Source organism: Pongo abelii, chromosome 19 (genome assembly GCF_028885655.2).
Source record: "Pongo abelii isolate AG06213 chromosome 19, NHGRI_mPonAbe1-v2.0_pri, whole genome shotgun sequence".
In the NCBI taxonomy this organism is placed as follows: Eukaryota; Metazoa; Chordata; class Mammalia; order Primates; family Hominidae; genus Pongo; species Pongo abelii.
The window spans coordinates 95255211-95325007 of record NC_072004.2 but is presented as its reverse complement, the minus strand read 5'-3'; the positions used below and the strand labels follow the sequence as shown (position 1 = coordinate 95325007).

The following is a 69797-nucleotide window of genomic DNA, read 5'->3' as shown; positions in this document are numbered from 1 at the left end:
ACTTTGGGAGGCTGAAGTATGAGGATCCTTTGAGCCCAGGTGTTAAAGACCAGCCTAGGCAACATAATGAGACCCCATCTCTACAATAAATAAATAAATAAATAGGCCAGGTGTGGTGACATGTGCCTGTAGTCCTGGTTACTCAGGCAGCTGAGGCAGGAAGATCACTTAAGCACAGGAGGTTGAGGCTGCGGTGAGCCGTGATTATGCCACTGCACTCCAGCCTGGGCAATGAAGTGAGACCCTGTCTCAAAAATAACATAAAATGAAAATAAAAGGGGGACAGGTTAAAGAACCTACATGAAAGTAAGGCTTCCACATTCACTGCAGGTCGTAAAATGTTACCTGTGTACCTTGTAATATCCAGAGCAACCACTAGGGAAGTGATACAAAGAAACACCCTCTAGATGACTATAAATCAGCCAAGATGGAACCTCAATCCTAATGTTCGAGGAATCCATAGAAAAGCAAGAAAACATACACAGAGAAAACAAATCCTTAAATGGCAGACCTAAGTCCTAACATATTGATAATTTACTTTAAAGGTAAATGAAATACACCAAGTAAAAAGCAAGAGATTGGCAGTCTATTTTTTGAAAAATAACCTAACCATACACTGTTTACAAGAAACTCGCTTCAAATTCAGTGGTGACATTTCACCAAAGAGAATATACAGATGGCAACTGAGCACATGAAAAGCTGTCCAACACCACAAGCCATGGGGGGAATGCAAATTACAACCACAGTGAGATACCACGAACACCTATCAGAAATTAAAAATAGTGGCAACGCCAAATGCTGGTGGGGATGCAGAGAAACAGCATCACTCAGAAAATGCTACTGGGGGCCGGGCGTGGTGGCTCACGCCTGTAATCCCAGCACTCTGGGAGGCGAAGGCGGGTGGATCACCTGAGGTCAGGAGCTTGAAACCAGCCTGGCCAACATGGTGAAACCGCATCTCTACTAAAAATACAAAAATTAGCTGGGCATGATGGCGGGTGCCTATAATCCCAGCTACTTGGGAGGCTGAGGCAGGAGAGTTGCTTGAACTGAGGAGGTACAAGTTGCAGTGAGCTGAGATCGTGCCATTGCACTCCAGCCTCGGTGACAGAGCAAAACTCTGTCTCAAAAAAAAAAAAAAAAAAGAAAAGAACAAGAAAAAGAAGCTGCTACTGGTCCTGTCACATGGTGCAGCCCCTCTGGAAAACAATTTAGCAGTTTCTTATAAAACTAAACACACAATTGCCATAAGACCCAGTAACTGTGCTCTTGGCCATTTATCCCAGAGAAATGGAAGCTTTTGTTCACATCAAAACCTATACACAAGGCTGGGTGTGGTGGATTACGCCTATAGTCCCAACACCCTGAAGGGCTGAGGCGGGAGGATTACTTAGTCAGGAGTTTGTGATCACCCCAGGCAACATAGCAAGACCCTGTCTCTATAAAAAACTTTAAAAATTAGCAGGGCATGGTGGTGCACACTTGTAGTCCCAGCTACTCAGGAGGCTGAGTGGGGAGGATCGCTTGAGCCTGGGTGTTTGAGGCTATGATTGTGCCACTGCACTCCAGCCTGGGCGACAGAGCAAGACTCTGTCTCAAAAAAATAAAAATAAAAAATAAAAGAACCTGTATACAAGTGTTCATAGCACCTTACGCATAATAGCCAAAACCCAGAAACACCTAGATGACCTTCAATAGGCGAATGCTAAACAGGCTGTTGTGCCTCCACATCGTGGACTGGGAAAAAGAACCCCAGAATGGGCCACACAAGACCTTGCAGGAATCTCCAGGGAATGATTTTGAGGGAAAAAGCCACTCCTAGAAGGTTACAAGGTGTATGATTCCATTCACATAAGATTCTTGAAATAACAGACTTGGAGACATAGAGGCAGATTGGGAAGAGGAAGGAGGTTGGTCCGGTTGCAAAAGAGTGATCCAGGGCATCCTTATGGTGCCGCAGCATTCAGCGTCATGACTGTGGTGGTGGATACAGGAAGCTACACGGGTCACAGAAAGGAAATACACACAAATGGGTACAAGCGGAAGGGAAACGTCAGTAAGATTGGTTCACCGGATCACTATCCATGTCTTGGTTGTAACATTGTACTCTAGTCTTACAAGACACCACCATGGGTGGGACTCTGGGTAGGGGACATAGATCCTTCTGTATTATTTCTTACAACAACAACATGTAAATAAACAATTATCTCAACATTAAAATGTTAATTTAAAAAATAAAATCTACTCAGCACTTTGGGAGGCCAAGGTGAGCAGATTGCTTGAGCTCAAGAGTTTGACACCAATCTGGGCAACAAAGAGAGACCCAGTCTTGAAAAGAGAGAAGAGAGGAGAGGGAAGGGGATGGGAGGGAAGGGGAAAGCAGAGGAGGAGAGGGAGACGAAGAGAGGGGAGGGGAGGGGACGAGAGGGGAGGGGAAGGGAGGAGAGGGGAGGGGAGGGATTAGCTGGGCATGGTGGCATGTGCCTGTGGTCCCAGCTACTCAGGAGGCTGAGGTGGGAGGATCGCTTGAGCCTGGGAGGTCAAGCCAGCAGTGAGCCGTGATCACGCCACTGCATTCCAGCCTGAGTGACACAGCAAGACTCTGTCTCAAATAAATAAATAAACAAAATCGAGTTCAAGCTTTCAAGCTGGTGTTTAAAAAAAGAAAAAAAAAAAGAAACCAAACCAAACCAAAACTGCCTCCTGACTGCCCTCACCTCCAGTTCTGCCGCCTGTGTGTGTCCGTCCATCTGTCTGTCCCACCAGCCACTGCTGCAGAAAGCTCCTGCCCTGTGTTTTCGAAGGCAGCTGTGCTGTGGTGGGGCTGGAACCAAAAGCCAGAGGCAGATGGGCACGTTTTCATCCTCCCTGCATCTTCCAGCATGTGGCCTTGGGCAAAGACTTCACATAGAAGTCCCCAAATGCGAGGAGTTTTTAGAAATATGGATCTGAGATTCCACCCAGGCCTATTGAAGAAGGGCTCCCTGGAAGTAGCAACCTGGTGTTTCTATTCCAACCAGACACCAGATGTTAAGCCAGCCAGCCACATACCCATTTTGGGGGGTTCCCAACCGTAACCCTCCGAGCGTCTGTTTCTCCCCCTGTGAAATGGGAGAAAATGCAGTAAAGGAAGGCCCGGGTGTGAAAGGGGCTCACAAGGTGAAAAGCGGGGATCACCAAGGCCAGTGGGGTTCCGCCTTGAACCGCACCCCTCCTCCGGGCTCCTGGTCCCCCGGGCTCTCTCTGCCTGCTCCCCAGTGGCTTCAGGCTCGGCTGGTGTGGGGACTGTCCATGCCCCAACCCCTCTTTCCTTCCAGTGGGCGGCCTTCCCTGGGTACACGTCAGGCCCCGCTCCAGCTGGTGGTGGGACTGGTGAGCTTGGACGAAGGAGCCCCCTGACTCAGCCCCTCCCTCTGTGAGATGCGGCACCTGCACAGCACACACGGCCTCTGCAAGTATGTGAAACAGGTGCCTCCCCCGGGCCGGCCCAGCAGGCAGAATCTGCAGGGCATAGTGCAAAAGGAGAGTGTGGGGCCTCTTGTTCAAAACGTGTGGAGGGCGTCAGGACAGCAACAGCAGAGAATGGAACCAGGGCAAGGCCTGCACCAGGCCCGAGGGGCGGAGGCCGCGGGGGCCCAGCTCACCAGCTTGCGGGAAGCCTGACTCCTTCAGGAGTGAGCTACCCACCAGCCCCTTCCTGAAGACCCCTCACATCCTCTAAGCAGGCATGTCTCCAGGCCCAGGCTGCCATCGTAAGCTGCACTTGTCTGATCCTGCATGTCCCTCCTTCTTCAGCCTGAGTGGGACAAAGGGGAGCTGCTTCTGAACACACCTTCGACCCCATCAGTCTGCAAGGAAACTTCTAGAAACATACAGTCCAGGAAGCAAGGCCTTCTCCCGATCCTACCCAGATTCCTCTTGCCGCAGTGGGGCCTCTACTCTGTCCAATGTGGCAGATGGGCACATTCTCTTCCCTCCTGTAGCGCCTTGTGTCTGAGCCCTTCCCAGCCTCCTCAGCTCAGCCCGAATCCACCTCCCACCCACTGCTCACGCCTGAAGCAATGGTGCTGCCCCCAGAGCCCTCCCATCCTGGCCTCTCACGCCCGGCTGTGGGCCGCTGCAGTGCTGTCTTGTCTGGTCTCCCGCTCCTCACTTACCCCGAGAACCCCTTTCCCAGCAGAGCAGCCAACGGGGTCTGGCTCCGAGCACTTAGCAAACCCGTCACGGCCGGACACAGCTCAATTCAGGGCCCTGGATTAAAAACCCCGGGCTGCTGCAGCCGGTCCAAGATGTGTGGCCCCAGATGACAGGGCCCAGTCCCCTGTGTCCCAGGCTGGCCCCTGGCTGGAGCTGAACTATGTAGCTACTCTGTCTCCCAGGCTAATGAAGACCCTTCCTGCCCTGGGGCCCCAAGGCTGAGACCCAAGGAGGAGGAGGCTTGGCCTCCGGCTGTCACCAGGCCCTTGGGAGGGGCCCACCCAGTCAGTGCTTCTCCTGAGACCTCCAACCCCAGGAAAGGGACGGGCACCTCCCTGAAGGAGGGGGCAAGGGAGGGAAAAAGGAGGGGAAGTGGGAGGAGGAATGGCAGGTGGAGGAGGTCTAGGGGTCACCTCTCTGTCGCCTTTCCCAGGGTGAGCCACGTGATGGGGTCTCAGAAACCAGCGCTTCAGGGGAAGTGTCAGGAGCAGGCTTTCTGCCTTGGAATCTCCAAGTGCTTATTTGAATGCAAAGTCCCGGGCCTTTCTGACCCACTCAGTATCTACCTCTCTGCCAGGGATCAGTGGGCACATCTATGTCTAAGAACCTTGCTGAGGCCAGGCATGGTGGCTCATGCCTGTAATCTCAGCACTTTGGGAGGCCAAGGCAGGAAGATCACTTGAGGTCAGGAGTTCCAGACCAGCCTGGCCAACATGGTGAAACCCCATCTCTACTAAAAATACAAAAAAAATTTACAGGTGTCCTGGTGCACACCTGTAAACCCAGCTACTCCAGAGGCTGAGGCAGGAGAATCGCTTGAACCCAGGAAGCAGAGGTTGTAGTGAGCTGAGATCATGCCACTGCACTCCAGCCTGTGTGACAGAGTGAGCCTCTATCTCAAAAACAAAAAAAACAAAAAAAAAAACCTTACTGAGGACCAGAGGGAAAAGGATGGTGGGGGGTGGGGTGGTCTGCGGGAGGCAGGAGGGCTGGGAGACTAAGCAACCAATTCCAGAGCCTTCCAAAGGCCCCGCCCCATTCCCAAGCCGGCACTTAATCCTCCACTCCTGCTACTTAACCTCTCCCACCAGGGACTGGGGCACTTTAACTCCTTTTAAATAAGCCCTGAGGGCTCAGAAGACACCATTGCCAGCAATTCAAAAGCTCAGAACCCCAAGGGCAGTCAGGGGCTTTTCATCAGCTGCGGTGGGGTCCAGAGGCCCAGGCCTGTTATCCTGGGGAGGGGCCTCTAGGGAGGGGGCGTCCCAGGGAGGGGGCTTTCTGGGGAGGGTGCGTGGTCACGGCCTCTTGGGCCCCACTTGCTGTCCTGGCTTAGCATCCTTCTGATTCTCTTCCATCCAAGCAAAGGGGACCCCAGTGAGTCAGATCTGGACCCCAAACCTCTTCCTGGCTCAGAAATCCTGGACAGTGGTTCAGCCTGAAGCTCCTCTTCCTTTTCTGCAAAATGGGGTCGCATCTCTCGTGAGAGTGAAACGGACAATGACCACAAAACACCAGGCCTGGTGCCTGACAGGTAGGAGGGACACAGGGCTCAAGCCAGGAGTCACTGGATACCGATCCCCGGCTGAGGAAGGAAAGGCGTGAACCGGGATTCAGCCCTCCAGGTGTGAGCCGGCCGCCTGGATCCAGCAGCCTCCCAGGATCTGAAGCCACTCAGCACCAGAGGGGAGCATCATTAGGCAAAACACAGGCCGGTTACATTTGAATGTCAGACACACAACAAATCGTCTTTTAGTATAAGTCTGTCCCAGATTTACATGGGAGGGTGTTATCTGAAATTCAAATTTAAATGGATGTTTTATATTTTTATTTGCAAAATCTAGAAATCTTCACTGAAAGATGCCAAGCAAATGGAGTTTGAGTTGGGGTTTTGGTTTTTCTCTTTTTTCTTTTCTTTTCTTTTTTTTTTTTTTTGAGACAGAGTCTCACTCTGTTGCCCAGGTTGCAGTCCAATGGCATGAACACAGCTCACTGCAGCCTCAATCTCCTGGGCTCAAGTGATCCTCCTGCCTCAGCCTCCCATGGAGCTGGGACCACAGGTGCACGCCACCACATCCAGCTAATATTTTTTATTTTTTATAGAGATGGGGGTTTCACTTTGTTGCCCAGGCTGGTCTTAAACTCCCAGGCTCAAGTCTTCCTTCCACCTCATCCTCCCAAAGTGCTCACATTACAGGTGCGAGCCACTGCACCACGGGTTTTGTTTTTTCAAATCTCCTGATGAGAGGAGTCAAAAAATAAAAATATAAAGTTAAGTGAAAAGGAGGATATCATTATTTGTTTTTTGTTTTGTTCTTGAGAAGAAGTCTCACTCTGTCACCCACGCTGGAGTGCAGTGGCACCATCTTGGCTCACTGCAACCTCCGCCTCCCTGGCTCAAGTGATTCTCCCACCTCAGCCTTCCTAGTAGCTGGGACCACAGACACATGCCACCATGCATGGCTAATTTTTTTGTATTTTTTGGTAGAGACAGGGTTTCACCATGTTGCCCAGGCTGGTCTCGAACTCCTGAGCTCAAGTGATCCATCTGCCTTGGCCCCCCAAAGTGCTAGGATTACAGGTATGAGCCACTGCAAGTGGCCTAATGATAATGTTTTTAAAATTTAATGTATTTAATGTATTCACATAGAGAGAACGACCCAGATATAGACACCAACCAAGCCTGAGATAGAGACAGAAGAAAGACTGGAAGGAAATCCCCAAAGGTTAACAGTGTCTATCTCGGTGTCATAAGATTATAGACAATTGGCCTTTCTCTCTCTTCCTTCTTTTTTCTTTTCTTTTCTTTTCTTTTCTTTCTTTCTTTCTTTCTTTCTTTCTTTCTTTCTTTCTTTCTTTCTTTCTTTCTTTCTTTCTTTCTTTCTTTCCTTCTTTCTTTCTCTTTCTTTCTTTTTCTTTCTTTCTCTTTCTTTCTTTCCCTTCCTTCCTTCCTTCCTTCCTTCTTCCCCTCTCTCTCCCTTCCTTTTTGAATTTTCCAACATTTTCCAGTAAATATGTATTTCTTTATGATAAAAAATATATTTAAAACCAATCACTAGGGGCCTGGTGCAGTGGCTTACACCTATAATCCCAGCACTTTGGGAGGCCAAGGCGGGTGAATCACTTGAGCTCAGGACTTTGAGCAGCCTGGGCAACATGGTGAAACCCTGTCTCTACGGAAAAAAATACAAAAATTAGCCAAGCATAATGACGTGTATCTGTAGTCATAGCTGCTCAGTGGGAGGATCACTTGAGCCTGGGAGCTGGAGGCTGCAGTGAGCCGAGATCATGCCACAGCACTCCAACCTGGGTGACAGAGCAAGACCGTGTCTAAAAATAAAAAATTTTTTTTAAAAATCAAAACAAACACTAACGTGGAGAGTCTTGTTAAAATGTGGTTGCACTGTTCAGGAGTGGCTGAGTGAAACGAGGAAAGCCTCAGGCCTCGCCTCCTGTCCTTGCAAGACCCCAGGAGGGCAGCTTCCCCAGCTGCACCCATGGGTTATCCTTTCTCTGGTGCATCTGAGGCACTGGATTCAATAGCGCCTCAGGACTGAGCCCAGGTGGTGGTGACTTCAGGATCTTGGGAACAGGGAGGGGGCCCCCACTGTGCTTCCGGACCCAACCCCACCCAGGTTATGCTTTTGAGTTCCTGCACTTGGTTTTGTTTTTATAGTTTTCAGTTTCCTCCTCACTGTCAACTGTCGCTACTCCCTGCTATCTGCATGCCTATCCCTAACAGCCATGCTCACTTCTACATCTCCCTTCTCATCCTCCGTGAACCAACAAAAAGGCTGTGTGGTTCTTAAGACTGTGTGTGGGGCCAGGAGAAGGGGCTCACTCCTGTAATCCCAGCACTTTGGGAGGCTGGAGTGGACGAGTCACCTGAGGTCAGGAGTTCGAGACCAGCCTGACCAACATGGAGAAACCCCGTCTGTACTAAAAATACACAAATTAAGCCAGGCACGGTGACTCACACATGTAATCTCAGCACTTTGGGAGGCGGAGGAGGGCGGATCATGAGGTCAGGAGATCAAGACCATCCTGGCCAACATGGTGAAACCCTGTCTCTACTAAAATACAAAAAAAAAAAAAAAAAAAAAAAAATTTGCCGGGCATGGTGGTGAGCACCTGTAGTCTCAGCTACTCAGGAGGCTGAGCCAGGGGAATCACTTGAACCCGGGAGGCAGAAATTGCAGTGAGCCAAGATCACGCCACTACACTCCAGCCTGGCGACAGAGTGAGACTCCATCTCAAAAAAGAAAAAAAGAAAAAACATACAAATTAGTTGGGTGTGGTGGTGCATGTCTGTAATCCCAGCTACTCGGGAGGCTGAGGCATGAGAATCACTTGAACCCGGGAGGCGGAGTTTGCAGTGAGCTGAGATCGTGCTACTGCACTCCAGCCTGGACGACAGAGCAAGACTCTGTCAAAAAAAAAAAAAAAAAAAAAGATGGTGTGTGAAGTTGGAGGAAGTGGCTCCGAGTGACAGCGCCATCGGTCAACCCCGGGGCGTACTTCACAATGCTTCTTGGCTGCCTCAGATACTCTGTACGCCGGCATCTCCTCTCCTGCTGCGTTCTCTGTGCTGCTGGGTTATTGCCATTTTCCACCACGAGTGTTTGCCAGGTGAGTGGACCTATTGAGAATATTTCTAGATCCTGGCTCGGACTCTACATATCTTAATACATTAGACCAAATTCCATGATGATGAAAAGAACACAGCTCTCCCTTTCTCCACCATTGCAGTGTGTGGTTGACCCCGTTTCTCGCCATAACTTCCAGGATTAAGTGATTCCTGGCCGAGAAACAAAAGCAAAATTGCTCCATTCCCCAGTGGATTCAAATGAAAACTGGTAATAAAATCAGGTACAACTCCAAAGGCAGACACTGGAGAAGAACCAAGCTGGGCCTATGAGGAATTGCACAGGAGACAGCACACCTATTTGTGCTAGGTCAAGGTCACGATCGTCCCACCATATCAAGATGAAAATGTCACCACTATAGGCTGGATTCAGTAATAAATATGTGAGACCTTTTGTTTAAAAAAAAAAAATACCGTCCGGGCACAGTGACTCATGCCTGTAATCCCAGCACTTTGGGAGGCTGAGGCGGGCAGATCTCAAGGTCAGGAGATGGAGACCATCCTGGCTAACACAGTGAAGCCCCATCTCCACTAAAAATACAAAAAAATTAGCCGGGCGTGGTGGCGGGCGCCTGTAGTCCCAGCTAGTCCGGAGGCTGAGGCAGGAGAATGGCGTGAACCCGGGAGGCGGAGCTTGCAGTGAGCTGAGATCGCCCCACTGCACTCCAGCCTGGGTGACAGTGAGACTCCGTCTCAAAACAAAACAAAACAAACAAACAAACAAAAAACCCCAATACACCCCATCATGGAACTGAAGGCCTGGGACTTGAATGAAGGTCACGGGACAAAAGGACTGGAGGTGACCAAGGTTAAAAGATGTATCCGTGAGGGCTCAGGTGCAGAAAACAGAAGGCACTCTGGCTCCTTGTGGCAGAAATGAAATGAGAAGCTCACAGAAATCACTGGAAAAGCTGGAGAAGCAGGCTGCACCTCGAGCCTCCAAAACGGTTCCCAGGATGCCACCAAACTGGCCCGCCAAGATGCCACGCCTCTGCCACATCAGGACGGTGGGGCATCTGGGGACCATTAGCTCCAGAGCACCCAGTAGACCCATGGGTCAGCAAGCGGCCAGGACCTACCACACCTGCTGGATTCATCCTGGCCAAAAAATAGACAGCCTTCCGCCTTCCTCTCAGCACCCACGGAGCCAGCAACTGGCCCCTGGAACATGGCCCAGCACATCTACCAACACCGAGAAGAAGTTGGGACCCACTTCCCAGGCAAGGAAGTCTGAGAAATGCACCTTCCAGTCTTCTCCGCAGGGGGTAAGGGGGAAGCAGAGCTGTCAAGTGCCAGCCCATCCATCCCACAGGACAGAGACAGAATCGGACCACTCACCTGTTAGAAAACCTCCTTCAAGAGGCACTCACACAGGGGACTCACGGTGGGGATGGTCTGAGGCTGGCTCTAGAACCTGCTTGCTGTGTGGTCTTGGCCACGTCACTTTAGACTTGAGTCTTACATGAGATAATTGCAGTGCTTTGCAAAACTGTAAAGCGGGGAAGCCCCTGCTCCTCCAGCAGTCACTCAATGCAAGCATCCTTTCCTTCCCTCTGCAGTGGCCATGGAAGCTGATTTTCATCCATGGCCTAAACAGGTTCCAGAGGGACAGGTGAGCCAGCTCAGAGAGTAGACCCAGGCCCCAGGGAGATGCCACCCACAGATGGAATTGTCCTGGGTTGTAAAATTTGCAGGAATTTTGACAGCCAGTACTCTTCCTGTTGGCAGCTTGAAATTGGCCATGGCGGAAATATTCACATCATAGGAACTGCATAATGATACAAATCAGGGCTATTTGTCCCCATGCCCCAGAGCTGACTATTAAACATTTACCAGCTTGCCATTGGTTAAGGCAATAGGATGGGTGAAATTTCTGGAAGGCTGTGACTTGGTGGCTGTGCCCACTGGCTGCACATGAGGATCGCCTGGGGAGCGCTAATCACATCCCAAAAGCGCAGACTCCCCCCAGCCCAGGAGAATTGATGAGAAGCTGGAGGAAGCAGAGGGATCAGGGCAGTAGCTATAGAGGGTGGAGGGATGGCAGGAAGAGACCTGCCAGCACATGTTTGCTTGTGAGAGGAAAGTCCTTTGCCTGGGAGATGCAGAGAGAAGAGGCAAGGGTGACGTCCCTGGGTGAACCAGGAGAGCGGAGCTCCAGAGGCCATAGCAGGAGGAGGGAGGAGGAAGGGCAGAGCAAGGCAGGCTAGCAGAGAAGGTGCAGGAGTCCTCACCAGGACACCTATCGTTTTCTCTCTCTCTCTCTCTTTTTTTTTTTTTCTTGAGACGAGTTTTGCTCTGTCGCCCAGGCTAGAGTCCAAAGGTGCAATCTCGGCTCACTGCAACCTCCACCTCCCGGGTTCAAGCGATTCTCCTGGCACAGCCTCCTGAGTAGCTGGGATTACAGGCACCCACCACCATGCCCGGCTAATTTTTGTATTTTTAGTGGAGACGGGGTTTCACCATGTTGGTCAGGATGGTCTCGAACTCCTGACCTCAGGTGATCCACCCGCCTCAGCCTACCAAAGTGCTGGGATTACAGGCTTGAGCCACCATGCCCGGCCGACACTTGTGGTTTTCAAAGAGGGGACAGTTTCAGCTGGAAGGGCTTGGGGGGCTGTTGCATTCAGGTTGGTGTCCGCTGTACCATCCTCTGAGCTCCCTTGCATCAGGATCCTCAAAGAAGAAATTCCTCTAATAGAACTTGTGACAGTCAGCACAAGGCAGAGAAGCTCCACCCCCAGCTCAAGTCAAACAATGGGGGCGTTGTGCAGGAGGTCTTCCTGACTTTATTATTTTTGGAAAAAAAAAACTGTACATGGTAATTGTAAACTAAATTTATTTTTTATTTTATTTTATTTTTTGAGATGAAGTTTTCGCTCTTGTTGCCTAGGCTGGAGTGCAGTGGCATAATCTTGCCTCACTGCAACCTCCACCTCCTGGATTTAAGGGATTCTCCTGCCTCAGCCTCCTGAGTAGCTGGGATTACAGGCACACGCCACCATGCCCAGCTAATTTTTTTTTTTTTTTTTTTTTTTTTTGCATTTTTAGTAGAGACAGGGTTTCACCATATTGGTCAGGCTGGTCTCGAAGTCCTGACCTTGACTGATCCGCCCACCTCGGCCTCCCAAAGTGCTGGAATTACAGGTGTGAGCCACCGCACCCTGCTTATAAACTAAATTTAAAATCACAAAAGAGGCCAGGCACAGTGACTCATGCCTGTAGTTCCAGCACTTTGGGAGGCCCAGGCGGGCAGATCACCTGAGGTCAGGAGTTCGAGACCAGACCGGCCAACATGGTAAAACCTCATCTCTACTAAAATGCAAAAATTAGCCAGGCATAGTGGCACGTGCCTGTAATCCAGCTAGTTGGGAGGCTGAGGCACGAGAATCGCTTGAACCTGGGAGGCGGAGGTTGCAGTGAGCCAAGATCACACCGTTGCAATCCAGCCTGGATGATAGAGCAAGACCCTGTCTCAAATCAATAAATAAAATAAAATAAACCACAAAAGAGCAAAGGAAGAAAATAAAACTCATCAGACGCCACTGCCCAGAGGTGATGACAATGGAATGAGCATGCCTCCACGCACCTCTGTGCAAACTCACACCTTACAGAGTGTGATGGACCACCCTCCCCAGCATGCTCAGCTCAGACCTCTCTGTTGGCATCCTGGGACTCCAAACAGGCAGGGAGAGGAGAAGGGGAGTTGGGCCACTTCCAGCCCAACTGAACGAACAGCAGGCTCTCAGCCCCTGGACATCGGCCAGGCCAAGCCCTTGTCCTGAGCCACTGCTTTGTGCCCCCGGTGGCCACCTGCAGGTCTTCACCAGGAACAGGGTTAGGATGGGGCAGCCTCAGTCTCTGCAGGGTCTGTCCTGGCTGGCCGAGCTTCCCTGCTGAGCAGCTGTTCCTCCCTAATCTCCAGCTGACCCTGCGTGCAGCCCCAGCCTCCCCTAGAAACACTGCACAATGACCTTGTCTTTGGCTTTTCTGAAAAGACCACAGCCAGGGTGAGCACCCCCCCAGACACCCTGCCCCTCCTAGCACTCCAGAGCAAGGCACCTGATCTGCCCTCCTTCCTGCCAGGCTCTGCACCTTTCCAAGGCAGACGCCCCCGCATCCAAACTCTTCGCACCCCCGGTTCCCCGTCATCTTCAATTCTTTTTATTCCAACTCTTGTCTCTTCTGTCCTGAAATACACACACTTCTGCTTGACCCCTGCCGCCCTCCCGCCCAGCCCCTCACTCATCTCTCCTCTCTGACAGCCTGCGTGACATGGCCAAGAGTCAGTCTTGCTGCCTGTGCATATGTGTGTGCATGTGTGTATTCATGTGTGTGCCCATGTGCATGCATGTGTGTGTGCTGGTGTGTGTGTATTTACATGGGCATGTGTGTGTGCGTGTGCATGAATCCAACCCCAACCCTCCATAACTTCTTGTCTGCTCTTTTCTGTCTATGAAACTTCTCTGTCCAATTTCCCCTCCTCAGTCCTTGGGGCCCATCTCCGACCCACCCTTGGGTCTCCCTGACCCTCCCCCACTCTTTAAGCCTGTGATTGCTGTGGCCTGTGGGACTGTCCCCCTGGCCTCCATCCATCTCTTCCACGGCTGCCCTTCCTCAGATATTCCCCCGGGAACTGCCCCTGACCTTCTGCACCTCCTTCCTCTGCTTTTTGCAGAGAGTGACCCAATCTATAGCTCCAGCACATTCCAGACTCCTAACAACAGCACCAAGCAACAACAGGAAGTCCAAGGGCTTACTGTCCTCCCCAAACTCAGCCTCCTCGGGCTCTGGAGGTGGGCCACGTAAGGCCCCCTCTACAGAGAGGAGCCTGAGATCCAGGACCACCCCCCAATGTGTCCAGGACTCCAGTGCAGATGGCTTCTAACCACCCTGTTCACAGCCTTCCCCTCTGGCCACGGCTGGCTGCCCACAGAGCATCCTTCTGGCTGTCCAGGCCACTGCAACCCCACCTGGTGACCTTTCTGCTCAGCCAGCATCATGTTCTTCTGCCGGGCATGCTCTGCTCCCCGGCTGGCTCCCAGGGTCTGTGGCCGCTCGCCACACCATCACGTCGACTCAGGTGTTGATGCTGCTGCAATCGCCTGCTCCTGTCTGCCTGCTCCTGTCCACCCCAGCCCCTGCTGCTGCCTAATCTCCCGAAAACGCTGGCAAGAGTTGAGCACTGATTGCATCACTTGTCAAGTGTGGGTTTCAGCTCGGCTGTGATCCACGTCGGGCGAGCTCAAATAAATCCTTTGGAATTCTGAAGACCATTATCCCCGAAAATGTGTGTGTGCTCACGGATTCTGGCTGCACAGCTGGATTTCAGGAACAGCCTGCTGAGGCTTGAAGGTGCCCCAAGAGCAGGGTCAGCTGGGGGGAGCGGGGGTTCTCCTATTGCTCACGGGGCCGAGCCCAGGGGAGGGGGCTCTATGAGTTCCTGGGGCTGCCGTCACAAATAGCCAACATGAGGTGGTTTCTTTTTTTTTTTTTTGAGGTGGAGTCTTGCTCTGTCGCCCAGGCTGGAGTGCAGTGGTGCGATCTCGGCTCACTGTAAGCTCCGCCTCCCGGGTTCACGCCATTCTACTGCCTCAGCCTCTCGAGTAGCTGGGACTACAGGCGCCCACCACCACGCCCGGCTTATTTTTTGTATTTTTAGTAGAGACAGGATTTCACCGTGTTAGCCAAGATGGTCTCGATCTCCTGACCTTGTGATCCACCCGCCTTAGCCTCCCAAAGTGCTGGGATTACAGGCGTGAGCCACTGCGCCCGGCCTGAGGTGGTTTCAACAATGGAAATTTATTGTCTTGGGCGCTGGAGGCCAGAGTCCAAAATCCAGGTGGCAGTAGGGCCAGGCTTGCCTTGAGGATCTGGGGTCAAATCCCTCCTGCCTCTTCCGCTTCCAGTGGCTGCCGGCAACCCGTGGTGCACCTTAGCTGTGGCCGCATCCCTCCCATCTCAGCCATCATCTTCATTTGGCCTTCCTCCCTCTCTGTCCAAGTTTTTCTCTTTTTGTAAGGACGCTAGTTTTGGCCGGGTGTGGTGGCTCACATGTGTAATCACAGCACTTTGGGAGGCAGAGGTGGGTGGATCACCTGAGGTCAGGAGTTTGAGACCAGCCTGGCCAACATGGTGAAACCCTGTCTCTCCTAAAACCACAAAAATTAGCTGGGTGTGGTGGCACATGCCTGTAGTCCCAGCTACTCGGGAGGCTGAGGCACAAGAATTGCTTGAACCTGGGAGGTGGAGGTTGCAGTAAGCTGGGATCGCACCACTGCACTCCAGCCTGGGTGACAGAGTAAGACTTGGTCTCAAAAAAAAAAAAAAAGACATCAGTGTTATTGAATTAAGGGCCCACCCTAATCCCGTATGACCTAATCTCAATTAGATTTTACAACTGCAAAGACCCTATTTCTAAACAAGGTCACATTCTGAGGTCCTGGGTGGACATGAATGTGGGGGCAGGGGGCACTCTATTCAACCTCCCGGGGCCATCCCAGCAACAAAATGACAAGGCGTGCAGGAGCAACCTGGAAAAGTCCAGCAAAGCAAAGGGATGGGAGGATCGGGACGCTGAGGCCAGGGAGTGGGACTTGCTAAACACGACCGAAGGGAGGAGGAAGAGAGGGACAGAGGGATGCAGACAAGAGGAGGAACGACTGGGGTGGGTGGACACCCTGGAGCAGAGTCTGTGGCTGGTGGCAGGAGGTCAGAACCACCAGGATGGCCCTGCAGGTGGCATGACCCCCACCAGCCCCTGTCTCCACCTCAGAGGGATTTCGCATTCCAATCCCAGGCCTCTGCTGCAGCATGGAAGGCCCCACTCGGAGTACCGGCCCTTCACATCTCACCGAGCAGCTGACGGCGCCGAGGCCGCCCCGGCTGGGCCACCAGCCCCGCAAGAAGCACATGCGCAGACCCGTCCTCAAGGACGCAGCCCTGTAATTACCCTCAGCCGCCAGAGCATAGTATCCACTTAAACGATAAACAGGCTCAGGTGGGAGGCCGCCCCGCCCGCTGCTCTGGTGGCAGGCCACAGACACCTCGGAGGGGCAGCCGCGGTCCCGCTGACATCAGCGGCTTCACTGCCTGTAACCAAAGCGTGGACAGGCACGAGGGAAGAAGCAGCCTCCCCCTGAGGAAACCCAAGCCCCAGCTGCGCCTGCCAGCCAGCCAGCCTCCAGACCAGTGCTAAACTGCCGTCTCCTGGGATGGGAGGCTTTGCAGTGGCCCCTGATGAGCAGATGACACATTATTGATGTGACCTTCCAGATCCAGGGACCCAACACCACAGCCCCTCCAGGTGCCTGCAAAGGCCACCTCCCATCCCGCCTCTGACTTCCTTTTCTAAGTCCACCTGGGGAGGCCTCCCCAGGAGGCAGGCTGGAGACCACGCTGTCTGCACTTTTTTGGGCCCAGATGAAGCCCCCTTGCCAGGTCTGGTGCCAGGCTTGCCACACTGGCACATAAATGACCACATGACCACTGATACCAGGTCCAGCCACCGATGCTGCCTCAGGCCCCTACGACTGTGAGGGACATACCATAAAGCTCTAACTGGCCAAAGTCCAGAGGAATTTGCTCCACCTGGGATTTGAAAGTCACCCCATCCTGTCCTAGACGCTTACTGTCCACTGTGAGGGCCACGAACCACGCGTGCCTATGGGGCCCTTGGAATTCAGTGAGTCCCAGCGGAGAGGGGCTGTTAAGTACAAGATCCACACTGGATTTCCAAGACTTAGAACAACAACAATGACAATGTAAATATTTCATGAATAATTTTTATACTCTTTTTTTTTTTTGAGACCAAGTCTCCCTCTGTCACCCAGGCTGGAGTGCAGTGGCGTGACCTCGGCTCACTGCAGCCTCTGCCTCCTAGGTTCAAGCGATTCTCCTGCCTCAGCCTCCTGAGTATCTGGCATTACAGACACCTGCCCCCATGCCCAGCTAATGCTGAGGTGGGAGGATGACTTGAGCCTAGGGGGTCAAGGCTGCAGTGAGCTATCACACTATTGCACTCCAGCCTGGGAGAAAAGAGCAAGACTCTGTCTCAGAAAAGAAACGTGAGGGCTCCTGGGAAGAGCCAGGGTGCAGGTAAAGGGCCTCAAGCCCTACCTGGGATGCAGCTGAGCTCTGTACACGTCCTCCCCTCACTCCCTCCCCTGAAAGGGCAGGGGCACCACCTGAGCAGGCCAGGGCCCGTAAGGAGGGTTGCAGGGAGGCTGCTCAGCTGCAATGGAGCTTCTCCGAGGGGAGCAGGGAAACAAGGAACAGACATGAGGCTGAAGAGGAAGTCCCAGGCAGGAGGCGGGTGCCAGGAGAAGGTGTCTGGTGCCCAGACAAGGGAACCGGACAGCTTGAGAGGGAATGAGTGATAAGATGGGGCAGGTTAGTGGAGGAAAAGTAGAGCTGTGGCACCCATCCCAATCTAGACACTCAGAGATAATGGCTGGACCCAGGGCAGGACTAGGAACAGCTGCGGAGCTTTGTCCTTCCAGAAATTTCATGTGTGTTTAGCGGGGACTATGAGAGTTTGTATTTATTTATTTATTTATTTATTTTGAGGCAGAGTCTTGCTCTGTCACCCAGGCTGGAGTGGAGTGACCCCATCTAGGCTCACTGCAACCTCCATCTCCCGGGTTCAAGCGATTCTCCTGCCTCAGCCTCCCGAGTAGCTGGGATTACAGGCGCCCACCACCACACCCCGCTAATTTTTGTATTTTTAGTAGAGGTAGGGTTTCACCAGGCTGGTCTCAAACTCCTGACCTCAAGTGATCCGCCCGACTTGGCCTCCTAAAGTGCTGGGATTACAGGTGTGAGCCACCGTGCCCGGCAAAGAGTTTTTATGTTATGTTTTATTTTGTTTTAGAAACAGTCTCCTTATGTTGCTCAGGCTGGTCTCAAACTCCTAGGCTCAAGCGATCCTCCCACCTCAGCCTCCCAAAGTGCTGGGATTACAGGTGTGAGCCACTGTGCCCAGTGAACTGCAGGGATTTTAATGGCACCATGCTGGGTCCATTGAGTGATCTGCTTGTTTCCCCATTGTATCTTGTACATTCAGGGGCATTTTGGTGATGAGATGGTTAATTTCATGTGTCAGCTTGACAGGGCTAAGGGGTGCCCGGATCACGGGGAAGCATTCTTTCTGGTGAGTCTGTGAGGGTGTTTCTGAAAGAGGTTCCCACTTGGATTTGTAGACCGCACCTCAACAATGTAGGCAACATTAGCCAAGCCCTGAGGGCCTGGGTAGAACAGGACGGTTGGGAGCAGACTACTGCGCTGGGTCTGCTTGACCTGGACCATCCACCTCCAGCTGCCTTCAGACACGAGAGCTCCTGCTTCTAGGGCCTTCAGACTCAGACTGAACATCATGGCTGGCTTCCCTGGCTCCCCGGCTTGCAGATGGCCGGCCCTGCAACCTGTCAGCCTCCACAGTGTGTGAGCGAATTCCCACGGGGGTCCCCTCTTACGAGCCTCCATGTATCCTATCAGGTCTGTTTTTCCGGAGAGCCCTGGGCGAGCCCCAGCAGAGGCCAACAGCAGCGCCTGGGAGAGGAGCCCCCCTTCTGTGTGTCCTCCCCACATTCTCAGGGCCAGGTCAGGGCCATGTGTGGTGTTCCTTCTTCTATAACATGGATAATAGTGACGATTTCACATTGAACGGAAATTAAATGAGGAAACATCACAGCACCTGGCCCATAGTAGGTGCTCAGGAAATAATAAGAAAAGAATGTGAAGGCGGGCACGGTGGCTCATGCATGTAATCCCAGCACTTTGGGAGGCCGAGGCAGACAGATTACCTGAGGTCAGGAGTTCAAGACCAGTCTGGCCAACATGGCAAAACCCTGTCTCTACTAAAAATACAAAAATTAGCCAGGCGTGGTGGTGGGCATCTATAATCCCAGCTACTCAGGAGGCTGAGGCAGGAGAATTGCTTGAACCTGGGAGGTGGAGGTTGCAGGGAGCCAAGATCGAGCCACTGCACTCCAGCTTGGGCAACAAACAGAGTGAGACTCTGTCTCAAAAAAAAAAAAGAAGGATGTGGGACTTTTACACCAGGATCCAGGCTGGGCAGGCAGCCGAGCCACACAGGGACATGAAGAAACGAGGCCTCAGGGGCAAGCCCTGGCTCCACCCCAACCTGGAGAGCTTCAAACAACAGAGATGGATTCTCTCCTGGTTCTGAAGGCCAGAAGTCCTAAATCAAGGTGTCATCAGGGCTGTGCTCCCTGCAGAGTCCCCAGGAGGGAATCCTGCCTGGCATTTCTGGGCCTGTGACTGCATCACTCCATCCTCCGCCTCCGTCTTCCCCAGCTTCTGCTTCAGATGCCAGGAGAATGTCCCTGCGCGTCCTCCCCTCTTCAGTCTCTTCTACCATTGGATTCAGGACCCACTCCGATCCAGGACGATCTCCTCTCAAGATCTGCACCTTGATTACATCTACAAAGACCCTTATTCCAAATAAGTCACATTCTGACATTCCAGGTAGACAAATATTTGGGGAAGGCAAGTATTCAATGCATGACGATTCACCCTGTGGCTCCCCAAAATCCACACTGTCCCCCTCTTTACAAACATCCACCCCCATGCCCTCTTGCTCATTGCTCAACTATCTGGGCCTCAGTTTCCTCTGCAAAGCTGAGGATAATTAGAACAACCTCACGCAGTGTTTGTGCGGATAAGATAGGAATGTGTTCACCAGGCGCTCAGCTCAGCCCAGTGTTTGGTGAACGAACCGCCTTCAGGCAGTCCTCAGCCCACACTCCCTCCACCAGGTTCCACCTTCTAAAACTGCAAACCCTGAGACTGGGCACAGTGGCTCACATCTGTAATTCCAGACCTTTGAGAGGCAGAGGCAGGAGGATCGCTTGAGGCCAGGAGTTTGAGACCAGCCTGGGCAACATGGTGAGACCCATCTCTAGAAAAAATACAAACACACACACACACACACACACACAGTAAATTCTGAGACAATGGGGACTTGTGTCTGTTTAATTCACTCCAAATCGCACCGCACATCCCCCACCAGCCCTGAGGACTCATCAGCGTCAGGGAATGGAAGAGAAGCCGGGGAAGCTGCTGTCCAGCTCGAAGTGAGAGGGCCCAGAGCACGTGCCCAGGGCTGGCAACCCTGGGTTTGAGTCCGAGCTCTGCCGCCACTTTGCACAAAAGTCGGAGCTTCAGTTTCCCCCTCTGAAGTGGGGGCATAAGACGCTCCTCTCAAAATGAGGTACAGGCTGTGTGATCACAACACGCTGTCATCCTGACCACATGGCCCAGGTGGGTTTCCAGTCCTTGATACAATCCAGCCGGTGGCTCCCCAGGAGCTGGATGGCACCCTGGTTCCTCTCTTGTGGTCCCTTGACCCCTCACCTTGCTGCCCAGAACTGCCCAGCCGAGCCTCCCAAGCTGTGTGTCCAAGGCTGTCACGGGGCTGGGCGTTAAAATCTCCTCTTCACATGCAGTGAGCCAAAGGCCCCAAATACACAGCACACACCCCCACATCCCGACTCTGCTTCCCAGAGAGGACCCTGCCCCCAGCAGTATTTGTGCTTAGCTCCAATCCCGGTGCCTCCACCAAGCCCAGCCTTTCTATCTGCACTGAGGACTTCCTGGGAATAAACAGACCCAGCAGAGGGTCAACCCTGAACTAAGGACCAAAGCCTTCCAATGCCTGTACCCCAGGGTCACCATCAAGACTGGCGGGGAGTGAGGGGCACCAATGGGTTAGCAGTGGCAGCTCTGGGGCCCCAAGTCCTGAGGGCCCCAGGGCTCTGTGGCCCCAGATGTCCAGCTCCTCCAGCTATGGTACCTTTGGCTGGACTACACATAACACCTACTGCCCCAGAGACGCGGCAGTGTGTGCAGCTCAGTCCAGCTGGCAGGGAGCAGGGCCAGGCCTTGGAGAGGATTTACCCCGACAGGCTCCAACCCTTGAGCCTTGGTCCAGGATCCCCACCCGCTCTGCCAACAAGGCGGTGTGCTCAGGCATCCTGGCCTGGGCTTGGCTGCCCCGGGTGTTTCTCTGTCCTAACAGCGATAATAACAACAATAAAAATAACAGTAATAGCTTCCATGTGCCACACTCACTCTTGCAGGAGGCGGTGCTAAGTGCTTTGCTTATTAATCCAGTTAACCTCCACGACCACCAACCACTTCATCATGAGCCTCGATTTCAGGATGGAGAAACTGAGGCACAGGGGGGTGAAATCAGTTGCTCAAGGTCAAAGAGTGAATAAATGGCCCAGCCGGAACACAGAGCTATGCAACCTGGCTGCCCGCATCTCCATCTTCAGCCGTCGAGTCTTTAAATTCACACTCCTTTGAGGGAGACATGTTGCTTCTGCATTGCCTCGAAGAAGCTGACCTGTTGCAGGAGAACGCACGCTGGGGAGGGTAGTGGCATGGTGGCTCTCTACACCCAGCCCCTGCTGATCCCACAGCTCCTCCTCCAGCCCCAGGAATTGCCCTGTGGCCCCAGGGTCTGGGTCTGACCCCGTTATCTGGTCCCCCCACTTCCTTGCTTAAAACCTCCAAAGCTTTGCCATAGCAATGAGACTCAAGTCCAAACTCCGAGTCACAGACACTCAGGCAAACTGCCTTCCTCCTTCTTCAGTCTGCTGTCTGACCCCGCTCCCCCAGCTCATGCTGCCCACTGCTCCTGCCTTCCTTCTGGTCCTCAAACACACTCAGGAGGTGCCTACCTCAGGGCCTTGGCACCTGCTGTCTCAGCTCCTCCCCAACCTAGAGATGACAAGCCACACACTCCTTCCACAGTGAGCCTTCCCTGACCACTAAACCTAAAGCATACTTTCTGCAAACACACTGAAAAAACAAACCAAAAAAAGATAATTCTTTCCCAACAGCAAGAGGAGAGTCAGGGCCAGAGTTAGATCAGCCCCTCCTTGGGTTGAGCAGATATAGATGGTGGCAGAGTAGACATGGTCAGTCCCTAAACAGCTGGGAGGATGGAGAGCAGGCAGCAGCATCAGGCAGCCCCAAGGATAATGGGGCATGCGGCCCTCAGCCTTTGGACAATGCCTAGGGGTTTGGAGCTCTGGGCATGTGTGCAGCCCACAGGAAGGAACACCTTGTCCCAGGAGTATGAGCTAAAGATACTGTCCCAAAAGGCCGAGGTCATCATCCTCAGGACTGGGCTGCAGCTTTCATCATGACCCTGTCAAACATGCTGTGGCCCCTGCCCTACTGACACCTGGTTCTTACCACCTGTGCCCTTGGCCTGCTCAGGCCTCCTGTCTCCTGGCCTTCTTTGGGGTTGGCTATCTATGGAGTTGAATTAATCCCCTCAGCCCTGCCTAATTAAACATCTCTCATTTATTTACAATAATCTAAATGCCTCCTCTGGGCTGGTCCTTGTATGAGATGCTAGTAAATGTTTAGCATTAGCAATTGGTTCTCTGAAAAGAAGAAATGTATGCATGCATATATATTTATTGATTTCTTGTAAATATTACTGATAGGCAGGGTGTGGTGGCTCACGCCTGGAATCCCAGCATCTTAGGAGGCGAAGGTAGACGGATCACCTGAGGTCAGGAGTTCAAGACCAGCCTGACCAACACGGAGAAACCCCATCTCTACTAAAAATACAAAATTAGCCAGGCATGGTGGCACATGCCTGTATTCCCAGCTACTCAGGAGGCTGAGACGGGAGAATCGCTTGAACCCGGCAGGCGGAGGTTGTCGTGAGCCGAGATCGCACCGTTGCACTCCAGCCTGGGCAACAAGAGCAAAACTCCATCTCAAAAAAATAAAATAAAATAAAAATAAACAAATAATAAAGTAGGAGATACTCTTCATTATAAGCTCCATATACCGATTGATTCACAACGTTTTTGTTGCTTTTTTGCCAAACTCTGGGATCAGTTGCCAGCCCAGGCTTGCCTTTGATAAATGAGTGTGGTTCTGACTTGAATGGCTGTGCGTATTTTCATTTAAGTCAACCAGTAAAATGAAAATGAAACAACGAAGGAATAGGTCAGACTTCTCGTTCATAATGATGTCAGTAACTTCTTTCATAAATCAGGTAATAGTTTTTTAATACTACTTCCTCCATTTCTGTGCTCTTAGGAACATAATGGGCCAGGTGTGGCGGCTCATGCCTGTAGTCCCACCACTTCGAGAGGCTGAGGCCACCGGATCACTTGAGCCCAGGAGTTTGAGACCAGCCTGGACAACATAGCAAAAACCCGTCTGTACTAAAAAATACAAAAATATTAGCCGGGCATGGAAGTGCAAGCCTGTAGAACCAGCTAATTGGGAAGCTGAGGTCGGAGGACTGCTTGAGCCCGAGAGGTGCAGATTGCAGTGAGCCGAAATTGTGCCGCTGCACTCCAGCCTGGGTGACAGCAGTGAGACCCTGTATAAAAAAAAAAAAAAAGAAGAAGAAGAAAAGAAGGACAAAAAGAACATATAAACTATATAAGCTATATAAGCTATAAAAGAACATATAAACATACGTAAAAGAACATATAAACACATAAGCTATAAACAGGACACATTGTTTGTTTCGTCTTGTTTTGTTTTGTTTTTTGAGATGGAGTCTCGCTCTTGTCACCCAGGCTGGAGTGCAGTGGTGCAATCTGGGCTCACTACAACCTCCGCCTCCTAGGTTCAAGCAATTCTTCTGCCTCAGCCTCCTGAGTAGCTGGGATTACAGGCACCCGCTACCACACCCGGCTAATTTTTGTATTTTTAGTAGAGATGGTGTTTCACTATGTTGGCCAGGCTGGTTTCCAACTCCTGACCTCAAGGGATCTGCCCGCCTTGGCCTCCCAAAGTGCTGGGATTACAGGCATGAGCCATCGCGCCCGGCCAACAAGACACACTTTTAAGTTTAATCTGCATGATTAACATTTTTTTCTATCACTTTCTAAAGTCTATACAATCAACAAAAGAAAAAATCAAGTCATGATTTGTCGTGTTTACCAATTTCTGTTGAGTAAAAGCTCCAGCCATGGCTGGCTTCAAGCTACCAATAGGACAGCGCTGAAGGCGGAATTGGGCCGAGATGCGCAGCAGCCTCCCCTGCGTGGTGTTTTCCACCACACACAGGGGATGCAAAGAACCCGGGAACGTGTGAATCTGAGGAAATCATTAGGAAGGAGTCAGTTGTGAGCATTTATTATCGTTGTTCTTTACATAATTGAATTGTAAATGTAAATCATTTAATTTGTAATCATGGCTGTGTTCAACAATGGGTTCACAAAATGTCTGAGAATGTGGACAATGGCTCTTGCCAGCCTGTATGGGTGGACCAGCTTCATCTGGCTGTGTGAGCTCACTCGGTCCTCACAAAAATCCTATTGATTCAACATTCATTTGACAGGTATGTGCTGGGCACTGTGCTAGATGCCGGGGATACATCGGACAAGGGTGTGGACACGCCCCGACCCTTGCAGCTCTTATGTTCCAACAGGAGACGCAAGCCAGAGGCACCATCAACATCCAGAGGACACTGTCTGAATGTTGATCCAGAGGATACTTAGGAGGTGAGGGTGCTATGTAAGCAGGAATAAGGAGATTGGGAGTGTTGGTGGGGACAGGGCTGGGACCATAGTGATCAGGTGGTCAGGGCCAACTCATTACAAAGATGATATTTGAGTAAAGACTGGAGTTAGAAAGAACCATGCAGATATTGGAGAAAGAACATTCCAAGTGGTGGCTACAGTCAGTTCAAAGGCCCTGGGACAATACCAAGTCAGTGTTTGAGGATTAGTGGAGGAGCCCGTGTGCCCAGAACACAGTGTGCAAGGGAGAGAGGGGTGGAAAAGAGAGCCAGGAGGTCACGGGGACACATGAGGCAGGGCCTTCCATGTCAGAGGATTTCGTAGGGTGTTGAGCCTAGAAAGTCTCCTCTCCCCTTTGCAGATGAATACACTGGTGCCCGGAGTCATGCCGGTGGCCGGCGGGAGAGCTGGGAGAAGCCTGGGTCCGTCTGGCTCTCACCACACCATGCTCCTGGTTCCACATGGCAGAAGGACAGTCAGCAGGTGTACAGCACCCCGGCTCCTACTTGTCTCAACAGTCCTAACTGGCCATGGCCAAGAGTTCTGTCAGGTCAGTCCCCGTGGATCTGGACCTCTGCCTGGGTGGCTCATGGGGCAAGCTGGGAGGAACAGAGACTCTACCAGGTATTAGGACCCAAGGCCCATAGAGGCTCCCACATGAAGCTGAAGACAAGGCTCTCTAGGATGAGTAGATGAGTCACATCTAGTCTGACATGCAAGTCACTGGGGTGCACCCCACTTGCAGGGGCATTCCTCCCACATGAGTAAGTTGCTTAGCTGCTGGTGACCTGCGGAGGTGCAACCTTAATGGGGTGAAGAGGAAAAGGGGCTGGGTGTGGTGGCTCATGCCTATAATCCCAGCACTCTGGGAGGCCGAGGTGGGCAGATCACCTGAGGCCAGGAGTTCGAGACCAGCCTGGGCAATATGGTGAAACCCCCTCTCTACTAAAAATACAAAAAAAAAAAAAAAAAAAATTTAGCTGGGCATGTGGTGCACGCTTGTAATCCCAGCTACTCAGGAGGCTAAGGCAGGAGAATTGCTTGAACCTGGGAGGCAGAGGTTGCAGTGAGCCAAGACTATGTGCCACTGCACTCTAGCCTGAGTGACAGAGGGAGTCTCCGTCTCAAAAAAAAAAAAAAAAAAAAAAAGGAAAAGGAAGGGCGCATGTAGTGTAGCTGGAAGGAGGGTGACTGAGCGTGCAAACACCACTACTGGGGCACCCCAGCAGGCTTGGGGACTGATGAGGCCTCAGCTCAGAAAGCCTGCTCCAGGCCCCTCCTCCTCCCCCCTCAGCCACGTGAGCCTGCTCAACCTGACTACAGCTGGACACCTGACCCGGGGGCCACCGCTAGTTTCCCCCAACAGGGATGACGAGGATTAACGGGACAGCTCTCAGCCTGGGAGGACTCTGGTTGCTGGAATGAGCTGGTCTGTTGGGGGAGGGGGCACTGGAAGCCAAAGGACCCAGAGGGAAGCAGAGATGAGACAGGAGCCGAATCACAGCCACGGAAAGCCAGCAGAGACCAGTGAGCTGCCAGAGGAGGGGACAGGGCCGGTCACATGGGACCTGCACAGACCCATGGGGCCCTGAGATCAGAATGGCCCCAGGTGGGTGGGATGGTCCAACACCTTGAAATCGTTAATAATTATTAATCAAGGAGCCCCACATTTTCATTTTGCCCTGTGAAGTGAATGGCCCCACCACCGTTGTCTGGGGCTGGCAGGGAATCGGGAAACTCTCAAGAGGGGGTCCCTCCAGGCAGAGTCCTCTGGATAAAAAAGGGACAGTTTCCGGGGAGCTGGGATGTTCTTTGTGCCACCTCGAGTCACAGGCCAGCGTAGAAGTGAGGGAGGAAAGAAACCTTTCTTAGATTTCTTAGGTTTCAGACCCATGTGCCTTCGGGATGGGTGGGGATGCTGGTGGGTTCTGTCTTGGGAGCCCATTGCTCATTCTCCCAGATATTTCTGCCCAGCTAAGGTCCTGCCTGTGGGCCTCTGGGCCATGCGAGGAGGACCAGAGCCTGGCTGTTTTGAAATAGACAATTATGGCCAGTCGGACCAGCCTGTTCAATACTCTATTGACAAGTTCACCTTGGCAACCTGAAGCCTGGCTCCTCCGTGAGTGATTCTACCTCCTGGCGTCCCTTTGGTCTTAAAGGCACATCTCCACCCTCTCCCAGACTGTTCATGACCCCTGACAAAGGGACCAGGCCATGCATGCACCAGCAGAAGGTGCAGGACTCCTCCCCACCCAACTCTCAGCCCCACTGCCACTCTGCAGTGAGGGAGTCTCCTCCTCTGTGCCCCATCCTCAGTCCCAGGACCTCACGATAAAGCTCGTTTACCTGGAGCAGGGGTTGCAGAGGTAGATGATGCATTTCATCCCTAGTCTGCTCTGGAGGGTGGGATATACAAACCCTCAGGTCCAGCGACACCTCTGCAGGATTGGAGGGTCTGAGCTGAGGGGAAATCACGGACGTGCATCACCCCTAATCAGACTGCTATTGAGCGACGTGAAAAATGACGGCGGTACAATCTGTGTCGCCCTGGAGCAGCCTGCGCCAGCTCGGCAGGCTGCGTCCATCAACACTGACCTTTCCTTTCTGGAAAACCAGAGCTGCCCCAGAGCTGGGACTTGTCCTCCAGGACACACACAGGTGCCACAGCAGAACGCAGTGTTTCTTGGTAATTCCTATGATGCGCAAGTCAGAAGGCAGATGTGGCTCCCCTGGGTCAGGCTGAGAAGCAAGTGAGAAATTGTCAGGGGCCAAGTTGCCCTTGGTCCAATTGCTTAACGCCTCTAGCATTGCGTCTGCACCCATCTGTCCGTCTGCCTGCCTGCCAGGGCCTATCTGGGGAAAGAAGGCAGAAGTCAGGCTTAGTGCAAATGAGAACGTATCTTTGCCCGTGGGTAACCAAGAAGAAGATGAAAAAGTGACATCAGCAGAGTGTGGGAGTGAGCTATCCTCAGATCGCTCCGTGTACATACAGCTGTGGCTGTTTTTCAAAATTCCGAGAAAGGCTTCTCTCCCACATAGGCTTCTGTGGCAGTATTTTCTCTGGTTTTGTGCAATAGTTATCGGCTTCTATGGTACTAGTTCTTGGTCTCCAGGCTAAAAAGATAAACCCCAGTCATCCCCAATAGCTTCAAAAAGAGAAGGGTCCTTTCTCTGTGGCTGTTCATCCATAAGATCCTGCCATTTCTTTAGAATCAAAACACTAGTTTCAAGCAAGGGGTTGGGAGTGGAGGACATGGGTCTATTTCTGAACCTTCCGATCTGAATGAGTCAAAGAATACAAAATCACCCCATTATCATCATTACTGTCAAATCATAGGGCAATCAACTCCCTGACACAGGCCAGATGGACATCCGGGAGAAATCCATAGTACTGAAGCTGGTTCAGAGCCCCACGGAATTAACTCGGAATAAAACCACGAGAGAAAGATAGGCTTGTGTGTTTATTCCCCCTTTTCCCTGTTACTTTGACATGCTTTTTGTTTTAATCAAATAAACAGAAGCCAGCATTCAATAGTGAGGAGAAGTGGCCCAAGGTTGTCCTTGTGTTCCAGGGCACAGGGGCAGGTAGACTCTGGGCCACCACGGCCATCAGTCTAGGGCCAACCGCTGATTTCACTGAAGGCATCCACAAGGAAGTTGGTGGTCCCGACTTGTGAGGTCTCCTCAGAGGTGCCATTCTTGAAACTTCCCCCAGAAGCAGGACTGCACCCTCACTTTCATGGGCCCCTTCCTCCATAGAAAGTTATTTAAAATTACATTTTATAGGCTGGGCGCGGTGGCTCATGCCTGTAATACCAGCACTTTGGGAAGCTGCAGGAATCACCTGAGGTCAGGAGTTGGAGACCGGCCTGGCCAACATGACGAAACCCCGTCTCTACTGAAAATAACAAAAAAAAAATTAGCCAGGTGTGGTGGCAGATGCCTGTAATCCCAGCTACTTGGGAGGCTGAGGCAGGAGAATCGCTTGAACCTGGGAGGCGGAGGTTGCAATGAGCCAAGACTGTGCCATTGCACTCCAGCCTGGGTGACAAGAATGAAAGTCCGTGCCCAAAAAAATAAAATAAAATAAAATAAGTAGAATTACATTTTATAGCTTTGTTGGAATGAACACATTAATATTATATATTAAAATATTCTGGGTTTTGGCTGGGCACAGTGGCTCACACCTGTGATCCTAGCCCTTTGGGAGGCCAAGGCGGGCAGATCACTTGAGGTCAGGAGTTCGAGACCAGGCTGGCCAACATGGCGAAATCCTGTCTCTACTAAAAATACAAAAATCAGCTGGGCAGGGTGGCGCATGCCTGTAGTCCCAGCTACTTGGGAGGCTGAGGCAGGAGAATTGCTTGAACCCAGGAGGGGGAGGTTGCAGAGAGGAGAGATCATGCCACTGTACTCTAGCCTGGGCGATAGAGCAAGACTCCATCTCAAAAATAAATAAATAAAAATTTTTTAAAAAATAAAATAGTCTGTTTTTTTGAGACAGGGTCTTGTCCTGTCACAAGGCTGGACGTGCAGTGGCATGATTTCGGCTCCCTGCAACTTCCATCTCTTGGGCTCAGGAGATCCTTCCACCTCAGCCTCCCAAGTAGCTGGGACTACAGGTGTGCACCACCATGCCCAGCTAATTTTCATATTTTGTTTAGAGATGGGGGTTTCCTCATGTCGCCCAGGCTGGCCTTGAACTCAAGGATGAGTTCAACTCATGGATGAGCTCAAGCGATCAACCGGCTTCGGTGTCCCAAAGTGCTGGGATTAAAGGCATGAGCCACTGCGCCCAGCCATTCTTCTGATTTTAAAATAAATTATATATACACACAATGGAATATTATTCAGCCTTGAAAAGAATGGAAATTCCCTGGAGCTGTTGGCTTAAAGAAAAAGGATGGGTGGGCCGGGCATGGTGGCTCACGCCTGTAATCCCAGCACTTTGGGAGGCTGAGGCAGGCGGATCACCTGAGGTTGGGAGTTCGAGACCAGCCTGACCAACATGGAGAAACCCAGTCTCTACTAAAAATTCAAAATTAGCTGGGCGTAGTGGTGCATGCCTGTATTCCCAGCTACCCAGGAGGCTGAGGCAGGAGAATCGCTTGAACCCGGGAGGCAGAAGTTTCGGTGAGCTGAGATTGCACCATTGCACTCCAGCCTGGGCAATGAGCAAAACTCCATCTCAAAAAAAAAAAAAAAAAAAAAAGAAAAGAAAAAGAAAAAGAAAAAAGATGGAAATTCTGACTCCTGTTAGAGCATGGATGAACCTTGATGACATCGTGCTGAGTGAAATAAGCCAGTCACTATGGACAAATTCTGTGTGAGTTCATTCATATGAGGTCCCCAGAGTAGTCAAATTCATAGAGACAAAAGATAGAATGGAGGCTGCCAGGGTCTAAGAGAGGGAGCTGGTGTTTAATGAAGACAGAGTTTCAGTTTGGGAAGATGAAAAAGTTCTAGCAGTTGTGATGGTCCCACTACAACATGAATGTGCACCTGCCACTGAATTGAGCCTGAAAATGGTTAAAATGGTTCATTTCATGTTATGCGTATTTTACCACAATTTTTAAAATAAACAATTCTTTTTTATTAGAACATTTTCATGGGCCCTGCACAGAGCCTCCTGGGCCTGATGGAGAGGGGCCCCACCCAGAAGAGCACAGGGCTGGCTCCACCCCTGCACCACACACGCCCTTTATCAACCGAACACTCCCACAGCCACACCGACAGGATTCCTTCCAGTCTGTGTCTGGCTGAGCCCAGAAAAAGAGGAAATACTGAGCTCTATCTGGAGCTTCATCCAGCGATGATAAATAACGTCGTGTTCCAGTTCAGCTCTCATCCTCTCAAGGCCATGGTCTCCACCGGAGGTCTAGGTCTTGGGGCCCCTTCCCCCGACCTGGGGTATCTCTTAGGGCTTTAGTGTCCTCAATTAGCAACCCAGGGGAAGCACAGAAGTGTCTGGGCTCTGTTCAGGGGCGGCATTTATCAGCCAGGCGAACATTTTTTTCAGTGAACCTCAGTTTAGGGGAAGCAGTTCCTGGCGGGGCTTTGGTTCCAGGCTCTCCCCCTCCCGGGACACTCATTCCTAAGGAGAGCAGGCTGGGCTGCCTGGGAACATTTGCCCTGTAATATCAGTTTGCTTCTTATTGGTCCTTTGATAGCAGAACAAGAGGCTCTGTGATCCTCTGGACCTCAGATTTCCTTTTAAACTCTCAAATAAAAAGATACGTGTGTGCTGCTCGTGTGGACTTCCCGCTGGGAGTGGAAGGGCCCCGAGCACGAGGCCCGCGTCTGGGACAATAGCCCGCACCCCTGGGGCCTGTTCCGTGCTCAGGGCGCAGGGGCTCCCAAGGTTCAAAGTCCCCTGGAGCGGGGTTGTTTCTGGCTACGAAAGCAGCATCCCGGCCGCCGTGGGGAGGGGGAGGGGACGGGGTGTGCAGGAGGCGGGGGTGCGGGGCTTTTCAGTCCATCTCTCATTGTAGCGGGACCCCCGCTTTGCCCGCGTCCGGACCTCCTTCCCCCCTGCGGGAGAGGCGCGGAGGGGCTGCCGGGCCGGCCAGGGGGAGCCCGCCCCCTAGGGGAGGGCGTGGCGAGTGCAAGCTCCTCTGCGCCCCTGCCCGGGCCCCGCCTGGGCACCCGGGACTAGCAGGCGAGGAGCCAAGGGGGATCCCTGGGGTTGGGGGACCGGGGGCCTGGGGGAGGTCCTCAGGGACCATCCCCAGGGACCACTTCAGGAAACGGCCTTCTGGAAGAAGCTGGGGAGGGGGACTTCTAGGGCACAACTGGGTTATCTTCCCGGAGGTGGGGTCGAGGGGACACCCGAACATTTCTACCAGGATTCAGGAGGGCGGGGCGACCAGATAGACTGGGGTGACCGCGTCCCACGACCTCGTCATCGGGGATGGGGGTGGGGTTGGGGGCTGGACAGGTAGGGATGAAGTTGCACTGCGACCGGACTCGGCTCCGGAAGTGTACAAAGCCTGGGCCCCATGCAGACAATATGGAACTTTGGGGGCGCCCGAGGTGTTACCACCCGCCCTGCAGTGCAGGCCAAGCTGCGGTCCGGCTGGGCCCTGCCGGCCGCCATCCCACGGCCACAGGATCCCTGAGCCCCTCTCCGTTCGCCCCTCAGTCCTGCGGAGGCATCAGGGCCCCCCAGGTGTCCGGCGGGGTTCACCGCGCTCCCGCCTTTGGGGATCGATCGACTGGCAGGCGACGCGCGGCCGCGGCTCCGGAGCCTCCGCCCCCTCCCCCTCTCGGGCTACGCAGGACGCGGCCTCCAAGCAGCGTCCTCGCGGTTCCGGGCCGCGGCCAGGCCCGGCTGCAGGCCAGCCGGGGAGGCGGAGACGCGCCGGGCCCTTCCGATCGGGCCGCCCCTCGGCTCCGGGGTTGGGGAGAGGGAACTAGAGCGAGCCCAGCTTCTCCGCCAGCGGCGCTCGGCGCCCCCTTTTCTCGCCCCCCTCCCAAGCCAAATACCCCCACCTCGCGCGCGCGCTTAACCCTCGGCGCGCCGCGAGGCTGGGAGCTGGGAGGGGGGTAGCCGAGGGGGAGGGGCTCAGGGGAGCGAGTTGGAGGGGGCCAGTTGCGCTTCGGCTGACGACCACTTCGGGGTCCGCCTAGCGATTTTTATTTCATTCCCTGCCTTGCTGCAGCAGCTCTTGGTTGGAAAAAGGAAGAAAGAAATCTGCCCTGTGTGTGGGCCCCGCTGGGTTTGGGGGCGCGACGGGGACACCCGAGAGGAAAACGCAGGGGCGGGCGTGAAGGGGTGAACCTCAGGGGCACGGGAGAGCCGCGGGGCGACCTTGAGCAAACGAAACCCAAATAAAAAAACACAGTGCGCCGAGGCCGTTGTGAGCCCGGCGGCGGCGGCGGCGGCGGGCGGTGGAAGCGGTTCCAAAGATCATATTTGAAATATGGATCCCGGGGCGCAGATCTCCGGGCCGGCGGGGCCTCGCGACTGAGTGGGGGCCGGCGGCCGGGTGGGCTTCTCCGGGCGGGCCTGAGGTGGCTGCCCTGACTTTGGGAGGGACGGACGTCGTAGAAAACAGCGCGTCCCGCTTCGGCGCCTGCGACCCCAGCGTGCCGCAATGCGGAGGCGCGGCCCTGCGGGCTGCGGTGTGGCCCCGAGGGGTGCCTGGGCCCTGCCAAAGGACCCTGGCGTCGCGGTGCTGGGGGCCCGCGTCCCCGTCCGCGCACCCTGTCGGGCCAGTCTGCAGGAACCCCCGGCTGCAGTGCCGCGCGGCCCGCTAGGGTGGGACTCGGGGGCGTCGGAGGCTTCGCCGACCAAATGAAAGCCGAGCTTTCACGGGCGATGTGACAAAGAGCAGAAACATTGAAGTGGGGACCCGGAGGTTGGGGGGGCACCCTTAGAAACAAAGCCACTCCTCCAGAAGGGTGGAGGGGCGGAGTGCAGGGCTCCGTCACAGCCTCCCCCTGCACGCACAACCCCACCAGTTCCGCTGCCCCTAAGCCGCCGCTACAAGTACGATATGATCAACGCCAGCGCGAAGTTTTTCTAAGGACAAGGGAGAGAAATGAGCGCTTGTTAAAGCCCGGGTAGATTTTGCAGTGGTTACTGGTAAATCCCCTCTCGGTGATCTGCAATCCACCTCAGAGGGCCGGGAAAACGATACCAACTTGAGAGCTTTCTGAGTCGGGGGAGCGACCCGGTAAGCCACAGGCGGCCCCCTCAAGGCTGAGCCCAAATCTGGGTTCCGTGGGCAGGCGGTGGCAATCTCCTGGCCCAGAGCATCCGCTCAGCGAGAAGATTCCTTTAAGAAGTCGTTTATTTCCCCGGGATGGTGCGGGTCATGCCTCTTCCCAGACCGGACACTTAGTAGCCACCCTCCAGCCCACGGCTGTTAAAAGGTTCCCGACCTCTCCAGGGTCCACTCGTTCAGCCTTGTCCCCACCAGAAGCGAGCCTGTGGCTGAGCTAGATAACAGCTCTCCTCTCCTGGGGCCCCTGAGGGCCCCGGGGGCCCAAACCGAGGTGGCGTCTGGAAGGCTTCAGTCTGGCAGCAGAACTAGAGGCTCGACCAGCCCCTGTCTGGGAGGGGGCAGTATCAAATAAGCAGGCCAGCGGCCCTTCTCGGGGGCCTGTGGGGCGCTGGTTATCCGAAGTCGGGGGCAGGAGCCCCAGCAGAAGGCTCTGGGAATCCCAGGTGTAGGGCTAGTTTCTCCTGCGGCTCCCTGGGAGGGGCCAAGACAGCCGGGTGGGATGGTATGGGGCACCCCCCGGGAGGTTTCCCAGGAAGGGCTCTCTGGGGCATCGGGGGAGCTTCCAGGGCGTCCGCTGTACCTTCCCAGGATTCTGTCCCACCTCCTGGCGCCCATTCGCTCTCCCGCGGACCTGAGCTCCTCCCCACACCGGCTGGCAGGGGTGCTCTAGGGACCAGCCACCGAGGTTAGGTAGGGGCCTCTCTCCCCCTCTGCCCACCATCCACGAAGACAAAATAAATAACCACGGAAGGGAAGTCAGTTGCTGGTGCTTGTGCATTTCACTTTCAAAGTCGTTGGCAAAAAGGCCAGGATCGGGGGTGGCCGGGGGCTCCTTGGGCTTCTGAAGTGCTTCGGCGGCCCCTCCAGCAGTCTTGGGGTGCCTGAAGACGCTTCCTGCCGCCGCACAGGCAGCAACAGAAAAGATCCGCTGTACTGACCGCCGCCCCTTCCTCCCCAGCTCCGCAGCTGGCCCAGCCCGGGTCCTGCGCAAACTCGTCGTCGGGGCACCAGGTCCTGCTGTGTGGCCCCAAAGTCCTGAGCGTGGGCCCCTGAGGGGCCTGGGCGTAGTGAGCGAAGCGGAGTCCGACGCCCCTGGCAGCAGGGAGGCTGCAGCAGCAGCTCGGCCTCCCCCGGCACCCCAGACCTGGACGCCGTGGAAACACCCATTGCAAACAGATTTTCCAGGGGATTTTCAAGAGGGGGAGGGTAGAGTGTCGGGAAGCTCAGCCCCTTCCCGGACAAGGGGACTGGCCGGGACAAAGTTGCCGGAGACCTCCCGATGGTCCGACGGCGCAGACGGCCTGTGCGGCGTGGACGGATGACTGCCACCTACAGCGCTTCCCGCGCCAGCCTGGCGACCCCTCTCCTTCCGCGGTGGAGCTGCCCCGCGCGACAGTTCTTCGCCCTGGGCAAAAATGCCAGGAAAAAGCCAAACACAGCAGGAGAAAAATATTTTCCTGCACACCTACCCAGCTTGTATAAACCCTGAGAGCCGGCCCCCACCCCCCGCAACTAGTCAGGGAAACCAGGCAGGCGTCGTCTCACCTTGCTTGCCCCCCCCCGCACCCCAACACTCAGGGAATCCTAGGTTTGCGCCTCAAGCTCGTTAGAGATCTGTCGCAAGCCCAACACCTCTGCTGCCACCAGAAGACAACCCTCACCCCTACACCCCTGGGGAGGGGCCACGTGGGTCTCGGTGGGTAGCAGCAGCCGGGCAGCAGCAGCCTCCGTGGCGCAAGAGCTGCGAGGCGGTAATGAAATGGAGTCCACGTGTGCGTTTAACACCAGACCGTCTTCAGGCTTCTCAGGAATTCCTGGGCGAACACGAGCCCCGCGCAGGCTCCTCCCTCCCCTGCTCGCCCAAGCCCCGGTGCGGTCCCCAACAGACAGCCGGGTCGTGTGTCAGGGCGGTGGTGGAGACCCGGATGGCTCTTTGCCCGCCCCCATCCCTCGCTCCACTCTCGCTCGGCTTTTGCTCTTTTTCTTTCTCCGTGGACGCTCAGCCAAGGGATTGCGCAAGCTTCCTGCTCGCGGTCCTTCAAGAGCCCGGAGCCGGGGCCCAGACACACCCCAGGCCAGGCGCGCCCCTGCCCCTGCCCCTCGGGCCGCCCTGTCCGCTCCCAGGTCCCCCCACCCCGACCCCACGGAGCTCGCGGGCCCTCGGCGGCGCCCTCGGCAGGCCGCATAGGGCGCAGCAGCTCCACCAGCCGGACGCAGGAGCCGCGCGCCAGAACGCGCCGTCTCGCCGCCGGAGGTGCCAAACTTCACACTCGCTGCTGCTCGGGCCGCGTCAGTCCGGAGGGCCTTGGCTTGGCCGCCTGTCGGGAACAAGGGTCCGCGGACACATGGCGAATGCGTGACTCCTCGGCCATTCCGTTCATCTCCCCTTTGCGCTGCCCGTTCGTCCCCCGCTCAGCCTCAATCTCTTCCCGGCCCTCCCAGCTCCCTGTTTCTAGGCCATTCCCGGGACCCCACGAAGTCCCCTCAGGCCCCCAAGCGGACCCCGGCCTCCCGCGCCGGCTCTCTCTGCCTCCTACGCCTCTCGCCTAGCTTGGCTCTGGAGGCTGCTAGAAACAGGACATCTCGCCCCGTTAGTAAGAGGACTAAGTGTAAATTTGGAGCCATTGAGGATCGGGGTGGGATCGGATTTGGAGCCCTTTCTGCTGAGGTTCTTGGGAGCCAGGGCCCCGGGGTTGGCTGCTCCTCGGTCCCCTTCCTCGTGCGTTCTTCAAGCTTTCCTTGGCACCCAGTCCTCCGCCTTCTTTCCGCCCTGTCCCTTTCCCTCCTCGCGCTCCAAAATGCCCGGAGCCTGGAGGCGAGGCGGGGCCCGCAGTGGGGCGCGAGCTGCCCCTGCCCCATTCCGCCCCCTGCCGGCGGGGCCCGCGCGTCCCGGGGCGCTGGTGACGCAATTCGGTGCAACTGGGAGCGGCGGCGGATGCTTCCGTGGCCCCCAGCAGGGGTCCCGGGGCCGTGAACACTGAGAACGTGCCGCGAGGGCGAGGCCCGGGCACCGGGATGCGGGCGAAGGGTCGCCGCCGAGACCCTTCCGGGCTGTCAAGCTCTCCGCCCGCCTCCGCCCCGGCGGACACACCTCTCCTTCCCGGTCCCGCTCCCTCTCTGCAGCCTCCCTCTCCCAGGCTCGCCGATCCCTCCCCCTGCACCTCCCCGGCGCCCTCCCCTCCGCGTCCCCCACCCGCGCCCTTTCCTCCTCCCCCCACCGCCCAGGCCCGGGGCCTCCGGTAGGCCCGGCTGCGCCAATCCGCGCCGCGGCCCGCCCCCTGACGCCGAGCTGGGCCCGGCGAGGCCCCGCCCGCTGACGTCCGGGATTTGCATGAGTTCTTGTGCAGCCGCGGCCCGGGCTCAGTTGTCTGAGCGAGCGCGAGCCGGGAGCCGGGGAGGGCACGGGCAGCGGCGGGCCGGCCGGGCTGTGCGGGGCGAGCGGCGGCGGCGGCGGGGGCGCTTCGGCCGGGGCGGCAGCTGGGCGCCGGCGGGAGCTAGCAGCGTCTGCAGCCGCGCCGGCCGCCCGCGCCCCGGCGCGCTCCGGCTCGGCCATGGAGCTGCCAGCTGTTGGCGAGCACGTCTTCGCGGTGGAGAGCATCGAGAAGAAGCGGATCCGCAAGGTAGGGCGGCGCGGGGGCGGCGAGCGGCGGCCGGAGCGGCCCGCGAGGAGGCGGGGAGGGGGTGGGGAGGCTGCGGGCCGGGCCGGGGATCCCGCGGAAGCTGATGGAGTGCTGTCTCTTCCCCCCAGGGCAGAGTGGAGTATCTGGTGAAATGGAGAGGCTGGTCGCCCAAGTAAGTCGCGGCGGAGGGCGGGGGCCCGGGGGCCGAGGCGCGGGGCTCGGGGCCGCGGACCCGCCGAGCTGCTGGGGGGGGTGGGGGGAGCGGACGGGAGGCGGGGTGGAGGTGGGGTGGAGGGAGGAGGGGGTGGGGAAGTCGGTGGCAGGCACTGGGGAAGCCGAGCCGCCGAGCCCGAGCCCGGCGCCCTGTGTTGTGCTCCGCTCTCCGGGAAATGCCATCACTAATTTATGCACTAAAAGGAGCCGGAGGAGCTGGAGAGACGCGGGGCCGAGCCGGGGAGGCCGGCGGAGGGAGGGAGGGCGCAGGCACTGACTGATGTGCAGCAGAAAATGGCTCCTTTCCCCTTTCCCTCCACCGAACGGCTCCATATTGCAAAACCAAAAAAAAAAAAAAATTAAAAAGCGACGAAAATGCAATTGTGTGCCTTCTCCCTCCTAGTGGTGCAGGGAGGGGAAGAAGAAAGGCAGAAAATGTTGGGAACTGTCACTGCGGCGCTTTTGGTGGAGAATTTTTTTTCTTTAATTTGAAATGCGAAGGCACCGGATGGAGATAGACGCGCAGGCACACGCACACTCACACACACACACGGAGGCATATTTTTGTGTTGCTGAGTATTTGGGGTTTGCTCGCCCGTGACAGCGGGCTCCTGGGCCACGAGGGGATGTGGGGGGGACGCTTGGCTGTTGGTTATCGGATTAGGGGTCAAATGGAGAACGGCTGAAGCCCTCGCGGGGACTCGGGGCTGGGGAGAGGAGGGGGACTGCGACTTTGCATTTCGGCTGCTTTGCACGCAGGGTTCCTGGTCAGCAAAGTGGCTTTGGAACATGTCGCAGTAACATGCTTAAAATTCTTGACAACTGCAAAATAAACTGCTAGTTTCATTTTCCTTACCCCTCCCCTTTCTTCCTGCCCTTGCGTGTTTATTTGGGGGGGGGGGCGGCAGTGTATCAGGGACTATGTCAGGCCTGCAGAAATCTACCTTCCACATCCACAGCTAAATGTTCATAAAGACAGAGTAGGGCCTTATGTCACTCCCCACCTGGAGGCCGCGGCAAAGGTGGCTTTTTTTTTTTTTTTTTACACCGTGCCCCCTCCCTTTTCCCTTGCAAGATATAACACGTGGGAACCGGAGGAGAACATCCTGGACCCCAGGCTGCTGATCGCCTTCCAGAACAGGTGAGCGTCCCCCACGCAGCCACCGCCTGCCGCCCGTGACCGTATATGGGAATGGCAAAGTGGGCGACGCAGCAATACGAAAGGGGCGGGGAGGGGGCTGGTGGGAGCCCCCTCCCCAACAGGCCCGGATGGGCACGCTGCGGCCCCAGCTCCTCTAACCAGCGTCCTTGGCGGTTGCTGCAGCTTGGGGTGGGGGCGGGGCAGGGCCAGGGAAGGCCAGGCTTGGGTTTTGGGGGAAGTTTGGGAAGGGTGTGTGTGGGTGGCCCTGCAGCTGCCCGGAGAACTTGGGGCTGTGCCTGGTTCCCCAGGGGCCCCTCCTGTTGCAACCTGGGAGCCCCACCCCCGGAGCCTAGGTGTTGCTGTCCTGCAGCCACTGGCCGCTTGGCACCAGCACCTCGCGGTGCAGCTCTGAGGGAGCTGGCATTGTGAAACCGCCCGGACGTCATGGAACTGAACTTAACCTGTTGGCGGCTGGAGAAAAGTTGACATGGCCTTAAAAGCTGCACCCGCACACCCCAGGGAATTTAAGCTTGGTCAGGAGTAGATTCCATAGGGTGCTGGGTTGCCCCTCGCCCCGGAACCCACTGGGCTGTTTGGCAGGGCAGGGCCACCCACCCTCAAGGCAGGGGGGCTTGGCCCAAGGGCCTGGGGTGGGCGCTGCCTGGTGGTGGAGGGGTGGCTTCTTCTGGGGGACTCATCCTCGTGCGCACGGTTGCTTGTCACGCTGCAGCTGCTGCAGCTGGGTTTGTCGCCGGTGGCTGTGGTTCTCTGTTTCGGAGAGGGTAGAAGGGGGAAGGGCGAGGAGGGGAGGAGCAGCCGGGGCCCTTGGAGCTCGGCCACCCCGCTGCCTTCCATCTCTCCTCCCCCTTTTATTTTGCACTATTTCCTGTGGCGCGTTTGGCGCTAAAACTGTAAACTGTAGACCCTCTGAGCTAGCCACCGGCTGGGCAGGGAAGTTGCCCTCCCGCAATGCAGCGGGGGCACGTAGCTGGGATCCTGCCCCATTCCACCTGGGAGTTCACCACCCTGTAACCATGTCAGCGGCTGATGCCACGTTGCATAATGGGTCCCTGAAGAATTAAAACGCAGGCTGTTGCAATGCCACGCAACTTCAGAGTCAGGCCCTGGCCCCCGCCCTGGGGCAGGTCAGAACTCCCCAGAGTTAGTCCAAGGGGGCATGGGGGTGGTGGCTAGGGTCTGTGAAGAGCCCGTTTCTGGCCCAGGAATGGGCTGCAACTTTGGCAAACACTAGAGAGGCATCCCACTCTTCCGTGGAGGGCTGGGTAGTGCCTGGGAAGATCCAGCCCCCAGCTGTGGATCACCCTTAGGCTGGCCTGCAGGCAGGAGCCTGGTGGCTGTAGTGACCGGTGCCTCCGCCCATGGGCTTTATTAATTATTTGGAAATTGAGGCAGCCAGGAGCCAGAGTCCGAGGAGGAGGCGGTGCTTCTCCAAGCTGCTCTGGCCACGCCCACCTGCTCAGCTGGGAGGAGCCCAGCGTTCACCAGGTGGCTACAAACCTGGCCGGACCCTGGCCTTGGTGGCCCGCCCCCGCCCCCAGCCCCTAATTGGCTCATTTGCCGCTGTGTAAACAAGGGCGCAGCCCCTCCCCCTGTTTAGTGCCTGGCCTTTAAGAAAGAGCCCTCCCTTCTGCCGGAGGCACTCGTTATCGGAATCTTAATGAGGTCATTAGCATCCCGCGCTTCTGACGGGAGGGATGAGGTCGGCTCACACCTCGCTTGGGCTGGTTTGTCTTCCCTGGACTCCCGTGTCCACTTTGCTTCGCACACAGCCACAGGCCCAAGGCTGTGGGCAGGAGTGCCAGAGGTGCAGCCCTGAGCTTCTGCCTCCTGAGCACAGAGGTGGGGCTTGGGGGGGTGCTGGTTCGGGTGTGGGCATCAAAGTGGGGGAGCCCTTTGCCCAGGACCTCTTGGGCAGAGGAGGGTTGGTGCTAGGGTTGAGGGCGCAGAGGCCTGACCTGCCCTGAGCTCTTGATTCCTCTGTGTCTGGCCAGCCCTACCTGATGCTCTCTGAAGGTGGGGGGCCATCACAGAAGATTCCGGAATTAGCGGGTAGGGGGCGACCCTGAGGCTAACAGCACTGCCCTCTGTTCCCTCCCACCCAGGGAACGGCAGGAGCAGCTGATGGGATATCGGAAGAGAGGGCCGAAGCCCAAACCGCTGGTGGTGCAGGTGAATACACACGGCCGCCCCCGGCACCCCCTTGACATGGCCACCAGAGCTGCCTCCAGGCCCGGGGATGGGGGTGGGGGGTGGTTCCTCCCAGCACCCCGACCCTGTTCCCTTTCTACTAGACCTCTCACCTCCTGCCCCCCATGAGGCAGCTGCGGACCTGGTGGGGGCTGGGACGCGCCAGAAACTCCCGGCATGCGGTGGGGCCGGCCTCCTCCCTCCTCTCACCCCTGCACCCGTTCCCTCAGGTGCCTACCTTTGCCCGTCGTTCCAATGTCCTGACCGGACTCCAGGACTCCTCCACTGACAACCGTGCCAAGCTGGATTTGGGCGCGCAGGGGAAGGGCCAGGGGCATCAGTACGAGCTCAACAGCAAGAAGCACCACCAGTACCAGCCGCACAGCAAGGAGCGGGCGGGCAAGCCCCCGCCGCCGGGCAAGAGCGGCAAGTACTACTACCAGCTCAACAGCAAGAAGCACCACCCTTACCAGCCCGACCCCAAAATGTACGACCTGCAGTACCAGGGCGGCCACAAGGAGGCGCCCAGCCCCACCTGCCCGGACCTGGGGGCCAAGAGCCACCCGCCCGACAAGTGGGCGCAAGGCGGGGGGGCCAAAGGCTACCTGGGGGCGGTGAAGCCCCTGGCCGGTGCGGCAGGTGCTCCAGGCAAAGGCTCCGAGAAAGGCCCCCCCAACGGAATGATGCCGGCCCCCAAAGAGGCTGTGACGGGCAACGGGATCGGGGGCAAGATGAAGATAGTCAAGAACAAGAACAAGAACGGACGCATCGTGATCGTGATGAGCAAATACATGGAGAACGGCATGCAGGCTGTGAAGATCAAGTCCGGTGAGGTGGCAGAGGGGGAGGCTCGTTCCCCCAGCCACAAGAAGCGGGCAGCCGACGAGCGCCATCCCCCTGCCGACAGGACTTTTAAAAAGGCGGCGGGCGCAGAGGAGAAGAAGGTGGAGGCGCCGCCCAAGAGGAGGGAGGAGGAGGTGTCCGGGGTTAGCGATCCGCAGCCCCAGGATGCCGGCTCCCGCAAGCTGTCCCCGACCAAGGAGGCCTTTGGAGAGCAGCCCCTGCAGCTCACCACCAAGCCCGACCTGCTTGCCTGGGACCCGGCCCGGAGCACGCACCCGCCCTCACACCACCCGCACCCGCACCCCCATCACCACCACCACCACCACCACCACCACCACCACGCGGTCGGCCTGAATCTCTCCCACGTGCGCAAGCGCTGCCTCTCCGAGACCCACGGCGAGCGCGAACCCTGCAAGAAGCGGCTGACTGCGCGCAGCATCAGCACCCCCACCTGCCTGGGGGGCAGCCCAGCCGCTGAGCGCCCGGCCGACCTGCCACCAGCCGCCGCCCTCCCGCAGCCCGAGGTCATCCTGCTAGACTCGGACCTGGATGAACCCATAGACTTGCGCTGCGTCAAGACGCGCAGCGAGGCCGGGGAGCCGCCCAGCTCCCTCCAGGTGAAGCCCGAGACACCGGCGTCGGCAGCGGTGGCGGTGGCGGTGGCAGCAGCACCCGCCACGACGGCGGAGAAGCCTCCAACCGAGGCCCAGGACGAACCTGCAGAGTCGCTGAGCGAGTTCAAGCCCTTCTTTGGGAATATAATTATCACCGACGTCACCGCGAACTGCCTCACCGTTACTTTCAAGGAGTACGTGACGGTGTAGCTGGTGGGCGTCGGAAGGGGAAGCGCCATTCCCGCGGGGGGGCGGGGAGCTGAGCGCCTGGGGCCTCGGGGCGGGCTCCCCTCTCGCCAACCCGCCAACCGCGAGAGACCCGGGCTGGCCCCCAGGGTGAGGACGCCCGGAGCGGAGGTAACCATGTTCCCCCTGCGGCGGCTGTCAGACCCGGGCGGAGGCCCCTTCCACGCGGTGCCGGCGGGGCTCGCCCTCTCCTGCCCTTCCCCGCTGGAGACGGACCCCCGGAACGGACAGGGCAGCTCTGCGCCCGGCCTCAGAGTTCTAGTATTATATTTTAACCGTGCTAACTTGTCAAGTGCTGACTCTACTCCCGGTTTGTACGTGGTGTTATTATTGAAATGTATTGTTTGAGCTCAAAAGGCCCGACCACCCCCCTTCGGGCTGCTATAAATATATTTATTTGTAGGTATTTATATATTGAAATATAAAAACCTAGATTTATGGAGTTTCCTCTAGATCATGTTATATTCTATATCAGACAAACTATTTTCTTTTGACCTTTCTTCTCCTCCATCCAGTATTTCGGTTGATTTCATTTTCTCCCCTCTCTTCCCCTTCCACGAACTGCAATACCAGTAACCTTGGTATATATTTTTTGATACTGTACACATGGATGTGTTGTTTCTATGTGCAAAAAAAAAAAAAAAAAAAGTTTGTTAAAAGGCTACACGAGCTCTCTAGAAACTGCTGCTACTAGAAATGTCTAAACTATAAGCTTCCAACTATTACCTGCTTGAATGTAAATATTAAATGGAGATGTTGAAGGTGCATTTTCGCTGTTTGAGATGAGCGCAGAAGGAACGTCGGAGGCAGGGAGGGGCCGGACCTCTGTCGCCACCAACTCCACCTTCGAGCCCTGTGCTGAACCTTTGCACCAGCGAAGTGGGCTGGTTTTGCGGGCCGCGGCGCCGGCGCAGGAGGGTGACCCCGCTCCCTGGGAAGTCGAGAGGCGCCCGGCTGGAAAGGGGAATTCCTGCGGGGGGGTGGGTGTGGGAGCCGTCCCCGCCCGCAGGGCTTTCCGGCCGGCGGTGCCCAAGGCACTGGCAAACCCTGGGTTCTGGGTAGGGGAGGAGGGGGTGCAGGGGTGGGCGGCGCGGACACGCGGGTGGGGCTAGTCTCCCTCGCGGCACCCACCGGGCAGCGGCTGACCTTTGGCTCTCCTCCCCCAAGCTTCCACCCCTGGGGCTCAACACACCCAGGCGCGGGCCCTGGCGGGGCAGGGAGGTTCCTTCTTAATAATCGCGCCCGGTAGGGCAGGTTCCGCGGGGCGGGGACCCCCAGCCTCTCCGGCGTCCCTGGCTGGCATCGCCGGCCCCGCCCCACTGAGGAAGCTGCCGAGGCCCTTGCTCTTCGGGCTCTCTCCCCGGAAACCACCAGGCCAGAGGCTCCCACTAGAGGCTCGGCGAGCGCTGCCGGGGGCGGGGGGCGGGGGGCTTCCTGCGAGATGGATGGGGACGGGGAGGAGGGCGGGCGAGCGAGGCCTGCCACCCCCACTTCCTTAGCGAGCAGAGCTGGGACTCCTCACCCTTCTCCCTTAGGGTGGCAAGGCCAAGGCCCTTGGTGTCGCGGGGGAGGAAGGGGTTAAGGTCCCGGAGGGGGCGACGGGACTGGGCCGAACTCCGGGGTGCGGCTCAGCGGGCCAGGAAGCCGCGACCCGGGAATGCGGCGGCGGTGGCCAGCTTTCTGCAGACGCAGCGATCTTCCTCCTGGTTGAGGTGGCCGCACAGGGCCAGGGACCGCGGGGCTGGGGGCCTGGCGGGCTCGGGGCTGCTCCCGGCCTCCGAAGCCCTTCCCCTGCCCGCCTGGGACCAAGGGGCCCGGGTCTGTGCGGGGCGCCAGGGCGGAAGAGGTCAACGTGGTTCAGAGTGGTGGGGGGTGGCGAGGTGGGGAGACAGCCAGTGTGGGGAAGGCTGGGGAGAGATGAGGGCCCGGAGGGCGGGGAGGCCTGAATGCGGACAGTGTGGCCAGTGTTGGCTGCAGGCCACCAGCGGCTGGACGTGGGGGAGGGGAGCCCAGCGGGGGGAGGGGAGGGGAAGGGAAGTTCTTTAAAAAAAAGCCGTTGGGAGTTTCTAGCCCTGGCTTTTGTGAGTGGTCCCTCCCACTCCCCCGTCACCCCAGCCCCATTTAGAGTGAGTTCCAGTCCCCTCCCCCTCCACGGAATGAATGTCCTTTGCCACCCCGGGGGTAGAAGGAGGGTGATCTTGCTTCTGGCAAACTGCCTGCTGGGCACGAGAATTGGGCCTGTCCTTCACCGGCTGGTACACAAAGGCCCATGCCAGGCGTGGACGTCGTCTCCCTGTTTTTCTAGCTGAGGAGAACTGAAGACTCGGGATGGGAAGGGAAGCCTCTTGTTCAGGCCCGCAGTTAGTGACTGGAGTGACCCTTAGCCCTTGGTGGTGTCCCCCACCCTGTAGGTGGCTTCTGCCTGGCTGGGTCTGGGAGTGGGAGAGGGGAGGTAGAGGGTGGCACTCCGGCAGAACAGGGAAGGAAACCGTTCCACTACCATTTCTGGAAAGGTGTGGCCTGCAGGTCGCCTGAGGCCTTCAAAACCAGGCCTGCTAGCAGAGCCCTCGAGTGGAGAAGGGCGGTCCTGGGCAGAGCCTGAAGCCTGAGGTCAGAAGGCAGACAACAGGCAGAGGCCACGGGTGGGTCAGGAAGAGCTGCTGGGATGTCAACCTGGTGCCAGACCCAACAGAGTGCCCAGGACCCCCTCTGCCCCTAGTGTCCAAGACCCCCTCTGTCCCTAGAGTGCCCAAGACCCTCTCCACCCCTAGTGTCCAAGACCCCCTCTGTCCCTAGTGTCCAAGACCCCCTCTGTCCCTAGAGTGCCCAAGACCCCCTCTGCCCCTAGTGTCCAAGACCCCTTCTGTCCCTAGAGTGCCCAAGACCCCCTTTGCCCCTAGTGTCCAAGACCCCTTCTGTCCCTAGAGTGTCCAAGACCCCCTCTGTCCCTAGAGTGTCCAAGACCCCCTCCGTCCCTAGAATGTCCAAGACGCCCTCTGTCCCTAGAGTGCTCAAGACCCCCTCTGCCCCTAGTGTCCAAGACCCCTTCTGTCCCTAGAGTGCCCAAGACCCCCTCTGCCCCTGGTGTCCAAGACCCCTTCTGTCCCTAGAGTGTCCAAGACCCCCTCCGTCCCTAGAGTGCCCAAGACCCCCTCCGCCCCTAGTGTCCAAGACCCCCTCCGTCCCTAGAGTGTCCAAGACCCCCTCTGTCCCTAGAGTGTTCAAGACCCCCTCTATCCCTAGTGTCCAAGACCCCCTCTGTCCCTAGAGGGTCCAAGACCCCCTCTGTCCCTAGAGGGTCCAAGACCCCCTCTGTCCCTAGTGTCCAAGACCCCCTCTGTCCCTAGAGGGTCCAAGACCCCCTCTGTCCCTAGATGAAAGGGACATTTGCTGACTCTTCTGAGACATGCCAGGTGCTACTGGGCTTGTGACTCTTGTTCAATTCAGTCCCCACAGGGGTTGGGCTTCCCTGTGGGAGAAGAGTCTGAGGTCCTGATAGGCAGACAGCCTGCCCAAGTTCCATGCTCATTCTAGAGCCCAGCTGGCTGCTCCACCACCTGCAGGGATACACGCCATGGCCACCTGCCCCAGGGCCTCTTGGACACAGGCTTTCTAAGGTGTTAAGGGTTTGGAAATGCTCCAAGGGGGTCAGGAGCCCTGGCATTGGGACAGGAGGGTTTCTCCTCAAAGGGTCTTTGGGGCGGAGAGAGTCCAGGTGCCCCGGTTCTCCTGGGCATAGACGGCTTCTTCCTAACCCTGGATGTCCCTCAGTGCCCAGCACATCACAAGCAAAGGGTAGTAAAACCTCTCTTTGAGCCCAAGCTCAGGGAAGAGAAGGAAAGCAGGGTGCTAGGTCTTAACCCTGCACACTAGGAATCCCATGTGTCTTTATTTTTTCTCAAAATGAATCTTTCTAATGGGGCTGAACCTCCAGCATCCAGGCTGGAGGTCACCCAGGCAGAGAGAGGAGCACTTGTGTATCCACCCCTGAAAAGCGAGCCCTGCCTACCCCAGCCCCGCCCCAGTCTCTGGTCTCCGTGCAGCCTGCCCCTCCCCCAGCTCATTTGCAGAAGAGCCAAGTTCAGCCCTTTAGCGTTTGCTCCACCCCTGGATCCCACTGGGGCCAGCGGAGAGGAGATCCACAGATCCAGGGTGCTTTGGGTCCAGGGTTGGCAGATTGAGCAAATAAAAATCTAGGGCGCCCAGTGAAATTTGAATTTCAAGATGCACAATGCATAATCTTTTAGTGGAAGTATGTCCCATGAAATGTTGGAGACATATTTCTACTTTTTTAAAAAAAGGATGTGTTGTTTATGTAAAATTCAGACTCTAGTTGGCCATCCTGGATTTTATCTGGAAGCCCTATTTCAGTCCTGAGTCATCAACAGGGTCAGTCCCTGCCCATAGGGATGTTCTAGTCCAGTAGGAGAGGAAGGCATGGGAAGCTGAAAGCCACCTGTCCTGCCGCTGTGGTTATGATACTGCATGTTGTCAGGCATAGAACAGTTGCTGGGTGACTGCATGATGGTAGGGTCCTCACCTGGTATTTAGTGGGGGCTGGGTGGGGGTTCTCGGGTTCTCTGTGCATGCGATACAACCCAGAGAAGTGGGGGAGACCAGAATGGGTCCTTCTGCCATTTAGCCCACATTGGGCTCCTCCCCCACTCCTGCCAGCACCAAACAGCAAACTTCTAGAGCCAACAAGAGAGACTTGGCTGGTGCACCAACTCCCCTCACCAGAGAACCTTTACCTGTCCACAGCTCCATTTCTTGGTTACCTTAAAGGATGAGCCAAGATGGTGAAGACGAATTGGGTCAGGAGAGAACCTTGAGCACTCCTGGAAAACTCCCTAAGTAAACACACAGTTTATTTTTTCACCAGGGAACATTAAACATCTTGTGTCATATCTAAATGTCTTCTAACGATTTCTGACCTGGAGTCTTAGTTTGACTGAGGGATGGACACACAGTCATATTTACCTCTAAAGAACTCTCCTGACCCCTCTGCCCTCTGTAAAGCTCTCTGCCTTCTTCCCTCAGTTCCTGCTGGGGGGATTATCTGTGGATCTGAAACCTCAGCCTCAGCCTCCCCAACTTTATCCTGGGTCCCTAAGAGTGACACTGGGACAGGAGAGGTAGGACAAGCTGCAAATTGGCAAGCCTGCACTTGGACAAAATCAAATCTTCTTCTCCAAATAAGCATATTCTCTGGCTCTGTGTTCTGGTGGCTGCTCCTCTGAGAAGGTGACTGCTGGGCAGAGGAAATCCTACTGAAGGTTGTTATTCTTGGACACAAGTGTCTACTTCCTGCAGCCACCACGCCCCCAACTCCCTCCTCCTGCTCCTCTCTTCCCTTTGCAGTAATTGATAATAGTTAACATTGATTGAGCTTACTATGTGCCAGGCACTTTAGGGGGATTATCTCATTAAATCCTCACATCTGGTGAGGTGGGGAATGTCACTGTCCCTCTCTCACAGGTGGCAATATGGAGGCCTTGAGTAACCTGCCCAAGGTCAAACATCCAGTCAATGAGGAAAGAAGGATTTAGAGCTAGCATCATCTGCCGCCCAGGGTCTGTCCTGCTCCCAATTTCCAGGGTTCTGTGAGTCCTTCAGAGGCCAGCTCAGGCCCCATCCCCTCCCTGAGGTTGTTCTAGATTATTCCAGCCTTTACCAGGGCCTGCTCTGCTGAATTATTGACGTATTCACTGTTTACTGCCCCCCACCCCCGCCCACTACTCATTGTCAATCAATTGCACATTCCAACACCCATATAGGCATATGGGCCTGGATTCTCCAACTAGACAGAGCCTGGAGCTCCTGAAAGGAAAACAGTGTGTCTTGGTGTCCTCTGCACCCCCTCAGCTCCTGCACAGTTCTTAAATAGAAACTTCAGAATCCGATGCCTTGTGTGTGTCTGTATGGAACTGTGTGTGTGTGTGTGTGTGAGAGAGGGAGAGAGAGAGACTGGGGCTTTCAGGCAGGGAAGCCAGTTCCTGCTCTGCAAGCCATTAACATCACCCACAAACCAAGGGCCCAGGGCTGCCCCCAGGAGCCCCAGCATTCAGGAGACTCATCCCCCCCCACCCCAGAGGCTGTTCCCTCTCTCCCCACCATGGGCAGAGCAGACATGTGCACGCTCAGCTGCTCTGGGGTCCTGCTGCCCCCTGGCTCTCCACCTGATCCATTTGTGAGAATTTCAGGAGACTCCAGGTAATTGTGTAGTAATTGAATTTGGGGAAACAGACCCTAAGGATAATCCTGGAGTAAGTTCCAGAGGCTCATGGTTGAATTTCTTTATTTAGCCTAGTGGTACATGTTATACATTTTTTTTTCTTTTCTTTTCTTATTTTTTTTTTTTTTTTTGAGGTGGAGTTTCGCTCTTGTTGCCCAGGCTGGAGTGCAATGGCGCAATCTCGGCTCACCACAACCTCCACCTCCCAGGTTCGAGTGATTCTCCTGCCTCAGCCTCCCAAGTAGCTAGGATTACAGGTGCCCACCATCATGCCCTGCTAATTTTTGTATTTTTAGTAGATATGGGGTTTTGCCATGTTGGTCAGACTGGTCTCGAGCTCCTGAGCTCAAGTGATTCACCCGCCTCAGCCCCCCAAATTAGTGGGATTCCAGGCATGAGCCATCATGCCCAGACACATGTTACACGTTTCTAACAGCATGGCAACCACTTTACGCTTACGTAGGCAGCTTTAACACGCAACTCAGGGTGGCAGAGATGTGGGTGTGCATGTGACCCCACACACACACACACAGTTAGCAACACACAGAGGACAAAGCACACTTTTATTTTTGGATCTGGTCTTCATGTGAACTGTTTGGATAAGGCCTGACACATAAGAGCTTACTGTTGGCTGGGATTATTTCTCTTAACCAGAAAACTTGATTACCTACAAGTTTTCAAATCTAGTTTGGGGCGGAGGGCTGACATTAACAAGAGATGTCCAAGATGCACGTGTGTGCATGTGTGTGCATGTGTGTGTGCATGCGTGTGTGTGCATGCATACGTGTGCGTGTGTGCATTGTGCATGTGTGTGTGCGTGTGTGTGCGCGTGTGTGCGTGTGTGTGCATGTGTGTATGCACGTAGGGCTGGAGATCTGCAGCAATGCAACCTATCCTGGCAGGAACGCCTCTCTTTGGCTGCCCAAGTGAAGGACCCTTTCAAACGCAGCCTGGAGTTTAATATTGCCAACAACTGGCCCTGAATCCTTTCAACCTGAGCCAGGTGTAATGTAAACCCCTCTGGATTTCCTCCCTTTCCTGTTTCATCTGAGAAATTCTTCACTAATTCCGTGGTATCTGGTTTCTCATTGTTTCCCCCTGCGTTAGACAGCCTCTTGGGGTGGGCTTTGGGAAGGTGTGTGGAACGCACTCAGCCCTCCGAAATGACACGGCTCTATGCTCATTCCCACTGCCACCCTCCGGAACCTCCTAAGAGACTGTGCTGGCTGTCAGGGCCACGTGAGTCTTAGTACCCTGGGGAAAGGAGTGAATACCTGTTACACTGTCAGAGAACAGTCTCCAGTGGTCACCACACTTTCGTAAACCAGTGTCCAAATTAGAAACAGGACAATTATGTCAAGCTCCTTTGGAATATGACACTGAGATGAATGTCACAAAAATAATCGTGTGCTATCTATTCTTTGTTAGGATACTTGCTGTTTGGGGTTGAGGACAAGGAAAAAGACAAGCCAGGTAGAGGAAGGCTGGACCAGTGCAGCAGGACCATCTCCTCCTCTGAGCCTCCAGAGGAGCTGGGAGTACAAAATCCTGTACATGGTAGGGGGTGGGGAGTGGAGAGATTGGCGAGCAGAATCCCTTCTAGGAAGAGCGGAAGCGAGCATCATGATAGCCGTTTCCTGCCTTGTTTATGGCGCACTCCGACTCTCCCACCAGCGCCGAGGAGGGGAGAGGAAGTGCCCAGCAGGGCGAGGGAGACTTGGGGCTGGCTGTGTTCCTCTCAACCTTCCGTGCATCTTCCCACCGTCTCCTCTCCTGGCATCGAAAATTATTTATGTTTGCAAATTGCTTTTGACTCACATGAGTTATTCCTCTTGCCTGCCAACAAGTCTGGGGAGAGAAGAGAGTTATCGAGCCTGTGAGCTGAGAAATCCAGGGAAGACAAATGCTGGAGCACCGAAGTCAAAGTCATCAGCCTTGGGATTCAGTCCCTGCTCTGCTGCTGCTATGGCCATTGCGTCCCCTTTCTGGACCTTGGGTTTCTCATCTGCAAAAGGAGAGGGTTGGGTGGAGTGTGAGCTCTCCAGGCCTTTGGTTCTGACATCCCCTGAGCTGTGTCACCTGCAGAGGCACAGAAAAGGTAGGCCAGCCTCTGAGCTGCTCCCTAACCTGCACCTGGCAAGCCCTGAGACTGCTGAGGGCCTGAGGGTGGAGACGGTGCTAACCAGCCCCTGGCCCACCAGGAAGAACTAGACAGGGTGGCCAGGGATGTTTCTCCCCTTTGTCTTTTGCATCACTCTGGTCCTTAGTGATGTCTTGTTCCGTAGACTAGGATGAAAACAAATGTCTGCAGAGGAACCAGAAGGGTGGAAAGTCCCGGGGGTTGGTCCAGGAGGGAAACACACACAAACACACCAAATCATCATCAAAACCAAGACCAGGGCCGGTACAGAGTCAGCTCCACGGGGAGTGTAAGTCATCTGCCCCTCCCGGAGGAAAGGGTTGGCCCATTGATGGTGGAGTGATAGCTCCTGGAAGCTCAGAACAGAGAGGGGCCAGGGGGTTTCTATTCCAAGCCCTTTGTTCTACAATGGGGAAAGTGAGGCCCCATAGACCAAAGTCAACATCAAGGTGAATGATTGACATCATCCAAGAGAGATCATTCTTTGCCCACAAGCGGATATCTGAGTTTCAATCAGGAACAGTGTTTACCTATCTACCAGCTATAAAATTGGGTATAGTAATAGGAATGATGATAACATAATTCAAAGTTCAATGCCGGAGCAGTGAGTGAGTGGTCAAGTGTGGCTGTTAGAGGGCCGTGGTCTGGCTTCCATTCTCCAGACTGTGGTTTGGGGCCTAACCCAGAAAGATGTGAGGGTCTGGTCTTCCTCCAATCCGGTGACCACCAAGTGGAGAGGAAGGCTGCTGTGGGCCCCGTCCTTCAAAGGGTGAGAAACCTGCTAACCTCAGAGCTGGGAGTTGACTCTGCCTTGGCAGACAGACAGTATTTGCTCAGCCGTAGCCAAACCACAGTGAACCTCAGCCCTATGTCCACAGGGGAGTAGGGGTCTGTGTGCCCTCCTGTGCAAGAGGACCTATGGGTGGGCAGAAGGCAGTCAGATGGCAGGGAGAGGAGCTTTCCTGTGGAATTCTTGGTCCTGAAGCCAACCCTTTCTCCTGGGCCTGGAGATGAGTTCCTGGATGAGTCTCGCCTAGGGTAGAGTATGAGGCCTCCAAGGTCCAGCTCCACAGAGGGAACTCTCCTCACTTCCATTTTAATCCTCTTAGGAAAGAAGTGTGAACCAGACGGTGCACCTTGCAGTCTTCAGCTGTAGGTTAACCTGGTGGCTGATCCATGTGGCACCTGCAGTCATGGACATTCCAGTGTTTTGGCGAAAGAATAAGAAAGGGATGAGACAGGGATGAAATCAAGGGAGGAGGTGGCAGCAGGGAGGGAGGAAACCTAGAGAAGAGCAGAGATAAAGACAGAGACAGAGACAGAGGTCAGGAAGCCAAAGGGTCGGGGACCAAACACTGGAGAAACATCATAACAGAAACAGACAGAAGCAGGCGAGGAGCACCCAGGATGACCGGGGTGCCCAGGACAACGAGGAGGAAGACACAAAGGCCCAGAGGAGGCTGGGAAATGGCATGAATCAAAAACACCGCATTGGGCAGCCATAAAAAAGAACGACGTTGGTTGGGTGTGGTGGCTCATGCCTGTAATCCCAACACTTTGGGAGGCCGAGGCGGGAGGATCACCTGAGACCAGGAGTTCGAGATCAGCCTGGCCAACATGATGAAACCCCATCTCTACTAAAATTACAAAATTAGGCCAGGCGTGGCGGCTCATGCCTGTAATCCCAGCACTCTGGGAGGCCGAGGCAGGCGATCACGAGGTCAGGAGATCAAGACCATCCTGGCTAACACGGTGAAACCCCGTCTCTACTAAAAATACAAAAAATTAGCTGAGCATGGTGGCAGGTGCCTGTAGTCCCAGCTACTCAGGAGGCTGAGGCAGGAGAATGGTGTGAACCCGGGAGGCGGAGCTTGCAGTGAGCTGAGATGGCACCACTGAACTCCAGCCTGGGCAACAAAGCGAGACTCCGTCTCACAAAAAAAAAAAAAAAAATTACAAAAATTAGCCAGGTGTGTTGGTATGCACCTGTAGTCACAGCTTTTCAGGAGGCCGAGGCACGAGAATCGCCTGAATCCTGAAGACGGAGGTTGCAGTGAGCCAAGATTGCGCCACTGTGCTCTAGCCTGGGTGACAGATTGAGACTCCATCTCAAAAAAAAAAAAAAAAAATAGAGATCATGTCCTTTGCAGGGACATGGATGGAGCTGGAGGCCATTATACTTAGCAAACTAACACAGGAACAGAAAACCAAATACCACATGTTCTCATTTATAAGTGGGAGTTAAATGATGAGAACACATGGACACACAGAGGGGAACAACACACACTGAAGTCTTGGAGGGTGGAGGGTGGGAGGAGGGAGAGGATCAAGAAAAACAGCTAATGGGTACTAGGTTTAATACCTGGGTGAGGCTGGACGCGGTGGCTCACGCCTGTAATCCCAGCACTCTGGAAGGCCGAGGCGGGCGGATCACGAGGTCAAGAGATCGAGACCATCCTGGCTAACACGATGAAACCCCGTCTCTACTAAAAATACAAAAAATTAGCCGGGCGTGGTGGCAGGCGCCTGTAGTCCCAGCTACTCAGGAGGCTGAGGCAGGAGAACGGCGTGAACCCGGGAGGCAGAGCTTGCAGTGAGCAGAGATCGGGCCACTGCACTCCAGCCTGGGCGACAGAGCGAGACTCCGTCTCAAAAAAAAAAAAAAAAACCTGGGTGATGAAATAATCTATACCACAAACCTCCATGCCGCAAGTTTACCTACGTAACAAACCTGCACTTGTACCCCTGAACTTAAAATAAAAGTTAAAAAAAAATCACATTGGAAAGATCAAAGCCAGTGTTACCAATGATGGGCCAAACTGCCATTGTGGGCCTCCCAACACTGAGAAGCTGCACCCAGAAGTCCATAGTGTCATTCCAGCGGTTTTCCCGCCAGAACGCAGCGCCCGAATCCAACCACAAAGAAATCCCAGATGCCTATTCTTCCGAAGCCAAGGTGAAGGAACACAGAGAGAGGCCAAGGTACTGCCTAGCGCAAAGGAGATCAGAGGGAGAGGGCACAGAACGAGCGCAGGACCCTTTGCTCTTGGAACAGAAAAGAGAAGTGAGTTATAAAGAGCATTATTGAGGAGACTGAGAAAACTGAATCTGGACTGTGGGTTAGACAACAGTATTGGATCGATGTTAAACATCCTGATTCTGGTCATTGCACTGTGGTTGTTGTGTAAGATCTTGTCCTTGATCTCAGGGAAAACACACTACCCCAAAGTATGCAGGCAGAAAGGGCACAAGGTCTCCAATGGACTCTCAAATGGTTCAGAAAAAAATATGGGGGAAGGCCGGACGTGGTGGCTCACACCTGTAATCCCAGCACATTGGGAGGCTGAGGCAGGTGGATCACCTGAGGTCAGGAGCTTGAGACAAGCCTGGCCAACATGGTGAAACCTCGTCTCCACTAAAAATACAAAAAATTAGCCAGGCGTGGTGGCCAGTGCCTATAATCCCAGCTACTCGGGAGGCTGAGGCAGGAGAATCGCTTGAACCCGGGAGGTGGTGGTTGCAATGAGCCGAGATCGTGCCTGGGTGACAAGAGGGAGACTCCATCTCAAAACACACACACACACACACACACACACACACACACACGGGAGAAATACACACACACACAGAATAGAGAGAGCACCAATGACAAAGCAGATGGGCAAATGTCAACAACTGGTAAATCTAGATAAAAAATATAGGCAAGTTCCTTTACTCATCTTGCAGCTTCTCTGTAAGTTGGCCAAAAATGCTGAGTTGAGATTTAAAATAGGTTCTTGGGAGTGCCTCCTTGGGGCTGGGGATAGGCGCTGGCCCTGGAGCCTCACGGCAGGCCTGGGAAGGACCGTAAGTGCCTCCCTACCTGGGCCAAGCGGAGAGTCCCAAGCTGCTGCAGCTGTGAATGGTCTGGGTGGGTCGTCTGCCTGCGCGTGCATTTTCAGATCCTTCACCCCATGTCCTCAACACAAATGAACAGGATTCTGGGAGGGTGAGGACACTGGCACCAGGGCCCTGTACCAGGAGGCTCCTGGCCACCTCCAGCTCAGCCTGGCCCCTCCCACTGCACAGCTTAGCCCCACCTTTGGCCAACCACGATTCTTTGGCCAAGTGGGAAAGCAGGATGTGGCAGAAAGAGCAAGGATTAGGGGTTCAGGCAAGCCCGGTCATGGGTACCAGCCGCTCTGTACTTCCTAGCTTTGTACCCTGGCACTGGTGGCTCTGCCCCCAGACCTGCCCAAGGCCAGCTGATTGTTACCATTTAGTCCCCTAAATGCCACCTCTCAAGAGAAGCCGTCCCTGACCACCGGCCTGAAGTGGACTGCATCTCACTCCCCAGTTTTTCTTCTTAGAGCAGCTGTTCTTATCTGAAATTATTGATCTGTTGACTTGTCCCCTGCCCCCGCTAGAATGTAAACACCGTGAGAGCAAGCCCTTGTCCCTCTTACCCATGACCCTGTTCTCAGCTGCTAGAATTGGTCAGCTGCTCCAGGGCTATTTGCTAAAGGAAGGGAGGAAGAAAGGAAAGGAAAAAAGAATGTAGGAGGGAAGGAGAAGGAAGGGGAGAGAACGGGAAGGGAGGAAAGAAGGAAGGGAAGTCCTTGAACCTCTCACCGGTAAAATGGAGGTGATCATTCCTGGGGCAGAAAGTTCACCTAGAGATGGTCTAAAGAAAGCCCTGGGGAGCATGAGCCCAGAAGAAGCAGTAATCAAAAGCCAGCGTCCACAAGATTTTCAAGCTCACCTCTGCCCTGGCCCAGGGCTGCTCACAGCCAGTACGTTCCTGCGTGTGATCTGGTCATTAATCTGGTTGCCCAGTCATTTTTATTTCATCTGGGGAAGGGTAGATTGGAAGGGGTGAATTATTTTGTCATGATGGGGCCAGGTATGGGGCCAGCTCCTGGAGACATCTTGGGTCCCAGAAATATTCAACCACACCTGTAATGAGAAGATCTAAAACTAAAGCACCCTCGGGGCGAGGCAAGGTGGCTCATGCCTATAATCCTCGCACTTTGGGAGGTCGAGGCGGGCAGATCACCTGAGGTCAGGAGTTCGAGACCAGCCTGGACAACATGGTGAAACCCCATCTCTACTTAAATACAAAAATTAGCCAGGCGTGGTGGTGCACAACTGTGGTCCCAGCTACTCGGGAGGCTGAGGCAAAAGAATCACTTGAACTCGGGAGGCAGAGGTTGCAGTGGGCTGAGATCGTGCCACTGCATTCCAGCCTGGGCAACAGTGAAACTCTGTCTCAAAAAGAAAGAAAGAAAGAAAAAAATCACCCTTGGCCCCCAGGTCACTCTCCTCATGCTGGGCTGGTGTTCCCCTCCTGACGGTGGACCATGCTAGAGAAGAACAACGCTTTCTTACTCTCTCACTTGCCTCCCTGTGATGGGAGAGAGGCAAAGTCAGTAGAAAATAGTCCGCATGGCCCGGCTGGCTGAGTAATGACTGAGCAAGTGAAGCCCTCTGGTAGTTTAGGTGAGTGTAGCTCACAGTTTAGGTTGTCCCCTGGCACATATGACACTGTGGGAATGACAGACCCGCCTCTAGGCCTTGCTAGAAGGCTGGCATTAGGCAGGACTGCAGCACCCAAGAAGTTTGCCAAGGGTGCTGAAGGCACTGTGGCCTCCCAAATGGGACTGGTCCCTTCCCCAACCCAATTAGGGCCCAAGGGCCCAATGAGGGCCTTTATGGAAACTGAAGCCCCAAAGAGACAGGAAGTAGCTCTTAAGATGGAGGTGGAAGCCTTCAGAACAGCATCCCTGGGAGTTTGCATGCTGCTGTTGACGGCTGTCCAGCCTCCCTTACAGCATTGATGAAAGATCTAAATTCGTACCGTGTACTGCAGGGAACACACCACACAGGCCAATTTAGCTGGTCAAATCTTGGCAAGCCAGCAAGAAGGGACCATATTGACATTTAAAACATTTGAGGCGATCCCCTGGTTTGCTCCAGCCGCCTGCCCAGCTGGGCAGAGAAATGAAATGTGCCTCCAACTCCACACCAGCTGGGTCTCTTGCAGGCAAGCCATCTCTTTGTGACGTCCATGCCTTGTGCGGTGGGTGTGGGCATTGCCATGTTGAATGGATTGCTGACAAAGGAAGAGACCAACTTGTGACCTAGTGTCCCAAATTCCTGTCTTCAAGATAAGAGTGGGCAAACAGTCAGATCTATAAATAATGTTTTCCAGAGTGGCCCTTCCCGAAGCACCTCGCAGGCTCAGCAGGCGTGGGCCGCTTACCTCTCTCTGCTCCAAACGCAGAGCTGGCTAGCTCTCACTCGGAACCTTGGAAGCTCCCGATGGAAGAGCCCTCCTTGTCTTCTCTACCTCGCAGAGATGAGGGTCACAAAGCAAGGAACAAGGCGCCTTTCCTCTGGAAGGTTGTCTTCCTTCTGCATGCCCTGCAGTGGCACAGCTGCCCAGAAATTAGCTTGGGTGGGAAAGATCTCTGGCTCTTGGGGGTTTTAAATCCCCAATGCACTCCCAGATAGGGTGAAGAATGTGTCCAGAATTCCAGACCGAGTCCGTGTGCTCAGTAAGGCCCCAAAGGGATCCTGGTCTTGTTGCCCTACTCTGTTGGCTTGTCTTACTCATCAGCTGGACCCAATGTCTCTCGCTGGTAGGGACTGTGTCTTTTTCACTATCACTCTCCAGCACAGCCTAGCACCGTTTCTAGAAGGCCTAGATAAATACTGATTGAATGAATGAGTTTTGTGTACAAGGTCTCAGTCACTGCTCCTGCCTAGAAAAGAGTAGAACTCCCAGGGGGCCATGACCACTCTTGGCTCTCTGGCTAGGCTCCTGGCACACAGCCCACTCAGGGACCATCCCAGGGTCCCCAGGGTCAGTGGTATTTCCCACCTGCCCACGGTAGTGGAAGGCAAAGGAAGCATCTCTCTCTCTCTCTCTCTCTCTCTCTCTTTCTCTCTCTGTGCACGTTTAAACACTGGTTATTGGCTTTGGTCTCTGTCCTTTACTCTTCTCTGATTTATGAAATACAGGTTCCTTTTGTCATAGCTTGTGGGGCATTTTGTTCTCTCTCTCTGATGACTTGCATCATCAGCTTGAATTTAGGAGAGATGCCAGAAGCAACACCCACCCCTGGATATACACACCACCGACTAGTGTTCCCACGGCCTCTTAATGACAACAGCTCACAATTACAGATTGCTCACTGAGCCAGGTGCCGCGGAGGAATCCTTACATGCATTGTCTTTTCATCCGTGTGGTAAACTGAGGTTATATATACTATTATTACCTCCATGAGGAAATGGGTGCCTTGGGAGGTCAAGCACCTGGCCCAGGGTCACACAGCTACTGAGTGGTAGAGCCGGGGCTGAAATCCATGTGGCCTGGGCTCCTAACTGCGGTGCTGTGCAGCTGCCGTAGGGAGTCATCAGGTGCAAAGAGCGTGCTGGCCAGGATGCCTTCCCCATAGGAGCGGCAGCACAGACACAGCCACCCCCACATCAGAAGCATCAGCTGTGCACTGAGATAAGCCTATAAAGTGAGTGGTTTCTTAGGGCCACAGAGTCACCACAAGGAGCTTTGGAGAGACTCTGGGACACCACTCTCATTTTGCAGGTGGACACCATGAGACTGAGCCCCACGCTTTAGCTGATGAAGCATCTAAGACCACTAGGGAACAGCACTTCTCCCTGTGGCCTCCACTTGGGACCGATACTCAATGCAGACTGGGTGAGACAGTTCAGCTGGATATGGGATGGGATTTGCTCAGGCCCTGGTTCAGACCCAAACACCTTGGTTTGTTCCAGAACTGGGTCAGCCCCGCAGGAGGCCTCCCAAGCTGAATATGGCTTCAGAGTAGCCTCCAAAACAGAGGCTGCTGGTAACCACATCTGCACTCCAGAACTGGCAACTCACACCTGAGTGTCCTTGCAGCCTCCTCTGTCCTGCAATCGCAAGCTGATGAGAGGATCTTCATTCACCATCTTCACTTCACGGTTGTTCTGTTTCTACAGCTATTCCATCAATACCCAAGTTCAAGACACAACCTCATGGGCTGAGCTGCTAGCCCTACACATCCTAAGCCAGAAGCCCAGGGTGGTTAGACAGCTTCCATCTGACCTTTTCTCCACCTCAGCCCCAGGTTAACCTCTGTGAATGTTCTCAGTGGCACCCAACACTTCCCCTTCTTGGCACTTCCCAAGGTTGTAAATTACACGTGTGTGGCGTTTTGATCAGTCTCCTTTTGCCCCACGCTGTAAGCTCCACGAGGGCAGAAGCTATGTCTGTCTTATTCACACAAACGTCCTAAACCTGAGCACTGGGCTGGATCAGCACAGAGAAGTAGTTAGGAGGCTAGATGGCTGGATGGCTGGATACTGAGAGAGAGGGGAAAATTGTCTAGGATGCCAGATGGCCAGAATGGCACGGTTCTCTGAAGATGAGCAATGTCTCATTGTGCAGAACCGTGAGGCCAGCAGTGGCCAGGGGCACTGCTCTAATTCTTCCCCACCTTCCTGCACCACCTGCAGTCTCTCCAGGCTCTGGAGGGCTCCCGCTAAAACTGTCCCAGAGGGTTTTCCATCCCTTCAGTTAATATCAGCTCCCAGTGGCTGGTGACTGAGGCTAAGTTCTTTCTTCTTTCTGGTCATTGGTATTTTGTCCCCTTCTTTCTTCCATTGCTGCCCCTAGGAAAGTGTCTGGGCTATCTCAGTAACTGGGGGAAGCTTTGTGAGCTGCTCCTAGTAAGGGATCTGGGCTATCCCAGTATTGGGGGAAGCTGCGTGCACAGGCAGAAGGAGCTCACTTTTACTCTCTGCCCAGAAACCCAATCCCAGGTTGATGTCTCTTCTCTTATCTTGAGATCTCCAAGAAGAAGACGAGGTGGATGGGGCACAGTTGCCCACTCTCAGAGGCACTGGTTACCCTTCTGCTGCTACCTCCATGCTGGTGATGCATGGGACCTTCTGGGCACCTTTGTCATACCAGCCTGGGTGCAGGACCTAGAACAGTGCCAGGAATTGAGGAACATTTGGAGCATGAAATGAAGTTTTCCATGATCAGGATGGCAACGGGGACTGTGGGACATGGCAACGGGGACTGTGGGACATGACCTCTGACATGGAAACCAAAGGCCCTCCTTCCCACCGCTTTTGTAATGTGGCACCTACCAAGCACCAGGCAGTTGGTGTTATTTCAGAGTTCTCACCATGGCCCCACAGTACAGACAAGGAAATGGAGGCCTGGAGGAATGAAGGCCAGAACTGGGATTCAAACCCAGGCGTGGGCCATACATCCATTTGGTTCCTTCCCTGAAAATTCGGAATCTCGGAGGTAGAGGACCTAGATGTCATTCAGGTCAACCTCCCACCTAAGCAGGAATTCCCTCCCAGGAGGACTCCCCTGCCTATGGGGTGACCCCCAGCCCTCACTCTGCGGGGGCATGTTAAACGGGGCCTGTACCAGCTCTGGGCTCCTACTCAACTCCCCTCAACACCTGCAGAAAGGAGATCAGCTCTGCCTCGCATGGGGTAAAAAAGCAGTGTCTTCTTGTTTTTCCCACCTACCGTGGCACCCCCACCTGCTTTTAGAAACCTTTCAACCTGGCCTAGAAGGAATAAGCAAGCCATTAGGCCCCTTGTGCGGAGGCAGGTGCGCCTCCCCCCTTCCTCCCCACCGCAGTACCTCCTCCACAAGGTACCTCCTCCACAAGGTACCTCCTCCACAAGGTACCTCCTCCACAAGGTACCTCCTCCACAAGGTACCTCCTCCACAAGGTACCTCCTCCACAAGGTACCTCCGCAGTACCTTGTGCGGAGACAGTACCTCCTCCCATCCGCAGGTTAACTACGGGGAAGGAGAACCGTAAGGGAGTAGGGATGGATCGGAAGCTCAAACCAGGAGGAGTGGGCTGGTCTGGGAGGACCCCCAGCACAGCACCGACACTGCCAGTGGGTGCTGACGGCTCCACCCTTCTCTCCCAAAAAAGCGAGATGGGGTGAGAAGGGGGCGGGGCTCTAGGGGGAGCGCACCCCGCGCACCTTGGCCCTGCTGACTCCGCAAAGCCGGCCCCACGTGTCCCAGCCGGGCACCAGGAGTCTCAGGGGCCGCCTGACCGAGCCCTGCGAGCGGCGCCCCTCCAGCGGCCGCGCCTGCCAGCCCTCCCGCGACCCTCGGCCGGGCCCCGCGCCACCGGCCATTTTCTCCCCTCGACTCGGTGGCCGCCAAAGCGCAGACCCGCACAGGGGCCGAGACGGCAGCCCGGCGGCCACGCACGAGCCTGTGCCATCCCAGAGCCGTCACCACGTCGCGGGTGGCACCCGGGCACTGGACCCTGCCCTCCAGGTGGTTCTCATGGACAAGGCGGCCGGCCGGACGTGGGGGCGCAGTCGCTTTCTTGCAGCGACCAGGTGAATTGCTCTTGGCGCCTTGGAAACCCGTGCGCGGGTGGCTGCGGGGGCACATGCCTACCCTCCCACCGCAGTCGTGCAGCTGAAGCCGGGCGCCGATGCCAGCTGTTCCCCTCCTGTCCCGCCCGCGGTCCCCTCGAGGCCGGCCTGGGGCTCCCCGGGCGCTGTTCTGGGACCTCGCGCAGCCGCCCCTGCGGGCCTGGCCGCCTTTTCCGCGGCCCGCCATTCGATTCCGGGCTCAGCTCGATGGCCCAGCCCGGCTGTAAGCAACCCCAGGGCGGCACGGGGCCGGGTGCAGAAGGCGGCTCTGCGCCAGGTCGGCAGGGGACAGGCGACCCCGGCCCTGGAGCGGAGCATCCAACCGTCCGTTTCGCAATGTGGGGACACTGGGCGGGGAGCGGCCTGGAGGCCCCGGGCGCGCGGGCGAGAGCGTCGCTTTGACGCCGGCCTTCTGGGCAGATCCATTCATCGCAGGGCGGCCGAGGCGGCGGCCGAGCCTGGCTCACCACCCTGGAAGCTGGCCGGCCGCCGCCCGGGGAGGCTTGGGAAATGGGCGAAGTGGTCAGACTGGTTTCCGGAGCCGGGCTCGGAATCCACGCGGACTGGCAGACGTTGGTGGGGGAGGACGGAACCCCGAGGGCGGCGGTGGAGTGGCCGCCCCGGGATGCTTCCTTTCCCGACCCTAGCAGGCGACCCCGCAGAGTGGAGGCGGGGGGGACGGCAGGCATCCGGTCGGGGAAACCCCGTTTTCAGGTGTGGACCAGCAGACTGGCCGCTCCCCACCCCCATCCCCCAGGTGCCCGCGCCCCTCCTGCCGCCGCCGGGCTCCCCGAGGTTGGCCAAGTGTACTTGGAGGAGCGAGCTCCCGACCCACCAGTGAGCCTGGGCTTTAATCTCCGCATCTGAAAGAAATGGGGGTGGGGTGAAGAGGCAGCTCTGCCACAAGCCTTAGGAATGGCCTTACCCCATCACGTCCCCCTCCCAACCTCAGTTTCCTCATCTACCACTGTCCCTTCTGGCCAGACGCTCCTGGGAGTCTAGGTAGACTGGGGCACGAGGACTCCTAGGGTCGGTCTCAGGAGGAAGAAGGCGGCAGACCTGGTGGCCACGTGCTCCCCTGGGGGTTGAGCTGTCCCCAGGAAATACAATCGGTTGTTGAGGACAGGACCTTGGGTGCTCCCATCCCAACGCCAGGCCTGAGGACTTGGAGACAGAAAAATGGAATCTTTGGGGAGCAAATTTCCTATCAAGGAATGGCATGCTTGATAACATAGGCTGCTAGGCACCCGGTTCTCGGTGTTTCTGGGCTGAGGAAGAGGTGCCTCACTCCCCACACAGCAACCCAGGGCCTAGGTCCCGAGTTCCTGTGTAGGAGCGTCGAGGGAGAGGGCTGGGGGATTGAGGCGATAGTGCTCCCATTTCAGAGAATGGAGTGCCCAATTTTCCCGGTTTCAGCAGCTGCTGGCCGGGGTGGGGGGGTCTCGAGAGCCGCCCACGCTGCCGTCTTTCTTGCGGTTCTTCCTTGGGGATATGGGCGCGTGGGGCTGGCCCTAGGAGGGGGAGATGGGGGCTCCAGGGCTAGTGACCCCCCCAACCCCATCAGAAGAGAGAAGGAACCCAGGGCTAGAAAAAGTCCCCAGCCCTCATCTGTGCCGCGCCTGTAGGGACCCCGACTCCTTCCAGCAACCAGGGTGGGCTGGTGCTGGGGCTTGGGCGCGGGTCCAGTCTGGCGATCTGGAGTGGAAGGGGGGGTCCCGGCCGGCCCTCTGGGGCTGGGTGAGTGGTCGCCGCACGCAGAGCCCCCCTTGGTGAGAGGAGGGGCGCGCCGGCCCCCGGGAGGGGCGGGGCGAGGGTGCGGGCCTCGGGGGCCCCCAGGCCGCGCAGCCCGGGTGGGCTGCAGGGGCCCCCGCAGGCCCGGGGCGGGCTTTGTCTGCGGCAGCTCCGCTTTGGGAAGGCGCCAGCCGGGGTACAAGATGGCGGGGAAAGGGTGGGATCGCAGGCGCTCGCCACGCGGAGCGGCCCCGCTCTGCCTGCAATGCAGCAGGGGGAGGGGCGGGGGCACCGGCGACAGCGCCCGCCCCGCCCCCCTCCGGCCGCCGGGCGCCCCCCCGCCGGTGACCCCGCGCCCGCCGCCCCCGCCGCCTCTGTCTGGCGGCTGCAGCCTCCGCCTCACTCCGCAGAGCCCCGGCCGCGGCAGCTGCAGAAAATGGCTGCCAAAGCGGCGCCAGTCGCCACGCTGCACCGGCGGGGGCGGGCGCGGGCGCCGCAGCCCCCAGCCCCGCTCTCGGTGCCCGCCCGGGGACGCTCGGCCGGGCGCAGGGACCCTCCCGGGGGAGCGGGCGGGGGCGGCCGCGAGGCGAGCGGGGGAGGGGCGGTTACCTGCGGGCAGAGGGGGCACTGGGTGGGGGCGGCCGGGGACTGCGCAGGAAGGGCGCGCTCGGTCTGTCCCCACCCCCACCCCGGTGCCCGGTGCCCTCGCGAGGTCGCGGCGCTCGGGTGGGGAAATGTTAATGGGGTGTTGACCTCGGTGACCGTGTGTCGCCCCCACCCATTTAGAAATCAGTCTCCCCCGCACCCTCTGGCGTTGGAGCTGGGCCGGCTAGCCCCGATGCTCCCTGCAGAAAAATAAAAAAAAATAACAAATAACAAAGCTGTGTGCGTGCTGACTACAGACGAGCCAAGCCCGGAACTCCGCGGAGAAGATCCGGGTGGATCCTCGGGCGCCATAAACCGCAGCCACCACGGTAGCTCAGCAGGTGCCGAGCGCCCACCCTCCTCTCAGCGGGGAGCCGCTCTCCGACCCCCTCCTCGGCCCCGCCGAGAGCCACCCGCGCCGAAGAGGCGCCGGCGGCCACCCCGCCGCTCCCCGGCACCCGGGCCCGAGCACCCTTCTCCGGGCGCCAAGGGGAGCTCAGGGTGAACTGGACACCCGGCCTGGGGCATGGGCTCAGGACAGGGCCCGGGGGTGCACCAGGGCAGGGGACGAAATCGCCCCAGGAGCTCCAGGACTGAGATTGCTGAGAAATAAACGAAAAGTGCGCACAGAGGACTGGTGGGTGGGGTTGGACTCCGGAGTTGGGACCCCTTGGCACAGCCGCGTGGGTTCGTACCCCCACTTTCCCAACCCAAAGGAACCCAGGCCCCAGTGGGCCGGGCCGGCCGGGGAGAGGTGTGCCTGTAGACTTCGTGCTTTATTTTTCCCTTTCTGCAAGTTTCTCTCTCATCCCTCTCCGCCAGCTGCGTTCTCGACTCTTCTGATTTCACCACCAGTGCCTGGAAAATTCAAATTCAGTGTATAAGAGGGCAGGGGCCAGGGACCAGGAGCCAACAGGTCAGGAAAAGGGGTTTCCAGATTCGGGAGCGCTTCTGCTCCTGGGGTTTAAGAGCAGAGAAGAAAAGGCGCATTTGAGACACGTCCCTGTGCGGAGAGAAGTCGGGGGACATCTGGGGGTCCGCATTCCCCCTCCCCCACCTGGGCGGAGGAATCCATGTACCTAAGCACGCAGAAACTTGAAGATGGGAATTTATTATAAATGACCTGGCTAAATGGGCGTGGGGAGAGCGGGTCAGGGATGGTGTACTTCGGGGGCACCAAGAGGCAGCACCCGGGTATCCATGGATTTTCCAGGACCTGAAGAGGTCTCAGTGGCAGAGGTCCGGAGCTGGGCGAAAACCCAGGCAAACTCTCCGCCCCAAGGGCACTCCCCAGTCCCTACTCTGAAGGGAAACAGCTTTCTTCTGGGCAAAACACCGCGGCAGCGAATCTCAGCTAAGGTCAGGGAGGGATACGTGCTGGCACCAAGGGCTGCCGCCGCCGCCGCAGCGCTTCCTTCCGCAGAAACAGCAAGGAGGAGGCGGCCGAAGCTAACTCGATCCAGCAGGCAGCGCCCTCCCCAATCTCGCACCCTCGTTCCCTGGCAGTGCCCGCTTCCACCACCTTCTTCTGAGAGGGACCAGGTTAGGGAATTTGAGATTTTGAAGGGAAGGAGGGCGAGGGTAAGGGAGGATGCCCAAGACGGGCGGAGGTCGCGCTGGTCATCGCGCCCTGGTCCCCATCCCCCACTCTAGCTGGCCCTCCCACGCGACCCCCACCTGCGCGATGTTCCAGGCGCAGGCTGCCCAGCAGGGGGCATCGCCGGGGCGCCTCCCGGAGGCGGCAGCCCTAGAGGCGAGCTCGGTCACAGGCACAGTCCCTAAGGGCACTAGGGTGTCCATTGTCTTAGCGGTTCCCTTTGGGTGAACTCAAGACAGGAGTGGGTCCCCGAGAGGATGGCTCTGGCCGCCACGGCGTCGCCAGAATACGCGCGCCGGAACCGTGACAGCCCCAGAGGGGTCAGCCGGACACCTGTGCATGCGTGCGCGTGCGCGCGCCTCGGAGGGTTGGGGAGGGGGCGAGGGGCGTCCCCGAATCCGCAGTGCCCTTTCTGCCTGAGTTTGAGGCGATCGAGAGCCTTATCCCCAGAGGAATAGCGACGCCTTCTCTCTTCGCCCGCTCCCATCCCGCGGGTGGGCCCGGCGCTGGGCACCTGACCAACAACCCCGCAGCCACCGCTCCACTGCATTCTGCCTGGAAACCCCAGAGTGGTTCTTCTAGTGCATTTTTCTCCCCGCACGCAGGGTTTTTTTTTTTCCCTCAACAATTGGCAGGTTTTTAAAGTAACCTTTAAATGAGACATCGATTTACCATTATTATGATTGCATTCAGAAATCCAGCCCGAAGGGACACCCTGGGAGATGCTAATTTGGAGGTACCTAGGGCTGTTTATGGTTTAGCACATCCCTAGCCTCGGAAGCACATTTCTTTTGCAGCTAATTGCTCTGATTATCTAGGGGGGAGGTGGCGGAGGGGGGTGGGGGGGGCGGACTCGGACTGTTCCCAGAGCCCCGTGCGTGCACGCAGTGAACCTGATGCTGCAGCGGCTACTGCGGCACCGACACACTCTCACACACACACACACACGCACAGACACACACGCACACAAGCTCCCCTCCCGCATCCGGGCCTTTCCGCTCCTCCGCCGTTGCTCGCCGGGTTTGGGGAGGGGGTGCGTGGGGTGGGAGTGGGAGCGTGCGCGGAGCGGGAGAGGACAGGCCGAGCGGCCACGGGAGAAGAATGACAACGAGGCAGAGGGAGGAGGAAGACCGCGGGAAGAAAAATTGGGGAGAGGGTGCAGGCAAAAAGGGGGGTTAAGCAACGAGGGGGGTGCGGAGGCGAGAGGCGGAGATACCCGGGGAGAAAGAAAGGGAGGGGGCGGGGAGCGGGCGGGGAGCGGGCGGGGGCGGCTGGCTGGTTTCCACTCGTGAGAGCCGGTTGCCGAGAGACGCGCGGGCCAATGAGCGCGCACCAGCTCAGCCCGGCGCCCGCCGTGTGCCCTTATATGGTGCGGCCGCTCGGCGGGCGCTCGCGCACATCGCCATATAAGGGCAGGAACCTAAATACAGGCTATACCTTGTTCTCCGCTCGCCCGGCCGCGGCCCCGGCGATCGATGAGCGCGCCGCCGAGCGGGCTGCGGCGCGCGGGCCCCGGGAGCCGGCGGGGAGGGGGCCGCTGCGGCCGCTCAGCCCGGGCCAGATGTGGCCGGCGCAATGGCAGCCCCGCCAGCTGCAGCGCTCGGAATTCGCCGCCGCCGCGCCCCCCCTCCTTTCCCTCTCCCCCTGCCCCCCCGTTTGGAGGTGCAAATGCAGATGAACCGGGATTGAAATCTAATTGCTTTTGTTTAAAAAAATGTGAGCCAGTCTGTATTGAGTTTGAGCAGAGGCCTGGGATCCCGGCAAACCAAGCAGAACGCCTGGGGGAGACACGAGGAAAAGCCCTAGGGTCTGGCTGGGGGGCGGGGGGCGGGGGGACGCGCCGGTAGAGTGCTGCGTGGCGCCGCAGCTCCAGGAGGCCGGGAACAGTGGCCACGAGGACCCACTGGCTCTGTGCCCTGGAGACGCGGGCGGCCTGGAGCCAGCCAGGTGGTGGAAGGGAGAGGTGAGAGGTGTCGCTGTCACACCTTTCTTCTCTGTCGCTGTGCCAGCGCTGCTCCTGACGGCAGGCTACAAGAGGCTGGGGGGATAGGGAACAGATCCCCCAGCTCGGAAGATTGAAGCCATCAGGGCCGGATCTGGGCGAGGAAGGAGTCATCTCAGGGATTCTCTGCCAGAGGGGCGGTGGGTACTGGGTGAAGCCTCCTGAGATCCTGGTCGCCTTGGTCAGATTGACGCCTGCCTGTGCTGATGACCTCAATGTCCATCTCGAACAGGACGCCCCACTTGCTTTCCCTCTCCCCACTTCTGGCTGGTCTTCTTGCCCACGGGAGAGGAGTCTGAGCTGCCCCTGCAAGGGTCTGGACTGTGAGAGTGGCCCCAGGATGTCCAGGGAGTGTGGAGGGGCCTCTCTGGCTACAACACGTGGTGCACCGACCCAGTTCTCTCACGCAACCTGGTGGCACGGCGACTTGGTGCAGGTGTATGCTGTTGTAGACCTGGTGGTAGCCCACCCAGCACCCCCACCAGGTGCAGAGTGAGGCCTTTACCTCCCACGGGTGGCAGAAGGCAGGAGAGACCCCCGACACCCACAGGTCCCAAGGCCCCACCAGTGGATGGCACGGAAGAAGCTTATGCACCTGGAGCAGTGGCCCCTAATATGGAGAGGACTGTCCCCCAGCACATACCCATCGCCCCTCAGGTGTCCTTCTCCGCGCAGTTTAGACTGTGATTGTGTCAATCTTGCCTCAGCTCCCCAGTGCCTGGAGATGCTGACAAGAGAGCCTCTTCCTCCAAGGAGGCCATTTCCAGTAGCATGATGCCACCTATAGAATGTACCTGGAATTAGTCTGAGCTGCAGCCTTGCTGGCAGTAGTGTGGGGCTGGAGGGAGGAGCACGCCTTAGATTGTTCCTCGCCAGAGTTGAGCCCGGAATGGTAGTCTAGTCACACAGGCCTTCCCCAGGAGTCCTCCTCTTGCCATCCTGGGTCTCCTAGGTAGGTATTTGGTAGCTCTGGGCCTGGCATCATTGGGAAAATGGTGGCCAGTACCTGGTGTATCTGGAACAGGAATCTGCCACTCCTACTAGGAGTCCCTAGCTTCCTGGGCAGGCACAAACTCCAGGGTTCTGTGTACTGCCCTAGGCATGTGCCTCAGTGGTCAGCACTCAACAGTCAACAAGTATTTCCAAAAGGTTCAGGAAAACCCTCATATGCCTACACGAATGATCTCGAGGTGTCGAACATGGAGACCAGACTGGCAGCTCCAAGGCCACCCGCTCCGAACGCTGGTTTTGCAGGGAGAACAGGTTAGGAGAAAGAGAGACTTGTCCAAGGTAACCCAGTTAGCCAGGGGCAGAGCAAGCCTGGGTTTCATTCCCAATCCACTGTTTTTTGCGTTATGCAGGTGCATCTCAGCAGCAGCCCAGGCATGGGCTTCTGTGTCAGTGTGGCTTGTCAATCCTGGAACCCGGGAGCCCTAGCATGGGGACTTGAAACTGACTAACATTGATCTCAGCCAGCCCTACTCCCTGAGCATCTGGACAGAGGCTGGAAAAGCCAGTGGGTCTCTGGTCTCAGGCTGCTAAGCTCCTGGTCCCGCCAAAGGCTGGGATTGGCCATAGCCAGTGACACTGCCACAGGCTGCTCTCTCATGCCAAGCTCCAAACCCTAGAGCAGTGCAGCCATGCCCGCCTCCCCTAGGTGCCTGGTTCCACACCAGCAAGAGCTACCCTGAAACTTCCCCTTATCCTCAACTCCTGAGTGACAGATATAGGTTGAGCTCTGTCCTGTGACTTAACTTGGGCATTAACAAGTTACTTAACCCTCTGAGCCTGTGTCTTCATCTTTAAATGAAGCCTCCCTCTAAGGGTTGTGATGAGGAATAGAAGCAGAGTCCTGTAAGCCTCCAGCACAAAGCCTGGCTCAGAGCAGCCCTCACTCAGTGGATGGTGGCTACATATATCCACTCCCAGCACTCTGGTACATCCTCTTGTGCCAGGCTAGATACCAATGGGATACAAACACCATAACACATCATGTCCATTTGAGCCGCTGTAGAAACAGGTATTCCTAGCACTCCCTATCAGATGCCAAGGTGAGTGGTTGGTGGGTATCAGATCCAACCCCCTTCCTACCCTTGCACACTTTCTTCCAGTCCTGCCTAGCTCCACCCTCTGCCCTGCCCTGCCCCCTGTGACAATCCAGGGCCCTGCAACCCTTCACACACCCACTTCCCAGGGCATCCTCAGAACTGCCATGTAGACAGCCCCAGAAACTTTCCTTCCAGGGAAGAGGATGCATGAACCCACAGAAGCTGGGGAAGAAACCGAGCCTAGGACTCATTTCTCATCTTGGAAAAACAGCAAGTGTGTGTGTGTGCGTGTGTGTGTGTGTGTGTGTGTGTGTAGTATGGAGTCCTGCTTTCCTGGGATCCTGTGGGTCCATTACAGATGCCTGTCATAGCAACAAAATGGGAAAGAACCAGCCCATTCTGCAGGTGGGACCACTGATTTCCAGGAGAGAGACCTGATCTTGCGGTGCAAGCACGTGAGGCACTTCCCCAGATTCCACTGGCCCCTAGTCCCACGAATTGAAGGGGCTGGCAGTCAGTGTTGAGAGAGGCAGCTGGTGAGGCACCCGGGTTAGACTGCAGGTGCCGAAGGACCCAACAGGAGCTGTGGGAGAAAGCGACTCAGTCTTGCCCTGTCTTGCCGTGGCAAATCATCTCCCCCAACATCCACTCCTGTCTTTCTCCCCTTTTCTTTCCCTACACTCGATGCCCTCACTCTGGGAACGACATCTCTGTGATCTGTGCCAGCGATGGCCCCACCTGCTCTGAAGACCCTCGACTCCCGCATGCCCACCTGTGCCCACCTTCTTCATTTTGGCTGGACACCACTGCACACCCGACTTGTGCAAAGTGAGGCTCAGACTTGGGGATATGCTCTTAGACCTTCCCGACTCCTGAGAGGGAACTGTACCCACCGCGCTGTCCCTCACTGGGGAGCTGTAAGACCACTCCAAGGCTGAAGCCCAGTGTCCTGCACCCCTATCCAGTGGGCACCCTTCCCATTGCTCAGGCCCTTCCAGGC

The 69797-nt window shown here is 56.1% G+C and overlaps 1 protein-coding gene and 1 long non-coding RNA gene across 2 annotated transcripts; one reads left to right on the top strand and one right to left on the bottom strand.

Annotated features, from left to right (window-relative positions):
• The first annotated feature begins 36460 nt into the window (after nucleotides 1-36460).
• CBX4 (chromobox 4) lies at nucleotides 36461-42750 on the top strand. The gene is made up of 5 exons (XM_024235676.3): nucleotides 36461-36718; nucleotides 36847-36890; nucleotides 38007-38072; nucleotides 40196-40262; nucleotides 40511-42750. Exons 1-5 carry the CDS (start codon nucleotides 36650-36652, stop codon nucleotides 41945-41947), a joined length of 1683 nt encoding a protein of 560 aa, XP_024091444.3. The 5' UTR covers nucleotides 36461-36649; the 3' UTR covers nucleotides 41948-42750.
• A 5979-nt stretch (nucleotides 42751-48729) lies between these two features.
• On the bottom strand, nucleotides 48730-56677 carry LOC129051465 (uncharacterized). Its single transcript, XR_008515751.2, has 3 exons — nucleotides 56195-56677; nucleotides 55100-55188; nucleotides 48730-50223 (listed from the first exon to the last, which is right to left on the bottom strand). It is a non-coding gene; the product is annotated as an uncharacterized LOC129051465 (long non-coding RNA).
• Nucleotides 56678-69797: the final 13120 nt, after the last annotated feature.

Coding starts and splice junctions, on each gene's coding strand:
- CBX4 (XM_024235676.3), top strand. CDS start 36,650: ATGGAGCTGCCAGCTGTTGGCGAGCACGTCTTCGCGGTGGAGAGCATC. Junction 36,891..38,006: donor TGGAGAGGCTGGTCGCCCAA/GTAAGTCGCGGC, acceptor TTCCCTTGCAAG/ATATAACACGTGGGAACCGG. Junction 40,263..40,510: donor CCAAACCGCTGGTGGTGCAG/GTGAATACACAC, acceptor CCGTTCCCTCAG/GTGCCTACCTTTGCCCGTCG.